The sequence below is a fragment of the Taudactylus pleione genome, unplaced genomic scaffold, assembly GCF_031769625.1.
Source record: "Taudactylus pleione unplaced genomic scaffold, aTauple2 ptg000318l, whole genome shotgun sequence".
Classification (NCBI taxonomy): Eukaryota; Metazoa; Chordata; class Amphibia; order Anura; family Myobatrachidae; genus Taudactylus; species Taudactylus pleione.
Window position 1 is genome coordinate 3,244,380 of NW_028284719.1, and position 72,089 is coordinate 3,316,468.

At 47.8% G+C, this 72,089-nt stretch overlaps 1 protein-coding gene across 1 annotated transcript; it reads left to right on the forward strand.

Annotated features, from left to right (window-relative positions):
* Window positions 1–1,014: 1,014 nt before the first annotated feature.
* Window positions 1,015–49,061, forward strand: LOC148509662 (nicotinamide N-methyltransferase-like). Its single transcript, XM_088442904.1, has 3 exons — window positions 1,015–1,162; window positions 46,451–46,658; window positions 48,635–49,061. The coding sequence occupies exons 1-3, from the start codon at window positions 1,015–1,017 to the stop codon at window positions 49,059–49,061; spliced, it is 783 nt and encodes a 260-aa protein (XP_088299030.1).
* Window positions 49,062–72,089: the final 23,028 nt, after the last annotated feature.

Here is a 72,089-nt window from a genome sequence, read left to right on the forward strand (position 1 = left end):
GTTACTCGAACCTTTTTCCCTTTGCTGAAGTGGAAACAGGGTGTGCGCCCCACTGGGATTTGATTCACTTTTCCTCTGAGATTGGAGATTACTGCTGGTCGCATTTAACTGCAGGTATGTTGATGCTCACAGTTTGCTACTTCAGACAGATCCCTCATTCAGTACCACTGGTGCCTCTTATATCCTCTTTCCTAAAAGAGCAAGGCTCTCCCACCTTCAAATCCTGTCAGTCTGGGCTTGTGGGCTCCTTAAATCCCAACTGTTAAGGCCCCCTTACATCAGCAATTGATTGCAGCAATTGTGCAATTTGCAATCGATTGTGTATAAAAATCTTTCCCTTTTTCAATTGATTGTGGCAATTGTGCAATCTGCAATCGATTGAAAAAGGGAAAGATTTTTATACACAATCGATTGCAAATTGCACAATTGCTGCAATCAATAACTATTGATGGGGGTCTTTAGTCTGGGCTTGTGGGTTTACAGAAAGTCCACAATCTGACAGCTGCACTATTAAATTCAAACCAGTTTAGCTTTCCTCTATTAGTTCCCAACCAGTTAAAATATGTTTTTTTCTGTAAATATGAATATAATGTTTTTGTTATGTTTAGTTAATTTTAACTGAACATTAAATTAAAACCACCTCAATAAAGGATGGGGAATTACAATAGAAATAGTAGAATAAATGTACTGTAGCATGTAGTAATGCCCCAGATTACTAAAATTGGGTGAATAGGGTTAAACAGAAACAGAAACAAAATATTGATGATTCATATCTCATTGTAGCCTTGTGACATTGTCACCTGGTTAGTTCAAATATTTACTCATCATTAATAATTGTCATTAGATTTTTGCACGCAGTGATACATTATAGTCAGCTGTGTATGAGAACATTCTAATGAGAGTAAATAACTATATGTTCCTGCTGTATATAAACAGACTGGTCATACATATTACTATAAGGCTACAGATACAGATCAGAGACTCATCCCATCCTGTGTGATAGAAGACAAGAGAATGGAAGCAAGATCCAAGTTGAAGCTTTATCATGTGCATGGGATGGATTCCAGGGACTTCCTTCATTGTTATTTTGAGGCAGAAAGTGCATTCAGAGATGAGGCAGTGGTGTTTATTATGGAAAAGCTGCACAGTGCATTAGTAACAGGTTTGTATTCAGGATGAATGGTATCCTCAATATATAAATTGGTTATTCAGAGTAACTGCCATTAAATGGGTGACTTTATATTATAGTGTACAGGAAGGGGTGTAGTGTGGGTGAAACCGGTGGAGCTCTTGTTCCAAGTGCTGGATCCCTCAGGGGGCACTAAGCATGACATATTTCTTTAAACATTTTAAATATAAACAGCCATGATTGCTCGGTCCACTGGTCCAAAACAGAACTGCAAATGTGCAGAAATAAAGTAGCTACTATACGCAGAGTCACAGAAGCATATACTTAGCCACTGGTCTGACGCTGCACCACTAGAGGAGTCCAGTAACCAGCCACATGGATGCAACAGTGAAAAAAAGAAGAGGGCAAGAAGCAGAGCAGAGCTGGTAAGAGCAGTAGAAAAGACAAAATGAGTAAAGCGACCAGAAAGGTAGGTAAGTGTGTGTGTGTGTGTGGGTGTGTGTGTATGTGTGTGTCTGTGTATATGTGTGTGTGTATGTATGTGTGTGTGTTTGTGTGAAACAGCATTGCTAGCAGGGCATCATTAATATTCCCTTCATGGGTGTATAGATCCATGGAGCAAGCACTCAGATCCATGTTACTGAAGTGAGACATGGGGGTAAATTTATCAAAGGTCGATTTGGCATTTTGAGTGATTTGAGGTGCGATTTTCATTCGATTTGTATTCGATTTTGCTTTTGGGTATTTACTAAAGGCCAAATTGAATTTCAAATCGAATTTTAGTCAAATCGGCCTCAAATCGAACATCAGAAAAACATTGGTACTTTTACATAGCCTAATACACAAAACCCTTATTTACTATCATTTGATTTGAAATTGTCCTCAAAATCGGACTTCAAATCGAACTTCAAATCACCAAATGAATAGACCTGCTTCATGCTTCTGATTTGAGCATCAGCAGGGCGGATTGACACAGATACATGCAGACATCAGTGAGATTCCTGCATGTATCTGGCTGGAAAATGTAATTAAACAGTTAACAGTATAAAAAAATGTTGTGAGGTCCCCCCAAAAACAGAACTAGCCCCAGACTGCTGAAACCCAGGTCTGGTTGTCTAAGTACAGGGAAAAAATGTGTAGGGTTCCCTGTACTTTGTACAACCAGCACTGGGCTATGGGAACCAGGGCTGGTTCTGGAATTTCAGGGAAAAATTGGCGTAGGGTCTCCCTGTAATTCACAGAACCAGCACTGGACCCTTTCTAATGGGGGACTGATACCACAGCCAGGGGAGCCCTATCACCAGGCCACCCAGCTGCAGCATCACCCCTGACCACTAGTCAGCCCAGGCCAGGGATCCCAGGGGAGTTGGAGTCCCCTCCAATAAGGGGGTCTCCCTCTCCAGGGCACCTCTAGCCTGGGCTGGTATCCCAGGGTTATCCCCTCTCATTTGTGGGTGGCGGGTTGATTGTGTTAGTGTGGTGTAAAAATAGAAGAATATAAACATTGTCTTTATAGTAGAACTGCAGGTCCTAGCAAGCCTCCCCCACATGATGTTACTTGGAGAACCACAAGTACAAGCATGCGGGGCATTAAGGGCCCACTCTGACCTGTAGTTCCCTGTAAAGAAATGTTGAGAAGAAACACACACACACACAACTTACACAGGACCTGAAGTTCTACTGTAAAGACAATGTTTATATGCTTCTATTTTTATACTACACTAACACAATCAACCCAGGGGTGGCGGGGATAGCCCCAGGCTATCATACTAGGCTAGAGGTGCCTGGAGTGGGAGACCACTATATTGGAGGGGTCTCCAGCTCCCCAGGGATCCCTGGCCTGGGCTGACTAGTGGTCAGGGTTGATGCTGCGGCCGGGTGGCCCAGTGACAGTGCTCCCCTGGCTGTGGCATCAGTCCCCCGTTAGAAAGGGTCCAGGGCTGGTTCTGTGAATTGAGACCCTACGCAAATTTTTCCCTGTAATTCCAGAACCAGCCCTGATTCCCAAAGCCCAGTGCTGGTTGTACTAAGTAGAGGGAAACCCTACGCAATTTTTTCCCTGTACTTGGTCACCCAGACCTGGGTTTGCAAAGTCCGGGGCTGGTTCTGTTTTGGGGGGGGGACCTCACGTCATTTTTTTTTAAAATTTTTAACTGTTTATTTACTTTTTTCAGTCAGATACATGCAGGCATCTCACTGATGTCTGCATGTATCTGTGAGAACAAACTGCTCATGCTCAAAGTGAAAGCATGAAGCTGTTCTATGCTGTCGGGGATTTTCAGTTCGGCTTGAAGTGTGATTTGCCTTTCGAATTGTACATGAACATGTCAAATAGAACAACAAGTCACTTTTACAAATCAACCTAAATCCTATTCGATTTGCAAATCGAACACCAAATCAAATAATAATAAATCTTGCAAAATCACTGCTTTTCTACATTCGATTTGAGTCGGTTTCAGAAGAGCTATATCACTCTTCAAATAATCGACCTTTGATAAATTTACCCCTTGGTCTCAGTCTGTCTGTAGCCTCAAACCCAAATTCCTCAGCTTTAATAGCTATTCTTTCAAATAGAGGGCCTGATTCAGAGCCGCTCGTAAGCGGCCGCTCGTTCATTCCGAGCGATGTTCGCACATCTGCGCATGCGTATGGGTTTTAGTACGCATGCGCGAACCAGTCAGTGCGGTCAGAAATTGTGTGCTAGCAAAATAGCGAATGCCTGCTAATCTGAGTGACAGGATGAGGCATTTGTGGGTGGTAACAGGGGAAGATGCTTGAAAACGGGGAGTGGAGATCCGAACGCAGGCGTGCCAAATGGTCAAAACGGGCATTTTAAGGGTGTGCATAATTAACAAAGAAGCGTCATTGACCACGTCACTTGGTTGTCTTTTAGCCTGAACTGCTCGCATGATTATGGTAGGAATATGCTACCACAAGCATAGCGAGCAGTTCAGATGCTGTTCGATGTACTCGATTAATCTAATAAATAGCGGAGATGATGTATGTTGCGAGCGGCCAGGGGGCGTTTTTTTCAAAATAGCAACCGCATGTTTTGTTCACTCGTTCAGACATAGAGGCATCAACAGACCGCAAAGAGCGAGCACTTAATTTAAATATCTGGTCCCTTTTTCAGAATGTCCGTCCGTAAATTGCGTTCAGCTCTGAATCAGGCATAGAGCCTATAGTAGCTTTCGTTATGACAGAACAATCCTGTTATCTCATAGCCTCTCTCCCTTAGCGCAATGCCTAAAAGTGCATAATCAGGTAACAACAGATGTGAATTTAGACCCCACAGGGCCCAAAGCAAGACAAGGAATGGGGCGTCCTTTCTCAATCCATAACACTACCTCACTGACAGCAGCACATCCTTGCCTCACTGAAAGCAGCACATCCCCACCTCACTGACAGCAACAAATCCCCACCTCACTGTCAGCAGCACATTCCCTCTTCCCTGACAGTAGCACATCCCTGCCTCACTGACAGCAGCACATCACCTTACTGACAGCAGCACATAGCCAGCTCACTAAAAGCAGCACATCCCCGACACACTGACATCAGCACATCACTGCCTCACTGACAGCAGCAAATCACTGCCTCACTGACAGCAGCACATCCCGCCTTACTGACAGTAACACATCTCTGACTCACTGACAGCAACACATAACCGCCTCACTGACAGCAGCACATCCCGCCTCACTGACAGTAACACATCTCTGCCTCACTGACAGCAAAACATCACCGCCTCACTGACAGCAGCACATCCCCGCAGCACATCCCCGCCTCACTGACAGCAGCACATCACCTCTTTACTGACAGCATCACATTCCAGCCTCACTGACAGCAGCACATCCCTGTCTCACTGACAACAGTACATTCCCACCTCACTGAAAGCAGCACATCACTGCCTCTCTGACAGCATCACATCCCAGCCTCACTGACAGCAGCACATCCCTGTCTCACTGACAGCAGCACATTTCCACCTCACTGAAAGCAGCAAATCCCTGCTCACAGACAGCATCACATCCCTGTCTCACTGACAGCAGTACATTCCCACCTCACTGAAAGCAGCACATCACCACCTCTCTGATAGCAGAACACCCCTGCCTCACAGACAGCAGCACATAGCAACCTCACTGACAGTAGCACATTCCTGCCTCACAGACAGCAACACATAGCCGTCTCACTGCAAGTAGCACATTTCCACCTCACTGACAACAGAACATCACTGCTTTATTGACAGCAACACATACTTCCCTCACTGACAGCATCACATCCCTGCCTCACTGATAGCAGCAGATCACCACCTCAGTGACAGCAGCACATCACTGCCTCACTGACAGCAACACATCCCTGCCTCACAGACAGCAGCACAAAGCCGCATCACTGACAGTAGCACATTTCTGCCTCACTGACAGCAGCACATCCCTGCCCCACAGACAGCAGCACATAGACACCTCATTGAAAGTTGCACATTTCTGTCTCACTGACCGCAGCACATGCCCACCTCACTGACAGCAGTACATCCCCACCTTACTGACAGCACCACATCTCTGCCTCCCTGACAGCAGCACATCACCTCACTGACAGCAGCACATCACCTTCTCACTGACAGTAGCACATCACCACCTCACTGACAGCAGCACAACGCTGTCTCACTGACAGCAGTACATTCTCACCTCACTGACAGCAGCACATCACTGCCTTACTGACAGCAGTACTTCCCTTCCTCCCAGACAGCAGCAATAGCTGCCTCACTGACAGCAGCACATTCTCGCCTCACTGACAGCAGCACATTCTCGCCTCACTGACAGCAGCACATCACTGCCTCACAGACAGCAACGCATCCCTGTTTCATTGACAGCAGCACATCACCTTCTCACTGACAGCAGCACATCCCCGCCTCAATGTAAGCAGCACGTCATCACTTCACTGACAGCAACACATCCCTGTCTCACTGACAGAAGCACATCCCCGCCTCACTGACATCAACACATCTCCGCCTCACTGACAGCAGCACATCTCAAACTCACTGACAGCAGCACATCCCTGTCTCACAGACAGCAACAGATCCCTCCTCACTGACATCATCACATCCCCTTCAAACTGATAGCAACAGATCACCACCTCACTGACCGCAGCACATCCTGTCTCACTGACAGAAGCACTTCTCCCCCTCAAAGATAGCACCACATCCCTGCACCGCTGACAGAAGCAAATAGCCACCTCACTGACAGCTGCCCATCGCTGCCTCACTGACAGAAAAACTTCACAGCCTCAGTGACAGCAGCACACCACCACCTCACTGATAGCAACAAATCCCTGTCTCACTGATAGCAGTAGATCACCACCTCACTGACAGCAGCACAACCCTTTCTCACTGACAGCAGTACATTTTCACCTCACTGACAGCAGCACACAGTACATTTTCACCTCACTGACAGCAGCACATCACTGCCTCACTGACAGCAACACATCCCTGCCTCACAGACAGCAGCAATAGCTGCCTCACTGACAGCAGCACATTCTCGCCTCACTGACAGCAGCACATCACTGCCTCACTGAGAACAGCACATCCCTGCTTCATTAACAGCAGCACATCACCTTCTCACTGACAGCAGCACATCCCCACCTCACTGACAGCAGCACATCTCCAGCTCACCGATAGCAGCATATCATCACTTCACTGACAGCAACACATCCCTGTCTCACTGACAGCAGCACTTCCCTGTCTCACTGACAGCAGTACATTCCCACCTCACTGAAAGCAGCAAATCCCTGCTCACAGACAGCAGCACATAGCCACCTCACTGACAGTAGCACATTCCTGCCTCACAGACAGCAGCACATAGCCGCCTCACTGACAGTAGCACATTCCCACCTCACTGAAAACAGAACATCACTGCTTTATTGACAGCAACACATACTTGCCTCACTGACAGCATCACATCCCTGCCTCACTGACAGTAGCAGATCACCACCTCAGTGACAGCAGCACATCACTGCCTCACTGACAGCAGCACAAAGCCGCATCACTGACAGTAGCACATTTCTGCCTCACTGATAGCAGCACATCCCCATCTCACTGACAGCAGAACATCACCACCTCACTGACAGCAGCACATGCCCACCTTACTGACAGCACCACATATCTGCCTCCCTGCCAGCAGCACATCACCTCACTGACAGCAGCACATCACCTTCTCACTGACAGTAGCACATCACCACCTAACTGACAGCAGCACAAGCCTGTCTCACTGACAGCAGTGCATTCTCACCTCACTGACAGCAGCACATCACTGCCTTACTGACAGCAGAACATTCCTGCCTCACAGACAGCAGCAATAGTTGCCTCACTGACAGCAGCACATTCTCGCCTCACTGACAGCAGCACATTCTCGCCTCACTGACAGAAGCACATCACTGCCTCACTGACAGCAGCACATCACTGCCTCACAGACAGCAGCACATCCCTGCCTCACTAACAGCAACACATCCCTGCTTCATTGACAGCAGCATATCACCTTCTCACTGACAGCAGCACATCCCCACCTCAATGAAAGCAGCACGTCATCACTTCACTGTCAGCAACACATCCCTGTCTCACTGACAGAAGCACATCCCCACCTCACTGACATCAACACATCTCTGCCTCACTGACAGCAGCACATCTCAACCTCACTGACAGTAGCACATCCCTGTCTCACAGACAGCAGCAGATCCCTCCTCACTGACAGCATCACAACCCCATCTAACTGATAGCAACAGATCACCACCTCACTGACCGCAGCACATCCTGTCTCACTGACAGAAGCACATCTCCGCCTCAAAGATAGCACCACATCCCTGCACCACTAACAGCAGCACATAGCCACCTCACTGACAGCTGCTCATCTCTTCCTCACTGACAGAAATACTTCACAGCCTCAGTGACAGCAGCACACCACCACATCACTGATAGCAACACATCCCTGTCTCACTGAGAGCAGTAGATCACCACCTCACTGACAGCAGCATATCACAACCTGATTGACAGCATCACATACCTGCCTCAATGAAAGCAGCACATCCCTGTCTCACTGACAGCAGCACATTCTGACATCACTGACAGCAGCACATCACCACTTCACTGACAGTAGCACATTCCCGCCTCACAGGCAACAGTACATTTCTGCCTCACTGACAGCAACACATCTAAACCTCACTGACAGCAGCACATCCCTGTCTCACAGACAGCAGCACATAGCCACCTCACTGACAGTAGCACATTCCCACCTCACTGACAACAGAACATCACTGCTTTATTGACAGCAACACATACTTGCCTCACTGACAGCATCACATCCCCACCTCACTGATAGCAGCAGATCACCACCTCACTGACAGCAGCACATCACCGCCTCTCTGATAGCAGAACACCCCTGCCTCACAGACAGCAGCACATAGCCACCTCACTGACAGTAGCACATTCCAGCCTCACAGACAGCAACACATAGCCGTCTCACTGCAAGTAGCACATTTCCACCTCACTGACAACAGAACATCACTGCTTTATTGACAGCAACACATACTTCCCTCACTGACAGCATCACATCCCTGCCTCACTGATAGCAGCTGATCACCACCTCAGTGACAGCAGCACATCACTGCCTCACTGACAGCAACACATCCCTGCCTCACAGACAGCAGCACAAAGCCGCATCACTGACAGTAGCACATTTCTGCCTCACTGACAGCAGCACATCCCTGCCCCACAGACAGCAGCACATAGACACCTCATTGAAAGTTGCACATTTCTGTCTCACTGACCGCAGCACATGCCCACCTCACTGACAGCAGTACATCCCCACCTTACTGACAGCACCACATCTCTGCCTCCCTGACAGAAGCACATCACCTCACTGACAGCAGCACATCACCTTCTCACTGACAGTAGCACATCACCACCTCACTGACAGCAGCACAACGCTGTCTCACTGACAGCAGTACATTCTCACCTCACTGACAGCAGCACATCACTGCATTACTGACAGCAGCACTTCCTTTCCTCCCAGACAGCAGCAATAGCTGCCTCACTGACAGCAGCACATTCTCGCCTCACTGACAGCAGCACATTCTCGCATCACTGACATCAGCACATCACTGCCTCACAGACAGCAACGCATCAATGTTTCATTGACAGCAGCACATCACCTTCTCACTGACAGCAGCACATCCCAGCCTCAATGTAAGCAGCACGTCATCACTTCACTGACAGCAACACATCCCTGTCTCACTGACAGAAGCACATCCCCGCCTCACTGACATCAACACATCTCCGCCTCACTGACAGCAGCACATCTCAACCTCACTGACAGCAGCACATCCCTGTCTCACAGACAGCAACAGATCCCTCCTCACTGACATCATCACATCCCCTTCAAACTGATAGCAACAGATCACCACCTCACTGACCGCAGCACATCCTGTCTCACTGACAGAAGCACTTCTCCGCCTCAAAGATAGCACCACATCCCTGCACCGCTGACAGAAGCAAATAGCCACCTCACTGACAGCTGCCCATCTCTGCCTCACTGACAGAAAAACTTCACAGCCTCAGTGACAGCAGCACACCACCACCTCACTGATAGCAACACATCCCTGTCTCACTGATAGCAGTAGATCACCACCTCACTGACAGCAGCACAACCCTTTCTCACTGACAGCAGTACATTTTCACCTCACTGACAGCAGCACACAGTACATTTTCACCTCACTGACAGCAGCACATCACTGCCTCACTGACAGCAACACATCCCTGCCTCACAGACAGCAGCAATAGCTGCCTCACTGACAGCAGCACATTCTCGCCTCACTGACAGCAGCACATCACTGCCTCACTGAGAACAGCACATCCCTGCTTCATTAACAGCAGCACATCACATTCTCACTGACAGCAGCACATCCCCACCTCACTGACAGCAGCACATCTCCAGCTCACCGATAGCAGCATATCATCACTTCACTGACAGCAACACATCCCTGTCTCACTGACAGCAGCACTTCCTTGTCTCACTGACAGCAGTACATTCCCACCTCACTGAAAGCAGCAAATCCCTGCTCACAGACAGCAGCACATAGCCACCTCACTGTTAGTAGCACATTCCTGCCTCACAGACAGCAGCACATAGCCGCCTCACTGACAGTAGCACATTCCCTCCTCACTGACAACAGAACATCACTGCTTTATTGACAGCAACACATACTTGCCTCACTGACAGCATCACATCCCTGCCTCACTGACAGTAGCAGATCACCACCTCAGTGACAGCAGCACATCACTGCCTCACTGACAGCAACACATCCCTGCCTCACAGACAGCAGCACAAAGCCGCATCACTGACAGTAGCACATTTCTGCCTCACTGATAGCAGCACATCCCCATCTCACTGACAGCAGCACAAGCCTGTCTCACTGACAGCAGTACATTCTCACCTCACTGACAGCAGCACATCACTGCCTTACTGACAGCAGAACATTCCTGCCTCACAGACAGCAGCAATAGTTGCCTCACTGACAGCAGCACATTCTCGCCTCACTGACAGCAGCACATTCTCGCCTCACTGACAGAAGCACATCACTGCCTCACTGACAGCAGCACATCACTGCCTCACAGACAGCTGCACATCCCTGCCTCACTAACAGCAACACATCCCTGCTTCATTGACAGCAGCATATCACCTTCTCACTGACAGCAGCACATCCCCACCTCAATGAAAGCAGCACGTCATCACTTCACTGACAGCAACACATCCCTGTCTCACTGACAGAAGCACATCCCCGCCTCACTGACATCAACACATCTCAGCCTCACTGACAGCAGCACATCTCAACCTCACTGACAGTAGCACATCCCTGTCTCACAGACAGCAGCAGATCCCTCCTCACTGACAGCATCACAACCCCATCTAACTGATAGCAACAGATCACCACCTCACTGACCGCAGCACATCCTGTCTTACTGACAGAAGCACATCTCCACCTCAAAGATAGCACCACATCCCTGCACCACTAACAGCAGCACATAGCCACCTCACTGATAGCAACACATCCCTGTCTCACTGAGAGCAGTAGATCACCACCTCACTGACAGCAGCATATCACAACCTGATTGACAGCATCACATACCTGCCTCAATGAGAGCAGCACATCCCTGTCTCACTGACAGCAGCACATTCCGACATCACTGACAGCAGCACATCACCACTTCACTGACAGTAGCACATTCCCACCTCACAGGCAACAGTACATTTCTGCCTCACTGACAGCAACACATCTAAACCTCACTGACAGCAGCACATCCCTGTCTCGCAGACAGCAGCACAAAGCCACCTCACTGACAGTAGCACATTCCCACCTCACTGACAACAGAACATCACTGCTTTATTGACAGCAACACATACTTGCCTCACTGACAGCATCACATCCCCACCTCACTGATAGCAGCAGATCACCACCTCACTGACAGCAGCACATCACCGCCTCACTGACAGCAGCACATCCCTGCCTCACAGACAGCAGCACATAGCCGCCTCACTGACATTAGCACATTTCTGCCTCACTGATAGTAGCACATCCATGCATCAAAGACAGCAGCACATAGCCGGATCACTGACAGTAGCACATTTCTGCCTCACTGACAGCAGCACATCCACACTTCACTGACAGCAGCACTTCCCCACCTTACTGACAGGAACACATCCTTGCCTCACTGACAGCAGCACATCCCCACCTCACTGACAGCAGCACATCCCCACCTCACTGACAGCATCACATCACCGCCTCACTGACAGTACCACATCACCACCTCACTGACAGCAGCAAGTCACCTCCTCACTGACAGCAGCACAACACCTCATCACTAAAAGCAGCACATCACCTCTTCCCTGACAGCAGCACAACTCCACCTTACTGACAGCAGCACATCACTTTCTCGCTGACAGTGGCACATCACCACCTAACTGACAGCAGCACAACCCTGTCTCACTGACAGCAGTACATTTTCACCTCAATGACTGCAGCACATCACTGCCTCACTGACAGCAGCACATCCCTGCCTCACATACAGCAGCAATAGCTGCCTCACTGGCAGCAGCACATTCTCGCCTCACTGACAGCAGCATATCACTGCCTCACTGAGAGCAGCACATCCCCGCCTCACAGACAGCAGCACATCCCTGCCTCACTGACAGCAACACATCCCTGCTTCATTAACAGCAGCACATCACCTTCTCACTGACAGCAGCACATCCCCATCTCACTGACAGCAGCACATTCCCACCTCACTGAAAGCAGCAAATCCCTGCTCACAGACAGTATCACATCTCTGTCTCACTGAAAGCAGCACATCACCACCTCTCTGATAGCAGAACACCCCTGCCTCACAGACAGCAGCACATAGCCATCTCACTGACAGTAGCACATTCCTGCCTCACTGACAACAGAACATCACTGCTTTATTGACAGCAACACATACTTGCCTCACTGACAGCATCACATCCCTGCATCACTGATAGCAGCAGATCACCACCTCACTGACAGCAGCACATCACTGCCTCACTGACAGCAACACATCCCTGCCTCACAGACAGCAGCACAAAGCCGCAACACTGACAGTAGCACATTTCTGCCTCACTGACAGCAGCACATCCCTGCCCCACAGATAGCAGCACATAGCCACCTCATTGACAGCTGCACATTTCTGCCTCACTGACAGCAGCACATCCCCACCTCACTGACAGCAGAACATCCCCACCTCACTGACAGCAGCACATCACCTCACTGACAGCAGCACATCACCTTCTCACTGACAGTAGCACATCACCACTTCACTGACAGCAGCACAACTCTGTCTCACTGACAGCAGTACATTCTCACCTCACTGACAGCAGCACATCACTGCTTTACTGACAGTAGCACATCCCTGCCTCACAGACAGCAGCAATAGCTGCCTCACTGACAGCAGCACATTCTCGCCTCACTGACAGCAGCACATCACTGCCTCAAGGACAGCAGCACATCGCTCTCTCACTAACAGCAACACATCCCTGCTTCATTGACAGCAGCACATCACCTTCTCACTGACAGCAGCACATCCCCGCCTGACTGAAAGCAGCACGTCATCACTTCTCTGACAGCATCACATCCCCATCTAACTGATAGCAACAGATCACCACCTCACTGACCGCAGCACATCCTGTCTCACTGACAGAAGCACATCTCCGCCTCAAAGATAGCACCACATCCCCGCCTCACTGACATCAACACATCTCAGCCTCACTGACAGCAGCACATCTCAACCTCACTGACAGCAGCACATCCCTGTCTCACAGACAGCAGCAGATCCCTCCTTACTGACAGCATCACATCACCATCTAACTGATAGCAACAGATCACCACCTCACTGACAGCAGCACATCCTGTCTCACTGACAGAAGCACATCTCCGCCTCAATGATAGCACTACATCCCTGCACCACTGACAGCAGCACATAGCCACCTCATTGACAGTTGCACATCTCTGCCTCACTGACAGAAAAAATTCACAGCCTCAGTGACAGCAGCACACCACCACCTCACTGATAGCAACACATCCCTGTCTCACTGAGAGCAGTAGATCACCACCTCATTGACAGCAGCATATCACAACCTGATTGACAGCATCACATCCCTGCCTCAATGAGAGCAGCACATCCCTGTCTCACTGACAGCAGCACATTCCCACCTCACTGACAGCAGCACATCACCATTTCACTGATAGTAGCACATCCTCGCCTCACAGGCAACAGTACATTTCTGCCTCACTGACAGCAACACATTTCAACCTCACTGACAGCAGCACATCCCTGTCTCATAGACAGCAGCACATAGCTGCCTCACTTACAGTAGCACATAACCACCTCACTGACAACAGAACATCACTGCTTTATTGACAGCAACACATACTTGCCTCACTGACAGCATCACATCCCCACCTCACTGATAGCAGCAGATCACCACCTCACTGACAGCAGCACATCACCGCCTCTCTGATAGCAGAACACCCCTGCCTCACAGACAGCAGCACATAGCCACCTCACTGACAGTAGCACATTCCAGCCTCACAGACAGCAACACATAGCCGTCTCACTGCAAGTAGCACATTTCCACCTCACTGACAACAGAACATCACTGCTTTATTGACAGCAACACATACTTCCCTCACTGACAGCATCACATCCCTGCCTCACTGATAGCAGCAGATCACCACCTCAGTGACAGCAGCACATCACTGCCTCACTGACAGCAACACATCCCTGCCTCACAGACAGCAGCACAAAGCCGCATCACTGACAGTAGCACATTTCTGCCTCACTGACAGCAGCACATCCCTGCCCCACAGACAGCAGCACATAGACACCTCATTGAAAGTTGCACATTTCTGTCTCACTGACCGCAGCACATGCCCACCTCACTGACAGCAGTACATCCCCACCTTACTGACAGCACCACATCTCTGCCTCCCTGACAGCAGCACATCACCTCACTGACAGCAGCACATCACCTTCTCACTGACAGTAGCACATCACCACCTCACTGACAGCAGCACAACGCTGTCTCACTGACAGCAGTACATTCTCACCTCACTGACAGCAGCACATCACTGCATTACTGACAGCAGCACTTCCCTTCCTCCCAGACAGCAGCAATAGCTGCCTCACTGACAGCAGCACATTCTCGCCTCACTGACAGCAGCACATTCTCGCCTCACTGACAGCAGCACATCACTGCCTCACAGACCGCAACGCATCCCTGTTTCATTGACAGCAGCACATCACCTTCTCACTGACAGCAGCACATCCCAGCCTCAATGTAAGCAGCACGTCATCACTTCACTGACAGCAACACATCCCTGTCTCACTGACAGAAGCACATCCCCGCCTCACTGACATCAACACATCTCCGCCTCACTGACAGCAGCACATCTCAACCTCACTGACAGCAGCACATCCCTGTCTCACAGACAGCAACAGATCCCTCCTCACTGACATCATCACATCCCCTTCAAACTGATAGCAACAGATCACCACCTCACTGACCGCAGCACATCCTGTCTCACTGACAGAAGCACTTCTCCGCCTCAAAGATAGCACCACATCCCTGCACCGCTGACAGAAGCAAATAGCCACCACACTGACAGCTGCCCATCTCTGCCTCACTGACAGAAAAACTTCACAGCCTCAGTGACAGCAGCACACCACCACCTCACTGATAGCAACACATCCCTGTCTCACTGATAGCAGTAGATCACCAACTCACTGACAGCAGCACAACCCTTTCTCACTGACAGCAGTACATTTTCACCTCACTGACAGCAGCACACAGTACATTTTCACCTCACTGACAGCAGCACATCACTGCCTCACTGACAGCAACACATCCCTGCCTCACAGACAGCAGCAATAGCTGCCTCACTGACAGCAGCACATTCTCGCCTCACTGACAGCAGCACATCACTGCCTCACTGAGAACAGCACATCCCTGCTTCATTAACAGCAGCACATCACCTTCTCACTGACAGCAGCACATCCCCACCTCACTGACAGCAGCACATCTCCAGCTCACCGATAGCAGCATATCATCACTTCACTGACAGCAACACATCCCTGTCTCACTGACAGCAGCACTTCCCTGTCTCACTGACAGCAGTACATTCCCACCTCACTGAAAGCAGCAAATCCCTGCTCACAGACAGCAGCACATAGCCACCTCACTGACAGTAGCACATTCCTGCCTCACAGACAGCAGCACATAGCCGCCTCACTGACAGTAGCACATTCCCACCTCACTGAAAACAGAACATCACTGCTTTATTGACAGCAACACATACTTGCCTCACTGACAGCATCACATCCCTGCCTCACTGACAGTAGCAGATCACCACCTCAGTGACAGCAGCACATCACTGCCTCACTGACAGCAGCACAAAGCCGCATCACTGACAGTAGCACATTTCTGCCTCACTGATAGCAGCACATCCCCATCTCACTGACAGCAGAACATCACCACCTCACTGACAGCAGCACATGCCCACCTTACTGACAGCAACACATATCTGCCTCCCTGCCAGCAGCACATCACCTCACTGACAGCAGCACATCACCTTCTCACTGACAGTAGCACATCACCACCTAACTGACAGCAGCACAAGCCTGTCTCACTGACAGCAGTGCATTCTCACCTCACTGACAGCAGCACATCACTGCCTTACTGACAGCAGAACATTCCTGCCTCACAGACAGCAGCAATAGTTGCCTCACTGACAGCAGCACATTCTCGCCTCACTGACAGCAGCACATTCTCGCCTCACTGACAGAAGCACATCACTGCCTCACTGACAGCAGCACATCACTGCCTCACAGACAGCAGCACATCCCTGCCTCACTAACAGCAACACATCCCTGCTTCATTGACAGCAGCATATCACCTTCTCACTGACAGCAGCACATCCCCACCTCAATGAAAGCAGCACGTCATCACTTCACTGTCAGCAACACATCCCTGTCTCACTGACAGAAGCACATCCCCACCTCACTGACATCAACACATCTCTGCCTCACTGACAGCAGCACATCTCAACCTCACTGACAGTAGCACATCCCTGTCTCACAGACAGCAGCAGATCCCTCCTCACTGACAGCATCACAACCCCATCTAACTGATAGCAACAGATCACCACCTCACTGACCGCAGCACATCCTGTCTCACTGACAGAAGCACATCTCCGCCTCAAAGATAGCACCACATCCCTGCACCACTAACAGCAGCACATAGCCACCTCACTGACAGCTGCTCATCTCTTCCTCACTGACAGAAATACTTCACAGCCTCAGTGACAGCAGCACACCACCACCTCACTGATAGCAACACATCCCTGTCTCACTGAGAGCAGTAGATCACCACCTCACTGACAGCAGCATATCACAACCTGATTGACAGCATCACATACCTGCCTCAATGAAAGCAGCACATCCCTGTCTCACTGACAGCAGCACATTCCGACATCACTGACAGCAGCACATCACCACTTCACTGACAGTAGCACATTCCCGCCTCACAGGCAACAGTACATTTCTGCCTCACTGACAGCAACACATCTAAACCTCACTGACAGCAGCACATCCCTGTCTCACAGACAGCAGCACATAGCCACCTCACTGACAGTAGCACATTCCCACCTCACTGACAACAGAACATCACTGCTTTATTGACAGCAACACATACTTGCCTCACTGACAGCATCACATCCCCACCTCACTGATAGCAGCAGATCACCACCTCACTGACAGCAGCACATCACCGCCTCTCTGATAGCAGAACACCCCTGCCTCACAGACAGCAGCACATAGCCACCTCACTGACAGTAGCACATTCCAGCCTCACAGACAGCAACACATAGCCGTCTCACTGCAAGTAGCACATTTCCACCTCACTGACAACAGAACATCACTGCTTTATTGACAGCAACACATACTTCCCTCACTGACAGCATCACATCCCTGCCTCACTGATAGCAGCTGATCACCACCTCAGTGACAGCAGCACATCACTGCCTCACTGACAGCAACACATCCCTGCCTCACAGACAGCAGCACAAAGCCGCATCACTGACAGTAGCACATTTCTGCCTCACTGACAGCAGCACATCCCTGCCCCACAGACAGCAGCACATAGACACCTCATTGAAAGTTGCACATTTCTGTCTCACTGACCGCAGCACATGCCCACCTCACTGACAGCAGTACATCCCCACCTTACTGACAGCACCACATCTCTGCCTCCCTGACAGAAGCACATCACCTCACTGACAGCAGCACATCACCTTCTCACTGACAGTAGCACATCACCACCTCACTGACAGCAGCACAACGCTGTCTCACTGACAGCAGTACATTCTCACCTCACTGACAGCAGCACATCACTGCATTACTGACAGCAGCACTTCCCTTCCTCCCAGACAGCAGCAATAGCTGCCTCACTGACAGCAGCACATTCTCGCCTCACTGACAGCAGCACATTCTCGCATCACTGACATCAGCACATCACTGCCTCACAGACAGCAACGCATCAATGTTTCATTGACAGCAGCACATCACCTTCTCACTGACAGCAGCACATCCCAGCCTCAATGTAAGCAGCACGTCATCACTTCACTGACAGCAACACATCCCTGTCTCACTGACAGAAGCACATCCCCGCCTCACTGACATCAACACATCTCCGCCTCACTGACAGCAGCACATCTCAACCTCACTGACAGCAGCACATCCCTGTCTCACAGACAGCAACAGATCCCTCCTCACTGACATCATCACATCCCCTTCAAACTGATAGCAACAGATCACCACCTCACTGACCGCAGCACATCCTGTCTCACTGACAGAAGCACTTCTCCGCCTCAAAGATAGCACCACATCCCTGCACCGCTGACAGAAGCAAATAGCCACCTCACTGACAGCTGCCCATCTCTGCCTCACTGACAGAAAAACTTCACAGCCTCAGTGACAGCAGCACACCACCACCTCACTGATAGCAACACATCCCTGTCTCACTGATAGCAGTAGATCACCACCTCACTGACAGCAGCACAACCCTTTCTCACTGACAGCAGTACATTTTCACCTCACTGACAGCAGCACACAGTACATTTTCACCTCACTGACAGCAGCACATCACTGCCTCACTGACAGCAACACATCCCTGCCTCACAGACAGCAGCAATAGCTGCCTCACTGACAGCAGCACATTCTCGCCTCACTGACAGCAGCACATCACTGCCTCACTGAGAACAGCACATCCCTGCTTCATTAACAGCAGCACATCACATTCTCACTGACAGCAGCACATCCCCACCTCACTGACAGCAGCACATCTCCAGCTCACCGATAGCAGCATATCATCACTTCACTGACAGCAACACATCCCTGTCTCACTGACAGCAGCACTTCCTTGTCTCACTGACAGCAGTACATTCCCACCTCACTGAAAGCAGCAAATCCCTGCTCACAGACAGCAGCACATAGCCACCTCACTGTTAGTAGCACATTCCTGCCTCACAGACAGCAGCACATAGCCGCCTCACTGACAGTAGCACATTCCCTCCTCACTGACAACAGAACATCACTGCTTTATTGACAGCAACACATACTTGCCTCACTGACAGCATCACATCCCTGCCTCACTGACAGTAGCAGATCACCACCTCAGTGACAGCAGCACATCACTGCCTCACTGACAGCAACACATCCCTGCCTCACAGACAGCAGCACAAAGCCGCATCACTGACAGTAGCACATTTCTGCCTCACTGATAGCAGCACATCCCCATCTCACTGACAGCAGAACATCCCCACCTCACTGACAGCAGCACATGCCCACCTTACTGACAGCACCACATATCTGCCTCCCTGCCAGCAACACATCACCTCACTGACAGCAGCACATCACCTTCTCACTGACAGTAGCACATCACCACCTAACTGACAGCAGCACAAGCCTGTCTCACTGACAGCAGTACATTCTCACCTCACTGACAGCAGCACATCACTGCCTTACTGACAGCAGAACATTCCTGCCTCACAGACAGCAGCAATAGTTGCTTCACTGACAGCAGCACATTCTCGCCTCACTGACAGCAGCACATTCTCGCCTCACTGACAGAAGCACATCACTGCCTCACTGACAGCAGCACATCACTGCCTCACAGACAGCTGCACATCCCTGCCTCACTAACAGCAACACATCCCTGCTTCATTGACAGCAGCATATCACCTTCTCACTGACAGCAGCACATCCCCACCTCAATGAAAGCAGCACGTCATCACTTCACTGACAGCAACACATCCCTGTCTCACTGACAGAAGCACATCCCCGCCTCACTGACATCAACACATCTCAGCCTCACTGACAGCAGCACATCTCAACCTCACTGACAGCATCACAACCCCATCTAACTGATAGCAACAGATCACCACCTCACTGACCGCAGCACATCCTGTCTTACTGACAGAAGCACATCTCCACCTCAAAGATAGCACCACATCCCTGCACCACTAACAGCAGCACATAGCCACCTCACTGACAGCTGCACATCTCTTCCTCACTGACAGAAATACTTCACAGCCTCAGTGACAGCAGCACACCACCACCTCACTGATAGCAACACATCCCTGTCTCACTGAGAGCAGTAGATCACCACCTCACTGACAGCAGCATATCACAACCTGATTGACAGCATCACATACCTGCCTCAATGAGAGCAGCACATCCCTGTCTCACTGACAGCAGCACATTCCGACATCACTGACAGCAGCACATCACCACTTCACTGACAGTAGCACATTCCCACCTCACAGGCAACAGTACATTTCTGCCTCACTGACAGCAACACATCTAAACCTCACTGACAGCAGCACATCCCTGTCTCGCAGACAGCAGCACAAAGCCACCTCACTGACAGTAGCACATTCCCACCTCACTGACAACAGAACATCACTGCTTTATTGACAGCAACACATACTTGCCTCACTGACAGCATCACATCCCCACCTCACTGATAGCAGCAGATCACCACCTCACTGACAGCAGCACATCACCGCCTCACTGACAGCAGCACATCCCTGCCTCACAGACAGCAGCACATAGCCGCCTCACTGACATTAGCACATTTCTGCCTCACTGATAGTAGCATATCCATGCATCAAAGACAGCAGCACATAGCCGGATCACTGACAGTAGCACATTTCTGCCTCACTGACAGCAGCACATCCACACTTCACTGACAGCAGCACTTCCCCACCTTACTGACAGGAACACATCCTTGCCTCACTGACAGCAGCACATCCCCACCTCACTGACAGCAGCACATCCCCACCTCACTGACAGCATCACATCACCGCCTCACTGACAGTACCACATCACCACCTCACTGACAGCAGCAAGTCACCTCCTCACTGACAGCAGCACAACACCTCATCACTAAAAGCAGCACATCACCTCTTCCCTGACAGCAGCACAACTCCACCTTACTGACAGCAGCACATCAATTTCTCGCTGACAGTGGCACATCACCACCTAACTGACAGCAGCACAACCCTGTCTCACTGACAGCAGTACATTTTCACCTCAATGACTGCAGCACATCACTACCTCACTGACAGCAGCACATCCCTGCCTCACATACAGCAGCAATAGCTGCCTCACTGGCAGCAGCACATTCTCGCCTCACTGACAGCAGCATATCACTGCCTCACTGAGAGCAGCACATCCCCGCCTCACAGACAGCAGCACATCCCTGCCTCACTGACAGCAACACATCCCTGCTTCATTAACAGCAGCACATCACCTTCTCACTGACAGCAGCACATCCCCATCTCACTGACAGCAGCACATTTCCACCTCACTGAAAGCAGCAAATCCCTGCTCACAGACAGTATCACATCTCTGTCTCACTGAAAGCAGCACATCACCACCTCTCTGATAGCAGAACACCCCTGCCTCACAGACAGCAGCACATAGCCATCTCACTGACAGTAGCACATTCCTGCCTCACTGACAACAGAACATCACTGCTTTATTGACAGCAACACATACTTGCCTCACTGACAGCATCACATCCCTGCATCACTGATAGCAGCAGATCACCACCTCACTGACAGCAGCACATCACTGCCTCACTGACAGCAACACATCCCTGCCTCACAGACAGCAGCACAAAGCCGCAACACTGACAGTAGCACATTTCTGCCTCACTGACAGCAGCACTTCCCTGCCCCACAGATAGCAGCACATAGCCACCTCATTGACAGCTGCACATTTCTGCCTCACTGACAGCAGCACATCCCCACCTCACTGACAGCAGAACATCCCCACCTCACTGACAGCAGCACATCACCTCACTGACAGCAGCACATCACCTTCTCACTGACAGTAGCACATCACCACTTCACTGACAGCAGCACAACTCTGTCTCACTGACAGCAGTACATTCTCACCTCACTGACAGCAGCACATCACTGCTTTACTGACAGTAGCACATCCCTGCCTCACAGACAGCAGCAATAGCTGCCTCACTGACAGCAGCACATTCTCGCCTCACTGACAGCAGCACATCACTGCCTCAAGGACAGCAGCACATCGCTCTCTCACTAACAGCAACACATCCCTGCTTCATTGACAGCAGCACATCACCTTCTCACTGACAGCAGCACATCCCCGCCTGACTGAAAGCAGCACGTCATCACTTCTCTGACAGCATCACATCCCCATCTAACTGATAGCAACAGATCACCACCTCACTGACCGCAGCACATCCTGTCTCACTGACAGAAGCACATCTCCGCCTCAAAGATAGCACCACATCCCCGCCTCACTGACATCAACACATCTCAGCCTCACTGACAGCAGCACATCTCAACCTCACTGACAGCAGCACATCCCTGTCTCACAGACAGCAGCAGATCCCTCCTTACTGACAGCATCACATCACCATCTAACTGATAGCAACAGATCACCACCTCACTGACCGCAGCACATCCTGTCTCACTGACAGAAGCACATCTCCGCCTCAATGATAGCACTACATCCCTGCACCACTGACAGCAGCACATAGCCACCTCATTGACAGTTGCACATCTCTGCCTCACTGACAGAAAAAATTCACAGCCTCAGTGACAGCAGCACACCACCACCTCACTGATAGCAACACATCCCTGTCTCACTGAGAGCAGTAGATCACCACCTCATTGACAGCAGCATATCACAACCTGATTGACAGCATCACATCCCTGCCTCAATGAGAGCAGCACATCCCTGTCTCACTGACAGCAGCACATTCCCACCTCACTGACAGCAGCACATCACCATTTCACTGATAGTAGCACATCCTCGCCTCACAGGCAACAGTACATTTCTGCCTCACTGACAGCAACACATCTCAACCTCACTGACAGCAGCACATCCCTGTCTCATAGACAGCAGCACATAGCCGCCTCACTGACAGTAGCACATAACCACCTCACTGACAACAGAACATCACTGCTTTATTGACAGCAACACATACTTGCCTCACTGACAGAATCACATCCCCACCTCACTGATAGCAGCAGATCACCACCTCACTGACAGCAGCACATCACCGCCTCTCTGATAGCAGAACACCCCTGCCTCACAGACAGCAGCACATAGCCACCTCACTGACAGTAGCACATTCCTGCCTCACAGACAGCAACACATAGCCGTCTCACTGCAAGTAGCACATTTCCACCTCACTGACAACAGAACATCACTGCTTTATTGACAGCAACACATACTTCCCTCACTGACAGCATCACATCCCTGCCTCACTGATAGCAGCAGATCACCACCTCAGTGACAGCAGCACATCACTGCCTCACTGACAGCAACACATCCCTGCCTCACAGACAGCAGCACAAAGCCGCATCACTGACAGTAGCACATTTCTGCCTCACTGACAGCAGCACATCCCTGCCCCACAGACAGCAGCACATAGACACCTCATTGAAAGTTGCACATTTCTGTCTCACTGACCACAGCACATGCCCACCTCACTGACAGCAGTACATCCCCACCTTACTGACAGCACCACATCTCTGCCTCCCTGACAGCAGCACATCACCTCACTGACAGCAGCACATCACCTTCTCACTGACAGTAGCACATCACCACCTAACTGACAGCAGCACAAGCCTGTCTCACTGACAGCAGTACATTCTCACCTCACTGACAGCAGCACATCACTGCCTTACTGACAGCAGAACATTCCTGCCTCACAGACAGCAGCAATAGTTGCTTCACTGACAGCAGCACATTCTCGCCTCACTGACAGCAGCACATTCTCGCCTCACTGACAGAAGCACATCACTGCCTCACTGACAGCAGCACATCACTGCCTCACAGACAGCTGCACATCCCTGCCTCACTAACAGCAACACATCCCTGCTTCATTGACAGCAGCATATCACCTTCTCACTGACAGCAGCACATCCCCACCTCAATGAAAGCAGCACGTCATCACTTCACTGACAGCAACACATCCCTGTCTCACTGACAGAAGCACATCCCCGCCTCACTGACATCAACACATCTCAGCCTCACTGACAGCAGCACATCTCAACCTCACTGACAGCATCACAACCCCATCTAACTGATAGCAACAGATCACCACCTCACTGACCGCAGCACATCCTGTCTTACTGACAGAAGCACATCTCCACCTCAAAGATAGCACCACATCCCTGCACCACTAACAGCAGCACATAGCCACCTCACTGACAGCTGCACATCTCTTCCTCACTGACAGAAATACTTCACAGCCTCAGTGACAGCAGCACACCACCACCTCACTGATAGCAACACATCCCTGTCTCACTGAGAGCAGTAGATCACCACCTCACTGACAGCAGCATATCACAACCTGATTGACAGCATCACATACCTGCCTCAATGAGAGCAGCACATCCCTGTCTCACTGACAGCAGCACATTCCGACATCACTGACAGCAGCACATCACCACTTCACTGACAGTAGCACATTCCCACCTCACAGGCAACAGTACATTTCTGCCTCACTGACAGCAACACATCTAAACCTCACTGACAGCAGCACATCCCTGTCTCGCAGACAGCAGCACAAAGCCACCTCACTGACAGTAGCACATTCCCACCTCACTGACAACAGAACATCACTGCTTTATTGACAGCAACACATACTTGCCTCACTGACAGCATCACATCCCCACCTCACTGATAGCAGCAGATCACCACCTCACTGACAGCAGCACATCACCGCCTCACTGACAGCAGCACATCCCTGCCTCACAGACAGCAGCACATAGCCGCCTCACTGACATTAGCACATTTCTGCCTCACTGATAGTAGCATATCCATGCATCAAAGACAGCAGCACATAGCCGGATCACTGACAGTAGCACATTTCTGCCTCACTGACAGCAGCACATCCACACTTCACTGACAGCAGCACTTCCCCACCTTACTGACAGGAACACATCCTTGCCTCACTGACAGCAGCACATCCCCACCTCACTGACAGCAGCACATCCCCACCTCACTGACAGCATCACATCACCGCCTCACTGACAGTACCACATCACCACCTCACTGACAGCAGCAAGTCACCTCCTCACTGACAGCAGCACAACACCTCATCACTAAAAGCAGCACATCACCTCTTCCCTGACAGCAGCACAACTCCACCTTACTGACAGCAGCACATCAATTTCTCGCTGACAGTGGCACATCACCACCTAACTGACAGCAGCACAACCCTGTCTCACTGACAGCAGTACATTTTCACCTCAATGACTGCAGCACATCACTACCTCACTGACAGCAGCACATCCCTGCCTCACATACAGCAGCAATAGCTGCCTCACTGGCAGCAGCACATTCTCGCCTCACTGACAGCAGCATATCACTGCCTCACTGAGAGCAGCACATCCCCGCCTCACAGACAGCAGCACATCCCTGCCTCACTGACAGCAACACATCCCTGCTTCATTAACAGCAGCACATCACCTTCTCACTGACAGCAGCACATCCCCATCTCACTGACAGCAGCACATTTCCACCTCACTGAAAGCAGCAAATCCCTGCTCACAGACAGTATCACATCTCTGTCTCACTGAAAGCAGCACATCACCACCTCTCTGATAGCAGAACACCCCTGCCTCACAGACAGCAGCACATAGCCATCTCACTGACAGTAGCACATTCCTGCCTCACTGACAACAGAACATCACTGCTTTATTGACAGCAACACATACTTGCCTCACTGACAGCATCACATCCCTGCATCACTGATAGCAGCAGATCACCACCTCACTGACAGCAGCACATCACTGCCTCACTGACAGCAACACATCCCTGCCTCACAGACAGCAGCACAAAGCCGCAACACTGACAGTAGCACATTTCTGCCTCACTGACAGCAGCACTTCCCTGCCCCACAGATAGCAGCACATAGCCACCTCATTGACAGCTGCACATTTCTGCCTCACTGACAGCAGCACATCCCCACCTCACTGACAGCAGAACATCCCCACCTCACTGACAGCAGCACATCACCTCACTGACAGCAGCACATCACCTTCTCACTGACAGTAGCACATCACCACTTCACTGACAGCAGCACAACTCTGTCTCACTGACAGCAGTACATTCTCACCTCACTGACAGCAGCACATCACTGCTTTACTGACAGTAGCACATCCCTGCCTCACAGACAGCAGCAATAGCTGCCTCACTGACAGCAGCACATTCTCGCCTCACTGACAGCAGCACATCACTGCCTCAAGGACAGCAGCACATCGCTCTCTCACTAACAGCAACACATCCCTGCTTCATTGACAGCAGCACATCACCTTCTCACTGACAGCAGCACATCCCCGCCTGACTGAAAGCAGCACGTCATCACTTCTCTGACAGCATCACATCCCCATCTAACTGATAGCAACAGATCACCACCTCACTGACCGCAGCACATCCTGTCTCACTGACAGAAGCACATCTCCGCCTCAAAGATAGCACCACATCCCCGCCTCACTGACATCAACACATCTCAGCCTCACTGACAGCAGCACATCTCAACCTCACTGACAGCAGCACATCCCTGTCTCACAGACAGCAGCAGATCCCTCCTTACTGACAGCATCACATCACCATCTAACTGATAGCAACAGATCACCACCTCACTGACCGCAGCACATCCTGTCTCACTGACAGAAGCACATCTCCGCCTCAATGATAGCACTACATCCCTGCACCACTGACAGCAGCACATAGCCACCTCATTGACAGTTGCACATCTCTGCCTCACTGACAGAAAAAATTCACAGCCTCAGTGACAGCAGCACACCACCACCTCACTGATAGCAACACATCCCTGTCTCACTGAGAGCAGTAGATCACCACCTCATTGACAGCAGCATATCACAACCTGATTGACAGCATCACATCCCTGCCTCAATGAGAGCAGCACATCCCTGTCTCACTGACAGCAGCACATTCCCACCTCACTGACAGCAGCACATCACCATTTCACTGATAGTAGCACATCCTCGCCTCACAGGCAACAGTACATTTCTGCCTCACTGACAGCAACACATCTCAACCTCACTGACAGCAGCACATCCCTGTCTCATAGACAGCAGCACATAGCCGCCTCACTGACAGTAGCACATAACCACCTCACTGACAACAGAACATCACTGCTTTATTGACAGCAACACATACTTGCCTCACTGACAGAATCACATCCCCACCTCACTGATAGCAGCAGATCACCACCTCACTGACAGCAGCACATCACCGCCTCTCTGATAGCAGAACACCCCTGCCTCACAGACAGCAGCACATAGCCACCTCACTGACAGTAGCACATTCCTGCCTCACAGACAGCAACACATAGCCGTCTCACTGCAAGTAGCACATTTCCACCTCACTGACAACAGAACATCACTGCTTTATTGACAGCAACACATACTTCCCTCACTGACAGCATCACATCCCTGCCTCACTGATAGCAGCAGATCACCACCTCAGTGACAGCAGCACATCACTGCCTCACTGACAGCAACACATCCCTGCCTCACAGACAGCAGCACAAAGCCGCATCACTGACAGTAGCACATTTCTGCCTCACTGACAGCAGCACATCCCTGCCCCACAGACAGCAGCACATAGACACCTCATTGAAAGTTGCACATTTCTGTCTCACTGACCACAGCACATGCCCACCTCACTGACAGCAGTACATCCCCACCTTACTGACAGCACCACATCTCTGCCTCCCTGACAGCAGCACATCACCTCACTGACAGCAGCACATCACCTTCTCACTGACAGTAGCACATCACCACCTCACTGACAGCAGCACAACGCTGTCTCACTGACAGCAGTACATTCTCACCTCACTGACAGCAGCACATCACTGCATTACTGACAGCAGCACTTCCCTTCCTCCCAGACAGCAGCAATAGCTGCCTCACTGACAGCAGCACATTCTCGCCTCACTGACAGCAGCACATTCTCGCCTCACTGACAGCAGCACATCACTGCCTCACAGACCGCAACGCATCCCTGTTTCATTGACAGCAGCACATCACCTTCTCACTGACAGCAGCACATCCCAGCCTCAATGTAAGCAGCACGTCATCACTTCACTGACAGCAACACATCCCTGTCTCACTGACAGAAGCACATCCCCGCCTCACTGACATCAACACATCTCCGCCTCACTGACAGCAGCACATCTCAACCTCACTGACAGCAGCACATCCCTGTCTCACAGACAGCAACAGATCCCTCCTCACTGACATCATCACATCCCCTTCAAACTGATAGCAACAGATCACCACCTCACTGACCGCAGCACATCCTGTCTCACTGACAGAAGCACTTCTCCGCCTCAAAGATAGCACCACATCCCTGCACCGCTGACAGAAGCAAATAGCCACCACACTGACAGCTGCCCATCTCTGCCTCACTGACAGAAAAACTTCACAGCCTCAGTGACAGCAGCACACCACCACCTCACTGATAGCAACACATCCCTGTCTCACTGATAGCAGTAGATCACCACCTCACTGACAGCAGCACAACCCTTTCTCACTGACAGCAGTACATTTTCACCTCACTGACAGCAGCACACAGTACATTTTCACCTCACTGACAGCAGCACATCACTGCCTCACTGACAGCAACACATCCCTGCCTCACAGACAGCAGCAATAGCTGCCTCACTGACTGCAGCACATTCTCACCTCACTGACAGCAGCACATCACTGCCTCACTGAGAACAGCACATCCCTGCTTCATTAACAGCAGCACATCACCTTCTCACTGACAGCAGCACATCCCCACCTCACTGACAGCAGCACATCTCCAGCTCACCGATAGCAGCATATCATCACTTCACTGACAGCAACACATCCCTGTCTCACTGACAGCAGCACTTCCCTGTCTCACTGACAGCAGTACATTCCCACCTCACTGAAAGCAGCAAATCCCTGCTCACAGACAGCAGCACATAGCCACATCACTGACAGTAGCACATTCCTGCCTCACAGACAGCAGCACATAGCCGCCTCACTGACAGTAGCACATTCCCACCTCACTGACAACAGAACAACACTGCTTTATTGACAGCAACACATACTTGCCTCACTGACAGCATCACATCCCTGCCTCACTGACAGTAGCAGATCACCACCTCAGTGACAGCAGCACATCACTGCCTCACTGACAGCAACACATCCCTGCCTCACAGACAGCAGCACAAAGCCGCATCACTGACAGTAGCACATTTCTGCCACACTGATAGCAGCACATCCCCATCTCACTGACAGCAGAACATCCCCACCTCACTGACAGCAGCACATGCCCATCTTACTGACAGCACCACATATCTGCCTCCCTGCCAGCAGCACATCACCTCACTGACAGCAGCACATCACCTTCTCACTGACAGTAGCACATCACCACCTAACTGACAGCAGCACAAGCCTGTCTCACTGACAGCAGTACATTCTCACCTCACTGACAGCAGCACATCACTGCCTTACTGACAGCAGAACATTCCTGCCTCACAGACAGCAGCAATAGTTGCCTCACTGACAGCAGCACATTCTCGCCTCACTGACAGCAGCACATTCTCGCCTCACTGACAGAAGCACATCACTGCCTCACTGACAGCAGCACATCACTGCCTCACAGACAGCAGCACATCCCTGCCTCACTAACAGCAACACATCCCTGCTTCATTGACAGCAGCATATCACCTTCTCACTGACAGCAGCACATCCCCACCTCAATGAAAGCAGCACGTCATCACTTTACTGACAGCAACACATCCCTGTCTCACTGACAGAAGCACATCCCCACCTCACTGACATCAACACATCTCTGCCTCACTGACAGCAGCACATCTCAACCTCACTGACAGTAGCACATCCCTGTCTCACAGACAGCAGCAGATCCCTCCTCACTGACAGCATCACAACCCCATCTAACTGATAGCAACAGATCACCACCTCACTGACCGCAGCACATCCTGTCTCACTGACAGAAGCACATCTCCACCTCAAAGATAGCACCACATCCCTGCACCACTAACAGCAGCACATAGCCACCTCATTGACAGCTGCACATCTCTTCCTCACTGACAGAAATACTTCACAGCCTCAGTGACAGCAGCACACCACCACCTCACTGATAGCAACACATCCCTGTCTCACTGAGAGCAGTAGATCACCACCTCACTGACAGCAGCATATCACAACCTGATTGACAGCATCACATACCTGCCTCAATGAGAGCAGCACATCCCTGTCTCACTGACAGCAGCACATTCCGACATCACTGACAGCAGCACATCACCACTTCACTGACAGTAGCACATTCCCGCCTCACAGGCAACAGTACATTTCTGCCTCACTGACAGCAACACATCTAAACCTCACTGACAGCAGCACATCCCTGTCTCACAGACAGCAGCACAAAGCCACCTCACTGACAGTAGCACATTCCCACCTCACTGACAACAGAACATCACTGCTTTATTGACAGCAACACATACTTGCCTCACTGACAGCATCACATCCCCACCTCACTGATAGCAGCAGATCACCACCTCACTGACAGCAGCACATCACCGCCTCACTGACAGCAGCACATCCCTGCCTCACAGACAGCAGCACATAGCCGCCTCACTGACATTAGCACATTTCTGCCTCACTGATAGTAGCACATCCATGCATCAAAGACAGCAGCACATAGCCGGATCACTGACAGTAGCACATTTCTGCCTCACTGACAGCAGCACATCCACACTTCACTGACAGCAGCACTTCCCCACCTTACTGACAGGAACACATCCTTGCCTCACTGACAGCAGCACATCCCCACCTCACTGACAGCAGCACATCCCCACCTCACTGACAGCATCACATCACCGCCTCACTGACAGTACCACATCACCACCTCACTGACAGCAGCAAGTCACCTCCTCACTGACAGCAGCACAACACCTCATCACTAAAAGCAGCACATCACCTCTTCCCTGACAGCAGCACATCTCCACCTCACTGACAGCAGCACATCACTTTCTCGCTGACAGTGGCACATCACCACCTAACTGACAGCAGCACAACCCTGTCTCACTGACAGCAGTACAATTTCACCTCAATGACTGCAGCACATCACTGCCTCACTGACAGCAGCACATCCCTGCCTCACATACAGCAGCAATAGCTGCCTCACTGACAGCAGCACATTCTCGCCTCACTGACAGCAGCATATCACTGCCTCACTGAGAGCAGCACATCCCCGCCTCACAGACAGCAGCACATCCCTGCCTCACTGACAGCAACACATCCCTGCTTCATTAACAGCAGCACATCACCTTCTCACTGACAGCAGCACATCCCCATCTCACTGACAGCAGCACATTCCCACCTCACTGAAAGCAGCAAATCCCTGCTCACAGACAGTATCACATCTCTGTCTCACTGAAAGCAGCACATCACCACCTCTCTGATAGCAGAACACCCCTGCCTCACAGACAGCAGCACATAGCCATCTCACTGACAGTAGCACATTCCTGCCTCACTGACAACAGAACATCACTGCTTTATTGACAGCAACACATACTTGCCTCACTGACAGCATCACATCCCTGCATCACTGATAGCAGCAGATCACCACCTCACTGACAGCAGCACATCACTGCCTCACTGACAGCAACACATCCCTGCCTCACAGACAGCAGCACAAAGCCGCAACACTGACAGTAGCACATTTCTGCCTCACTGACAGCAGCACTTCCCTGCCCCACAGATAGCAGCACATAGCCACCTCATTGACAGCTGCACATTTCTGCCTCACTGACAGCAGCACATCCCCACCTCACTGACAGCAGAACATCCCCACCTCACTGACAGCAGCACATCACCTCACTGACAGCAGCACATCACCTTCTCACTGACAGTAGCACATCACCACTTCACTGACAGCAGCACAACTCTGTCTCACTGACAGCAGTACATTCTCACCTCACTGACAGCAGCACATCACTGCTTTACTGACAGTAGCACATCCCTGCCTCACAGACAGCAGCAATAGCTGCCTCACTGACAGCAGCACATTCTCGCCTCACTGACAGCAGCACATCACTGCCTCAAGGACAGCAGCACATCGCTCTCTCACTAACAGCAACACATCCCTGCTTCATTGACAGCAGCACATCACCTTCTCACTGACAGCAGCACATCCCCGCCTGACTGAAAGCAGCACGTCATCACTTCTCTGACAGCATCACATCCCCATCTAACTGATAGCAACAGATCACCACCTCACTGACCGCAGCACATCCTGTCTCACTGACAGAAGCACATCTCCGCCTCAAAGATAGCACCACATCCCCGCCTCACTGACATCAACACATCTCAGCCTCACTGACAGCAGCACATCTCAACCTCACTGACAGCAGCACATCCCTGTCTCACAGACAGCAGCAGATCCCTCCTTACTGACAGCATCACATCACCATCTAACTGATAGCAACAGATCACCACCTCACTGACCGCAGCACATCCTGTCTCACTGACAGAAGCACATCTCCGCCTCAATGATAGCACTACATCCCTGCACCACTGACAGCAGCACATAGCCACCTCATTGACAGTTGCACATCTCTGCCTCACTGACAGAAAAAATTCACAGCCTCAGTGACAGCAGCACACCACCACCTCACTGATAGCAACACATCCCTGTCTCACTGAGAGCAGTAGATCACCACCTCATTGACAGCAGCATATCACAACCTGATTGACAGCATCACATCCCTGCCTCAATGAGAGCAGCACATCCCTGTATCACTGACAGCAGCACATTCCCACCTCACTGACAGCAGCACATCACCATTTCACTGATAGTAGCACATCCTCGCCTCACAGGCAACAGTACATTTCTGCCTCACTGACAGCAACACATCTCAACCTCACTGACAGCAGCACATCCCTGTCTCATAGACAGCAGCACATAGCCGCCTCACTGACAGTAGCACATAACCACCTCACTGACAACAGAACATCACTGCTTTATTGACAGCAACACATACTTGCCTCACTGACAGAATCACATCCCCACCTCACTGATAGCAGCAGATCACCACCTCACTGACAGCAGCACATCACCGCCTCTCTGATAGCAGAACACCCCTGCCTCACAGACAGCAGCACATAGCCACCTCACTGACAGTAGCACATTCCTGCCTCACAGACAGCAACACATAGCCGTCTCACTGCAAGTAGCACATTTCCACCTCACTGACAACAGAACATCACTGCTTTATTGACAGCAACACATACTTCCCTCACTGACAGCATCACATCCCTGCCTCACTGATAGCAGCAGATCACCACCTCAGTGACAGCAGCACATCACTGCCTCACTGACAGCAACACATCCCTGCCTCACAGACAGCAGCACAAAGCCGCATCACTGACAGTAGCACATTTCTGCCTCACTGACAGCAGCACATCCCTGCCCCACAGACAGCAGCACATAGACACCTCATTGAAAGTTGCACATTTCTGTCTCACTGACCGCAGCACATGCCCACCTCACTGACAGCAGTACATCCCCACCTTACTGACAGCACCACATCTCTGCCTCCCTGACAGCAGCACATCACCTCACTGACAGCAGCACATCACCTTCTCACTGACAGTAGCACATCACCACCTCACTGACAGCAGCACAACGCTGTCTCACTGACAGCAGTACATTCTCACCTCACTGACAGCAGCACATCACTGCATTACTGACAGCAGCACTTCCCTTCCTCCCAGACAGCAGCAATAGCTGCCTCACTGACAGCAGCACATTCTCGCCTCACTGACAGCAGCACATTCTCGCCTCACTGACAGCAGCACATCACTGCCTCACAGACCGCAACGCATCCCTGTTTCATTGACAGCAGCACATCACCTTCTCACTGACAGCAGCACATCCCAGCCTCAATGTAAGCAGCACGTCATCACTTCACTGACAGCAACACATCCCTGTCTCACTGACAGAAGCACATCCCCGCCTCACTGACATCAACACATCTCCGCCTCACTGACAGCAGCACATCTCAACCTCACTGACAGCAGCACATCCCTGTCTCACAGACAGCAACAGATCCCTCCTCACTGACATCATCACATCCCCTTCAAACTGATAGCAACAGATCACCACCTCACTGACCGCAGCACATCCTGTCTCACTGACAGAAGCACTTCTCCGCCTCAAAGATAGCACCACATCCCTGCACCGCTGACAGAAGCAAATAGCCACCACACTGACAGCTGCCCATCTCTGCCTCACTGACAGAAAAACTTCACAGCCTCAGTGACAGCAGCACACCACCACCTCACTGATAGCAACACATCCCTGTCTCACTGATAGCAGTAGATCACCACCTCACTGACAGCAGCACAACCCTTTCTCACTGACAGCAGTACATTTTCACCTCACTGACAGCAGCACACAGTACATTTTCACCTCACTGACAGCAGCACATCACTGCCTCACTGACAGCAACACATCCCTGCCTCACAGACAGCAGCAATAGCTGCCTCACTGACTGCAGCACATTCTCACCTCACTGACAGCAGCACATCACTGCCTCACTGAGAACAGCACATCCCTGCTTCATTAACAGCAGCACATCACCTTCTCACTGACAGCAGCACATCCCCACCTCACTGACAGCAGCACATCTCCAGCTCACCGATAGCAGCATATCATCACTTCACTGACAGCAACACATCCCTGTCTCACTGACAGCAGCACTTCCCTGTCTCACTGACAGCAGTACATTCCCACCTCACTGAAAGCAGCAAATCCCTGCTCACAGACAGCAGCACATAGCCACCTCACTGACAGTAGCACATTCCTGCCTCACAGACAGCAGCACATAGCCGCCTCACTGACAGTAGCACATTCCCACCTCACTGACAACAGAACAACACTGCTTTATTGACAGCAACACATACTTGCCTCACTGACAGCATCACATCCCTGCCTCACTGACAGTAGCAGATCACCACCTCAGTGACAGCAGCACATCACTGCCTCACTGACAGCAACACATCCCTGCCTCACAGACAGCAGCACAAAGCCGCATCACTGACAGTAGCACATTTCTGCCACACTGATAGCAGCACATCCCCATCTCACTGACAGCAGAACATCCCCACCTCACTGACAGCAGCACATGCCCATCTTACTGACAGCACCACATATCTGCCTCCCTGCCAGCAGCACATCACCTCACTGACAGCAGCACATCACCTTCTCACTGACAGTAGCACATCACCACCTAACTGACAGCAGCACAAGCCTGTCTCACTGACAGCAGTACATTCTCACCTCACTGACAGCAGCACATCACTGCCTTACTGACAGCAGAACATTCCTGCCTCACAGACAGCAGCAATAGTTGCCTCACTGACAGCAGCACATTCTCGCCTCACTGACAGCAGCACATTCTCGCCTCACTGACAGAAGCACATCACTGCCTCACTGACAGCAGCACATCACTGCCTCACAGACAGCAGCACATCCCTGCCTCACTAACAGCAACACATCCCTGCTTCATTGACAGCAGCATATCACCTTCTCACTGACAGCAGCACATCCCCACCTCAATGAAAGCAGCACGTCATCACTTTACTGACAGCAACACATCCCTGTCTCACTGACAGAAGCACATCCCCACCTCACTGACATCAACACATCTCTGCCTCACTGACAGCAGCACATCTCAACCTCACTGACAGTAGCACATCCCTGTCTCACAGACAGCAGCAGATCCCTCCTCACTGACAGCATCACAACCCCATCTAACTGATAGCAACAGATCACCACCTCACTGACCGCAGCACATCCTGTCTCACTGACAGAAGCACATCTCCACCTCAAAGATAGCACCACATCCCTGCACCACTAACAGCAGCACATAGCCACCTCATTGACAGCTGCACATCTCTTCCTCACTGACAGAAATACTTCACAGCCTCAGTGACAGCAGCACACCACCACCTCACTGATAGCAACACATCCCTGTCTCACTGAGAGCAGTAGATCACCACCTCACTGACAGCAGCATATCACAACCTGATTGACAGCATCACATACCTGCCTCAATGAGAGCAGCACATCCCTGTCTCACTGACAGCAGCACATTCCGACATCACTGACAGCAGCACATCACCACTTCACTGACAGTAGCACATTCCCGCCTCACAGGCAACAGTACATTTCTGCCTCACTGACAGCAACACATCTAAACCTCACTGACAGCAGCACATCCCTGTCTCACAGACAGCAGCACAAAGCCACCTCACTGACAGTAGCACATTCCCACCTCACTGACAACAGAACATCACTGCTTTATTGACAGCAACACATACTTGCCTCACTGACAGCATCACATCCCCACCTCACTGATAGCAGCAGATCACCACCTCACTGACAGCAGCACATCACCGCCTCACTGACAGCAGCACATCCCTGCCTCACAGACAGCAGCACATAGCCGCCTCACTGACATTAGCACATTTCTGCCTCACTGATAGTAGCACATCCATGCATCAAAGACAGCAGCACATAGCCGGATCACTGACAGTAGCACATTTCTGCCTCACTGACAGCAGCACATCCACACTTCACTGACAGCAGCACTTCCCCACCTTACTGACAGGAACACATCCTTGCCTCACTGACAGCAGCACATCCCCACCTCACTGACAGCAGCACATCCCCACCTCACTGACAGCATCACATCACCGCCTCACTGACAGTACCACATCACCACCTCACTGACAGCAGCAAGTCACCTCCTCACTGACAGCAGCACAACACCTCATCACTAAAAGCAGCACATCACCTCTTCCCTGACAGCAGCACATCTCCACCTCACTGACAGCAGCACATCACTTTCTCGCTGACAGTGGCACATCACCACCTAACTGACAGCAGCACAACCCTGTCTCACTGACAGCAGTACAATTTCACCTCAATGACTGCAGCACATCACTGCCTCACTGACAGCAGCACATCCCTGCCTCACATACAGCAGCAATAGCTGCCTCACTGACAGCAGCACATTCTCGCCTCACTGACAGCAGCATATCACTGCCTCACTGAGAGCAGCACATCCCCGCCTCACAGACAGCAGCACATCCCTGCCTCACTGACAGCAACACATCCCTGCTTCATTAACAGCAGCACATCACCTTCTCACTGACAGCAGCACATCCCCATCTCACTGACAGCAGCACATTCCCACCTCACTGAAAGCAGCAAATCCCTGCTCACAGACAGTATCACATCTCTGTCTCACTGAAAGCAGCACATCACCACCTCTCTGATAGCAGAACACCCCTGCCTCACAGACAGCAGCACATAGCCATCTCACTGACAGTAGCACATTCCTGCCTCACTGACAACAGAACATCACTGCTTTATTGACAGCAACACATACTTGCCTCACTGACAGCATCACATCCCTGCATCACTGTTAGCAGCAGATCACCACTTCACTGACAGCAGCACATCACTGCCTCACTGACAGCAACACATCCCTGCCTCACAGACAGCAGCACAAAGCCGCAGCACTGACAGTAGCACATTTCTGCCTCACTGACAGCAGCACATCCCTGCCCCACAGATAGCAGCACATAGCCACCTCATTGACAGCTGCACATTTCTGCCTCACTGACAGCAGCACATCCCCACCTCACTGACAGCAGAACATCCCCACCTCACTGACAGCAGCACATCACCTCACTGACAGCAGCACATCACCTTCTCACTGACAGTAGCACATCACCACTTCACTGACAGCAGCACAACTCTGTCTCACTGACAGCAGTACATTCTCACCTCACTGACAGCAGCACATCACTGCTTTACTGACAGTAGCACATCCCTGCCTCACAGACAGCAGCAATAGCTGCCTCACTGACAGCAGCACATTCTCGCCTCACTGACAGCAGCACATCACTGCCTCAAGGACAGCAGCACATCTCTCTCTCACTAACAGCAACACATCCCTGCTTCATTGACAGCAGCACATCACCTTCTCACTGACAGCAGCACATCCCCGCCTGACTGAAAGCAGCACGTCATCACTTCTCTGACAGCATCACATCCCCATCTAACTGATAGCAACAGATCACCACCTCACTGACCGCAGCACATCCTGTCTCACTGACAGAAGCACATCTCCGCCTCAAAGATAGCACCACATCCCCGCCTCACTGACATCAACACATCTCAGCCTCACTGACAGCAGCACATCTCAACCTCACTGACAGCAGCACATCCCTGTCTCACAGACAGCAGCAGATCCCTCCTTACTGACAGCATCACATCACCATCTAACTGATAGCAACAGATCACCACCTCACTGACCGCAGCACATCCTGTCTCACTGACAGAAGCACATCTCCGCCTCAATGATAGCACTACATCCCTGCACCACTGACAGCAGCACATAGCCACCTCATTGACAGTTGCACATCTCTGCCTCACTGACAGAAAAAATTCACAGCCTCAGTGACAGCAGCACACCACCACCTCACTGATAGCAACACATCCCTGTCTCACTGATAGCAGTAGATCACCACCTCATTGACAGCAGCATATCACAACCTGATTGACAGCATCACATCCCTGCCTCAATGAGAGCAGCACATCCCTGTCTCACTGACAGCAGCACATTCCCACCTCACTGACAGCAGCACATCACCATTTCACTGATAGTAGCACATCCTCGCCTCACAGGCAACAGTACATTTCTGCCTCACTGACAGCAACACATCTCAACCTCACTGACAGCAGCACATCCCTGTCTCATAGACAGCAGCACATAGCCGCCTCACTGACAGTAGCACATAACCACCTCACTGACAACAGAACATCACTGCTTTATTGACAGCAACACATACTTGCCTCACTGACAGCATCACATCCCCACCTCACTGATAGCAGCAGATCACCACCTCACTGACAGCAGCACATCACCGCCTCACAGACAGCAGCACATCCCTGCCTCCCAGACAGCAGCACATAGCCGGCTCACTGACATTAGCACATTTCTGCCTCACTGACAGCAGCACATCCCCACTTCACTGACAGCAGCACTTCCGCACCTCACTGACAGCAACACATCCTTGCTTCACTGACAGCAGCAAATCCCCACCTCACTGACAGCAGCACATCCCCGCCTCAATGACAGCATCACATCACCGCCTCACTGACAGCACCACATCACCTCCTCACTGACAGCAGCACGTCACCTCCTTACTGACAGCAACACAACACATCATCACTAAAAGCAGCACATCACCTCTTCCCTGACAGCAGCACATCCCCACCTCACTGACAGCAGCACATCACCACCTCACTGACAGCAGCACAACCCTGTCTCACTGACAGCAGTACATTTTCACCTCACTGACAGCAGCACATCCCTGCCTCACAGACAGCAGCAATAGCTGCCTCACTGACAGCAGCACATTCTCGCCTCACTGACAGCAGGACATCACTGCCTCACTGAGAGCAGCACATCCCCGCCTCACAGACAGCAGCACATCTCTGCTTCACTGACAGCAACACATCCCTGCTTCATTAACAGCAGCACATCACCTTCTCACTGACAGCAGCACATCCCCGCCTGACTGAAAGCAGCACATCTCCACCTCACTGATAGCAGCACGTCATGACTTCACTGACAGCAACACATCCCTGTCTCACTGACAGCAGCACATCACTGTCTCACTGACAGAAGCACATTCCCACCTCACTGACATCACCACATCTCCGCCTCACTGATAGCAACACATCTCAACCTCACTGACAGCAGCACATCCCTGTCTCACTGACAGCAGCACATCTCATCCTCACTGACAGCAGCACATCCCCATCTAACTGATAGCAACAGATCACCACCTCACTGACAGCAGCACATCCCTGTCTCACTGACAGTAGCACATCACCGTCTCCAAGATAGCACCAAATCCCTGCACCACTGGCATCAGCACACAGCCGCCTTACTGACAGCTGCACATCTCTGCCTCACTGACAGCAAAACTTCACAGCCTGAGTGACAGCAGCACATCCCTTTCTCAATGACAACAGAAGATCCCTGCCTCACTGACAGCATCACATCCCAATCTCTCTGATAGCAGTAGATCACCACCTCACTGAAAGCAGGACATCCCTGCCTCTCTGACAGCAGCACATGCCTGTCTCACGGACAGCAGCACATTCCAACCTCACTGACAGCAGCAAATCACCGCCTCACTGACAGCAGCACATCCCTGCCTCACTGGCAACAGCACATCTCTGCCTCACTGACAGTAAAACATCTCAACCTCACTGACAGTAGCACATCCCTGTCTCACTGAAAGCAGCAGATCCCTCCTCACTGACAGCATCACTTCCCCATCTAACTGATAGCAACAGATCACCACCTCACAAAGAGCAGTATATCCCTGCCTCCCTGACAGAAGCACATCACCACCTCAAAGATAGCAGCACATCCCTGCACCACTTATAGCAGCACATAGCAACCTCACTGACAGCTGCACAACTCTGCCTCAATGACAGCAAAACTTCACAGCCTCAGTGACAGCAGTACATCACCTCCTCACTGACAGCAGCACATCCCTGCCTCACTGGCAAAAGCACATCTCCGCCTCACTGACCACAGCTTAACCCCACATCACTGACAGCAGCACATCTCTGCCTCACTGACAGCAGCACATCTCCGCCTCACTGATAGCAGCACATCTCTGCCTCACTGACAGCAGCACATCACCACACTGACAGCATCACATCCCCACCTCACTAACAGCAGCACATCCCTGCCTCACTGATAGCAGCACATCCCATCCTCACTGAGAGCAGCACATCACCTCACTGACAGCAGCACATCTCCGCCTCACTGACAGCAGCACATCACCTCACTAACAGCAGCACATACCTGACTTACTGACAGCAACACATCTCTGCCTCACTGACAGCAGCACATCCCAGCCTCACTCACAGTAGCACTTCTCTTCCTGACCAATAGCAGCACATCTTCGCCTCACTGACAACAGCACATCACCTCACTGACAGCAGCACATCCCTGCCTCACTGACAGCAGCACATCCCCTCCTCACTGACAGCAACACATCCGGATCACTGAAAGAAACACATACCTGTCTCACTGACAGCAGCACATCCCCACCCCACTGACAGCAGCACATCCCCACGTCTTTGACAGCAGCACATCCCAACCTCACTGACAGCAGCACATCCTGCCTTACTGTCAGGAGCAGATCCCTGCCTTTCTGAAAGCAACACATCAGCACCTCACTGATATCAGCAGATCCCCACCTCACTGACAGCAGCACATCCCTGCCTCACAGAAAGCAACACATCCCCATTTCACTGACAGCAGCACATCCCCAGCCCACTGACAGCAGCAGATCCCCACCTCTCTTACAGCAGCACATCCCCTCCTCATTGACAGCAGCACATCCCCTCCTCACTTACAGCAACACATCCCCTCCTCACTGACAGCAGTACATCGCCGCCTCACTGACAGCAGTATATCGCCGCCTCACTGACTTGAGCACATTCCTGCCTAACTGACAGTAGCACATCCACTCCTCACTGACAGCAGCACATTGCTCCATCACTGACAGCAGCACATTCCTGCCTCACTGACAGCAGCAGATCACCACCTCACTGACAGCATCACATCTCCGCATCACTGACATCCCCACCTCACTGACTGCAGCACATCACCTTCTCACTGACAGCAGCAGATCCCTACCTCACTGAGAGCAGCAGATCTCCACCTCAATGACCGCAGCTGATCCCCACTTCACTGTCAGCATCACATCACCACCTCACTGACAGCAGCACATCACCACCTCACTGACAGCAGCACATCCCTGCCTCACTGACAGCTGCACATCCCCTCCTCACTGACAGCAACACATCCGGATCACTGAAAGAAACACATACCTGTTTCACTGACAGCAGCACTTCCCCACCTCACTGACAGCATCACATCCCCACGTCACTGACAGCAGCACATCACAACCTCACTGACCGCAGCGCATCCTGCCTTACTGTCAGCAGCAGATCCCTGCCTTTCTGAAAGCAACAGATCAGCACCTCACTGACAGCAGCAGATACCCACCTCACTGACAGCAGCACATCCCTGCCTCACAGAAAGAAACACATCCCCATCTCACTGACAGCAGCACATCCCCAGCCCACTGACAGCAGCAGATCCCCACCTCTCTTACAGCAGCACATCCCCTCCTCATTGAGAGCAGCACATCCCCTCCTCACTGACAGCAGCACATCCCCTCCTCACTGACAGCAGTACATCGCTGCCTCGCTGACAGCAGTATATCGCCTGCCTCATTGACTTGAGCACATTCCTGCCTAACTGACAGCAGCACATCCCCTCCTCACTGACAGCAGCACATTGCCCCATCACTGACAGCAGCACATCCCTGCCTCACTGACAGGAGCAGATCACCACCTCACTGACAGCATCACATCTCCGCCTCACTGACAGATCCCCACCTCACTGACTGCAGCACATCACCTTCTCACTGACAGCAGCAGATCCCTACCTCAATGACCACAGCTTATCCCCACTTCACTGTCAGCATCACATCACCACCTCACTGACAGTAGAACATCACCAACTCACTGACAGCAGCACATCACCACCTCACTGACATCAGCCTACACTGTAGTACAGTTAAATGATTATTCACTAAAAATAATTATGGTAGTTTGATTATATACTGTGTATGTATATATACACATATATATATATATATATATATATATATATATATATAGAAGTGTAAGAAGAAATGCACCTAGCAGTGTAGTATTTAAAAATAGTGATAATTCGTGCTCATAGAAGTGATTGTGCGTACCAAAAAGAAAATCTTTTTAGCTTATCTGTAAGGTGGGTGGTCTATATAAGGCAGGTTGAGTGGGATGTCATCTGCTTGATCACCTTCTAAGAAGCTAAAATGGGCTCATAGGAGAAAGAATGTATATAGTGTAGTATTTCCTTTCAATTGGTAGTAGTATAATTACATATAGAGGCTGCGTACCAGAAAATGCTAATTAGATAGCCTGTAGTTTGTCATCCACCACGTAACTTTTATTACCCTCTTTCTGTCCCTCTACGGAGCATATATGTTCAATATATGAGAGCTAAATATAAATAATCCCTCGTCAGTATATTTGAACATAGGGTTATTTTATTCAGTTACAAGGTATGGGGAGACATCACATGAAACAAACAAAAAATAAATAAACCAAAAATTAAAAATAGAGTTTTTGTGCTTATCTTTAAAAGGGGCACCCAGTCCTCATGGATATGTATCCAAAAAACACTAGAGAGCCTGGGTCAAATGTCCTCAACGCGTTTCATCCCTTTGGGACTTCTTCAGGAGTATTAATGTCACCCAGTTATTAAGGACTAAGATGAGAAATAGAATTAATGTCACCCAGGCCTCCACTCCTGAACAGTAAAGGCACTGCCAGACACCTCATCTCCCCTAGCCCCCCCATTGCTACAAACAGTAAATGTACAAAGATTGTTGCAAGAGACAACACAAGACAAAAACCTGCTTTTTGGGGCACTCTTAAGAAAATTATCTCTTTTTAAATTACCTCTCTTTAAGAGGTTTTTTATTAGTGTTTATAGGAGTGGTTTAGTCCTGAGGATTTAAGCATATTATAATTTAATATATGTATTTATCCTTTACCTCAGGTTCTATTGTAGCAAGTATTTAAAAATTTTTCGCCTTCTTTATACAACAGTTGTGATGTTTTATTGTTATACATACTGTCATTCGTCTAATTATTAGAGTGTACCAATATCACTCTTTTTAGAGGGAATATAATAAAGGTTACATTTTATGAATCTAACATCGATTATTCATTTTTCGATAATTTTCTTAAGAGTGCCCCAAAAAGCAAGTTTTTGTCTTGTGTTGTCTCTTGCAACAATCTTTGTATGTGTATTACACAAATTCTTTGGGTGCACCACCAATAAGAGGGTCATCATGCAAATAATATATTGTATGAATGACCATTATTTTGGTTTTCTGTATAGCAATTATACTATATTTGTGATTTCAGTGCGGACTCTTTTCACCTATTAGCAAACAGTAAATGCCCTGCCAGGCACTTAACTCTACCTGCCACCCTGGCACATACACTACCTGCCCTAACCACACCCCAGCAACATATGCTACATGCCGTTCCCTCTGTCCCCAGGACATACACTACCTGGTCTACCCTCCGGCCCTAGTGACATACACTTTCTGTCCTACCCTCTGGCCTCAGAGACATGCACTTTAAACCCTACCCCCTTGATCCCAGTAAGTTTTACTACCCTCCAGCCCCCGGACATAAAGTGCACCCCCATGGCCTAGGCACATACACTATACAACCTATCCTGTGGCTCTTGAGAAATACAGTACCCTGTTCAAGAAGAGTTACACACTACCCACCCTATTCCCTGTCCTTTGGAACATACACTACCCATCTAGTTGCCCAGGGGACATACACTACCTATCCTACCCCCAGCCACAGGAAAATAAACTACCTGCCCTGTGCCCTTGGTGAGATGGCTATACACTACCCACTCTCAGGGCCGGCTCTTGGGGTGTTCGACCAGTGCGGTTACACAGGGATGCCACCCATTGAGAGTGCACCCCTCCCCAACATCCATTCAGTGAAGGGAGAAAGCTGGGGCAAGCCCAGCTAGTGAGGCTTCCCCCCAGCCAGATGTTGTTTGGAGGTGTGCCATGTGGGCATGCCTCCTAGTAATGTCACGTAAGGGGGCGTGACCTATGACAATTAGGCCACGCCCCCATTTTTGGGTACGTGCAGAAGAGCATGGGGCGCACTGCCATGGGCCGGCACAGAGTGCTCCGACCCCTGGAGTCGGCCCTGCCCACTCTGTCACAAGGACATACAGTCTCCACCCTCCCCCAAGGCCCTTACCTTATCCACCAAACCCCTCCAAGTGTAAACAATAACATCTCTCACAGAGACTGCTCACAGAATAGCAGCAAATAATGATTATTATTATTATTATTATTATTATTATTAATAATATTATTACCAGTTATTTCTATAGCGCACACATGCGCCACATCACTTTTTAAGAGAATATTTGTGCATTCACATCAGTCCGTACCCCAGTGGAGCTTATAATCTATCACATGCACATTAGGGTTATGTTTTTGAGAGCCAAATAACCTACCAGTATATTTTTGGAGTATGGGAGGAAACCCACGCAAGTACAGGGAGAATATACAAACTTCACACAGTTAGGGCCATAATCTCAGTGCTGTAAGGCAGTAATGCTAACCATTACAACATCTGTGCTGCCAAATTAACTGCCTTAGTGACAATCATACACATCAATGCCTCACTGAAATACACATTTCTGACAGAAAAATGTAAACAAATGCCAAAATGACTTCATAACTCAAAGGACCTGACACCAATTCTAGTACAAAGAACTTAAACAGGACTTAACCGTAGCAGCCACTTCAGAATCCAGCACAGCAAACAGAGAATATACATGCCAGCCCTGACACTAAGGTAGCATTAAGAACTTCCTGTCTGTACAATTCACTGCTCAACACATATTTTCTTTCCAAAATGAACCACTCTTAAAATGACACTAGTCATTAATGTCCAACTGTTTAAACAGCTTATTCTGAATTTAAAACTCTGTATCCAATCAAATGTTTAATTATTTTAAATAATTAAAATGAGACAGTCTTTTTGCAATTTTTTATCTACTATTCTGGGTCTGTTTGACCGAATATCAACTCCACATAAATCTATTTTGTCACAACAGGGACCATTTTATTTGATGGATATATCACTCTTGGGCGTGCGGAAGTGCTCTAATATATGCACAATTTGGGTGGATGATTGCACAACAAGAAGTGCGTATATCAGAACTTGACCAGACACCCAAGAATTGTATATCTAGCATGTGTCACGTTATTTTTTATATTTGATTTTTTTTACAACACAAAGTCCCACAGTAACTATATAGAATGTTGATTTTATTCTTATCTGAATCTTCCCTGTAGGTTGTATAAAAGGAGAAACTATGATTGACATCAGTTTAGGATCCATTGTTCATCATCTTTTTGTTATCAGTGAATTTTTTAAAGAGATCACTACACTAAAATTAAGAGAGTCCTGTATTATGGAACTGAACAAATGGGTGAACACCCGCACTGGGGCTTTCGATTGGACTCATGCATCTAAGATTGTTACTGAGCTGGGAGGCATCAGGTAAAATATGATTCTAAATATACAAGAACATGAAGGATGAGTCCATTTGAAAAAATAATAACAAAAATGTAACTTAAAAAAATAACTGTTTTAGTTTTGTATGTCGATCAGAGAGTTAGCTGATAATAGTGAATATTTCCTAGTTGGTGGCCAGTATACCTCCCGATCCAACAGTTACAACTGTGCAGGTAGCAATCCAGGGAAGAAATCATTAATTAAGAAACCTTACACATTAACAGGGCAATTCAATTTGGAGCGAAAAGTCAGTTTTTGCGATAATTTTACACCGATGACGTCATTTTCGCTGGTTTTGGTTTTATACCGTATTTAATTTCAAAGACTTTTCGAAGGTTCGAAAAGTCTTTGAAAAAAAACGGGGATAACTTTTCACCACTGGATAGGTGGCGAAAAAAAGTGGAGAATTGGGGTTTAGGGGTGCAGGATTAAAAAAAATAGCCTGCATCCCTGGGAATGTCATTTTAAAATAAACTGTCAAAAAAAGTTTAAAAAAAAATAGGGACACCCCAAAAAAATTATTGAAAATTTGTGGTGAAAAAAACAAAAAATGGGAAAAAAGTGTTTAAAAATAGGGAAATAGGTTCAGGGCTATTCTGCAAGTATGCAGCAGGTGTATTCTAGAATAGGCTATTAGCGGCGGGTATATATCTGTAGAATTTTTAAATAAAGACTTTAGGGACTTAAAATATGCTAGTACCCATTTTCATGTACCCCAAATTTGATGGGACCACTTAAAAAAAACAAAAAAAACCCCTAAGTGCTCTTCTGCAACACTTCTTCAATGTCGGGAAAAAAACACCTGCAGCCGCTATTTAAATCCCCGACTTTCATTTGCAGGCTAAAATGGGGGTACCCATAGTGATCCCCCATGTTTTTTACAGTTTTAGGGGGGTCCTACAATTTATTCCAGGTAACCTACTTCTCTGGGTCCCGTTTTCGTAGCTTTCAAATTGAATACGGGGATAAAGCGGGCGCGCGCCCGTTACTTTATCCCAGGAAAATCTCCAATGTGGAGCGAAAAGTCCAGTACGGACTTTTCGCTCTCATATTGAATACCCCTCAAAGACCGCACAGGGCCTGATTCTTTACGGGTCGCAATATTGCTTACGCATGCAGTTCAACTGCGATAGTATGCTACTCCATTGCAATCGCAATGCAAACTCAGCACTACATAAGGACGCCCACTGTACATTGCACCTATCCATAATACTTAGAAGAATAGCGAAACCGTCGGTACAATCCAGTACCATCGCAGCCTCACGCACACTTGCACAAGCTCTGACCTTACTCAGGAATTGCAAACAACCACGCACACTATGAGACTTCAGACTGTGTTTGGGATCACAGTGGTTAATTTATGCACGCCCCTACAATGGCGTGCAAATGCACTGGCACGTCTGAATTTTGCCAACCGCCCCACCATCACCACCCACAAACGGCGCATCCTGACAATTACTCTGCGATGGGTCTGCGTAGCCGCTGCAATCACAGTCCCCATCGCAGCAGCCAGTTCACGCACACACACACTGCGATGCAATTTTTTTTTAATGGCTAAGGTAGTGGTCCCCAGACTATGTGCCGTGGCTCCCTGGGGTTCCTCGGGACACTTGCAGTGATGCCTCAGGTTGGTGGTCCAGCACTAATCCAATTATTTATGGTCAACTTAATGTAAATATGTAAACAAACACAAGCGTAAACCTGTCCACCACCACATAACTGACCGTAAGGATGACATGGAAGCACAATTTACTTCACTACATTTGTTTTCTGAATTTCTCAATAACAAACTTTTGACTTAGGGCTGCTATGAAAACACTGCTGATACTCTAGAGAGCCATGATTCAGAAAAGTTTGGGAACCACTGGGTTAAGGTTTAAAGAGACTGAAGTGAAATATACAGTTCTGCACTGTCACTTGAACCTGCTGTATTATATAATATAATGGTTTAATTATTTTAGTGTCGAAAAGCAAGAAAAGGAAGAAAAGTTGAAGGACACAATTAAACGCATTGTGAAAATTGACTTCAGCAGAGAAAACCTCACGGATACGGTGGTGTTACCACAAGCCGACTGTATAGTCACTGCGTGGGTGCTGGAAGCAGTTAGTCAGGACCAACAAGATTACATCAGAAACCTGAGGAAGATGTCAAAGTTGCTTAAACCAGGTGGAAACTTTATTGTAATTGGGGGTCTAAATGCCACTTATTACACAGCTGGTAATGAAAGGCTGCATGCATTGACTTATGATGACACATTTGTAAGAAAGACCTTCACCGATGAAGGATTTGTAATTAGTTCCTGTGAGTTACTTGATAGAAAAGTAGAGAGTGATCTCATAGATTATAAGCAATTGATTATCCTTACAGCTGTCAAAGGGAATACTTAGTATGTCTGAGTAGTGGCCATTGGTTTGATAGATGATTCCTTAAAAAGCTACTGATCTATCAGAGTTATTCTTACCTTCTATAGCCCTCAGCCATTTACTAAATCTTACATACTGTACAGCTCTTATCATGTGCCATAGATAGTATTTAGTATACAAAAAAAGTAATTTTCAAAAAATTGTCATTATTTTTTTTTAACTTGTGTTTCTAATAACACATTTTAACCCTTCACTGTTTGTTTATTATATATGTACTTAACTTTTTATTTTCATTCTTTATATGAAGCTGTGGCTGGTCTTAACTATTTATTTTACACTGCACTTTACTTAATATGGTGGTACCCTGGGGCAGCTTAGCTGGGCCAGTTTGGGGGGGTCCTGCACTTGTCTGTTTTTGAGCCATTATATATATATATATATATATATATATATATATATATATATATATTCAGGGTGTGCAGTCCATGAATCTTTCCCATATACTCCATTTAATGTGCTTTATTGCACACCTGAGTCAAAAGAGATGCCCTCAGTCTGGATTAGCACCCCTACCTTATTGGTTTAAAAGCATGGAGTCTTGTAATGTATATGCACACTGGTATTAGGCACAATTCTAGGTAAATCCTACAAGTTATATACTTTAGTGAAACTTTGGTTCATTTTTGGGGTGCGGGTCCCCCTGGATTGCTTTGGTTTATCTGTATCAGGGCACCGCATTATAACACATTTTTCTTTTACAACACATTTTAACCCGTCACTGTTTGTTTACTATACATGTACTTCACTTTTTTATTTTCATTCTCTATATGCAGCTGTGGCTGCTCTTAACTAATTATTTTACACTGCACTTTTCTTACTATGGTGGTGCCCTGGGGCAGGTTAGCTGGGCCAGTTTGGGGGTGTCCTGCGCTCTGGATTTGAATCCTAGTATGTTAGGGACCTACTCTAAAGAGGTTACCTGGATATGGTGGGTAGGCCCATAACCTTAGCCAAGATTATGTTAAACAACTCTATTTATTGCAAAATTTTATTGCATTTATATATTATCAATAATTTGGAGTTGTGCACCTGAGATTTGTCTGTTTCTAATAAACCAAAATGTTAAAAATAATGCTAAAATGGTTTGTTTTTGTGTTTTATTTTTCAAAGCAAAGAGTTGGGGCATATAATGGGTAGAGGTTCTGATACTATGGAAAGAGGTGCTGCCACTCATCTAAAATGATGAAGGTCCTGTGGCCAGGTTAGTGTCTCTCTGGCCTACATAGTAACTAGTCAGGTGAAACAAGTTCCAGGTAGAACTGTAAATCTATACCAGGATTATGGTAGAAATACTAGTTGTCTCTGAAAAAAAATTAAGTACCCTCAGAAAAATATCACTAATGAAAAGTAGCTCTCATGGTTGGACCAATGACAAAGAAAAACATTAAAAATGATATCTGATGTTGTCAAAGGCAAGCAGGGCTGCCATCAGAAATGGTGGGGCCCGGGACTGACAAAACTGGCAGGGCCCCAACCCTCAGGTTATTAGAACCAATCACTGCCCAGCTTTTTTCCCCCACTCCACTCCCCCCCCTTATTAGATCCAGTCTCTGCCCAGCATTTTTTGCCCCCACTCCACTCCTTCCCATTACCCAGTTATTAGAACCAGTTTCTGTCAGCTGTGCACAGCTTTTTTTTCACTTACCTTATTTCCTTGAAGAAGGCTTCAGCTTCGTCTCTGCCTCTTCCCTAGAATTGCAGATGCTGCCTCAGCTCCTCTCGATCCGCATCTCCTCCTACCTCAGGCTTTCCCTCCAGGGAAGGCACGTATGCCGAATTCAAAGCAGCAAATTTTATTGATCATAGGGGGTAGGCAGGTGTCTATCATGCAGTTTGGTGGAGGAGCTGCCCGAGTGGGCCCGCTGCCTCCTCCATTTATGGGGACCAGATTGGTGACCAGTAGCTACGGCACTGGTGGTTAGACCCCTTTTCTTCTGTTCACAGGGTTAGTTCAGGCTGCAGGCTGTGCAGTGGCGGTAGGAGTGTGCAGGCCCCGGTGGGCCCCCCCACTTCAGCCAGGGTCCAGGCCCAGGACTCCAGTCCCAGCAGTCCCCCCCTGAAGTCGGCCCTGAAGACAATGCTACATTGTAAAATGGTTTTAGGTTAGATTTATATGTGATTCCTGACTGAGATATTTATTTATAAATGTGCAAAACCTAAGCCAGTCAGAGGTTTACTCTTAGGAGTAAATTTACTAAAGTGAGAGTTTTTAGAAGAGATGTTGCCCATAGCAACCAATCAGATTCTACTTAACATTAAACTAGCACCTTCTAGAAGATAATAGCTAGAATCTGATTGGTTCCTTGCTATGGGCAACATCTCTTCTAAAACTCACTTCTAAAACCTCTCACTTTTAGCAAATGTACCCCTTATTGTCTGACTTACAGTAGCTTTTACTAACCACTAGATTATCAGACATATATAAGATAAAGGAGAGATAAAGGGAGACAAAATTAGTGTGAAACAAAAAGAAAATGAAATTAAGAAAAATAGATATTGTGGGCCAAATGTAATAGGGTGAGAGTTTAGAAAATGTGAGAGTTTTCTCACACTTTTTAAACTTGGCCAATGTAATAAAGTCAGAGGACAAAGCAACAGAGCAAACTTGCACGTTTTTCAGACTCAAAAAACTCTCACAATTTAAAATATCATCGCAATGTTTTCCCATTTTGAAGATAAAATTCGACAGTTTAGTACTAAACTCTCACATTTTCTAAACTCTCGCCCTATTACATTTGGCCCTGTATGAAAGAAAGCATAGAAAATGATAGGGAAATGAAAGAAATGAAGAATAAGGTGAGCAGGCACCTCCAAACTGATAAAAATGCTTAAGTCTAAAAGTAGGAGCCGTGATAGCAAAGATCGAGATCTGAGCGAGGAAGCAGGGGCAGGATTTTTATGGGGGGGTTTCCATATTATATATAACATACTTACATATATAGATACACATATATACATACACACACACATATATACACACACAAACATACAGTATGTCACACGAACCTTACATGCACACACATATATACACACACCTATGTCACATATACACAAACAAACTTAGCTTGCAGCAGATCTGACTGGGTCAGGACCTGGCAGGCAGGCAGCTGTTCTGAAGCCCCTCCCCCTCATGGCAAATTGCCAAAAATTCACGGGTCAACTGGGAGGGGGCGGGGCCAAATGACTAAATTCTAATGAAATTGCATACTTTTGGCTCCGCCTCCTCCATATTGACCTGCGAAATGCAGAAATTTGCCATAAGGGGGTGGGGCTTAAAAACATTGTTCCTGCACTTCAGCCTGTTAGGGGGGGGGTTTCTGGGTACTGTGAGCAAGCCATACGATGGCAAAACACGCGTCTTTATTTCCGGGTCACGTGATGCGCACACGTGACGCCGGCTTCTTCCCCAGGCACAGCGGCATGCACTCGTGCAACTGACATCAACACAGACTGTATTTTGGACTGCCGGCTGATCAGGTAAGTGGCGTACACCCCCTGCACTGCCAGGCGCATCAGGGCAGACGGCCACGAACCTTGTCAGCTTACTCTTTTTGACATTTTTGACTGCAGCAGCATGTACATGTTTGAGTGCTTTTCTAAATATGATGCTGACGACATGTCAACTGGCCTATGTGTTATCAGATGATATTGAATTACAATTCTTATATATGTCACATCAGTTATCTTCCTGATTTCCTGGCCATTTATATTAATTTTGGCGACCTTAACATATTATCAGTGGGTTGTCCTAAACATACAGTCCCGTTGCCGATTGACAAGATGCATGCAGGCATTGGTATTTAACAACATACATAATACAGATATACCATATCTATTATTTCTATATGCCTAGTCTGTGCTTTACTGGCATTATATTATAGTGCTGAATCAGCAATACATATACTTTATTGGTTTTCAATTATCTCACCTGGCTTTTTGTCAATTCCAGGAGGAATATACCTCCATATATCTTTACCTTCAAAGACAAATAGTGTCTAAATTATATGTTTGTGCTGTGCATTTGTTTGTCCAAACTGAGAGATTACAGTCTCCAGTTAAAACGACATGTTTTTTGTTGTATGTTATATTGTCATAATTGCTCCTTTTAATATATTCTCATTAAAAGTAAATTTTTATTCTGGCTATATTAGCCTTATCTCATCACCTATTGTGTGCCCCCAAAAAGAGTCCTTTTTCTTCTCTTTTTCTTTAAATACTCAGAAACCCCCCCTGCATGCGCTACTGGAAAGGGAGCAAATGGTGGGAGATTCTGGATGTTGTGTGAGTAGTGGGTGGTGAGCATGACCATAAGAAGGTGTAGGTGTGACAGTAAAGCCAAAAATAGAAAGTTGTGTTTAAAAGACTCGTGGGTTACACTCCATAGTAACAGAGTGGGTGGGCTATGCTCCATGGGAACAGAGTGGATGGACTATACAGTACTCCATAGCAACAGAGTAGATGAACTGTGGAGCAGAGGTAGGTGAGCACATGGCCGGCTCCACCATTAGGCAGCTGTAGACAGCTGCCGAGGATGCTGGGACCTGGGAGCGCCACAGAGTCTGCCTATTGCAATATTAAGGATGTCTTTGAAAGAGACATTCTTATTGTACTAAATTCAGATGGCAGCTGTGGAATTTCTAAGACAGCGCTTCCTCATTTTCACCTGTAAATTGGGTACTGTGGTGGTTTTGGAAGGGGGTCAGTAGGCTGAAGTTTTGCCTAGGGTACCCTGAGTGAGCAGTGCTTTGAGAAATATCCATGGCAAATCAATAACAAATCAATTGCAAACAATCATGTAAAACGGATGGAAGCTAATATATTAAATAGTTGCAGTGGAAGGAATAAAGTTATATGATAATGGCATGCACATGAACTGCAGCAACACCCTAACTACCAGAGCAGCCACGCGTAGTGTGGGAAAGAGGGACAGAGCACAACAGAGGCAGAGGGCGAACAGGGGCCCAGATGGTGATGCTGTACTGTGGTAGAAGATAAATAGAAACATAGAATATTAGAATTTGATGGCAGATAAGAACCACTTGGTCAATCTAGTCTGCTTTTGAGATGTAGAGGCCCCTGTGGTGTTGGTCAGATGTGAGCCGCGAGCTCAGCTCACAAGGGAGTGCCATTGGCAAACTGGTTAAGAAAATTCAAGACTTACCAGACTCTTGGCTCTGTGTTAGCTGAGAGGACGCCCATGTGGTGGGGTTGAGCATTTCCTGACTCTGTGCAACTATAGGATTAGCAGATGAGCAGGGATCTATGTGATTGGCTATGAACAGTTTCCATATTAGGTAAAGGTGCAGTGAAGCCTATGGCACACTCAGGCACCAGGCATATGCCCCTGCTGGTGCCCTCCAAATTCAGCACCCAGGGCACATGTCCCCACTCACTCTCCCCTAGCCCTATGACTAGTGAGTCCATTTTACTATGGGAATATTTCCAGTGTCTCACTTGGAATTATTTGATGTGTGAAAGTCTTGTGTGGGATCTTGGTTCTTAAATCTAGGTAAAGTACAACAGATAAATTTTTTTCACATAAAGCCGGTATGCTGCATTTCCTTGGCTATGACAATGGTTAATGATTAAATCTGGGAATAATTTGGCAAAACATATTCTATGGTTAAGAGTTTATTTATTTATTTACCTATTGCCAGTTATTTATATAGTGCACACATATTCTGCAGCTCTTTACAGACACTATTTGGCCATTCACATCAGTCACTGCCCCAGTGGAATTTAGAATCTATATTCCCTACCACATGTTCACTAGGGTTATTTTTTTTTTTGTTTAGGAAACACACACAAGCACAGGGAAAATACACAAACTCCACACAGTTAGGGCCAAAGTGAGAAGTGAACCCATGACCTCAGTGCTGTGAGGCAGTAATTCTAAGCGTACATGCCAGTATGCTGTGTGTGGGACTGTGTCCCTGCTATTAAGCTGTGTGTGGGACTGTGTCAATTCCAGTAATCTGCATACATGCCAGTAAGCTGTGTGTGGGACTGTGTCCATGCCAGTAAGCTGCATACATGCCAGTAAGCTGTGTGGGGTACTGTGTCCCTGCCAGTATGCTGTGTGTGGGACTGTGTCCATGCCAGAAAGCTGTGTGTGGGACTGTGTCCATGCCAGTAAGCTGCATTCATGCCAGTGAGCTGTGTGTGGGACTGTGTCCATGCCAGTAAGCTGTGTGTGGGACTGTGTCCATGCCAGAAAGCTGTGTGTGGGACTGTGTCCATGCCAGTAAGCTGCATACATGCCAGTAAGCTGTGTGGGGAACTGTGTCCATGCCAGTAAGCTGTGTGTGTGACTGTGTCCATGCCAGTAAGCTGCATACATGCCAGTAAGCTGTGTGTGGGACTGTGTCCATGCCAGTTCACTGTGTGTGGTACTGCGTCCATGCCAGTAAACTGTGTGTGGGACTGCGTCCATGCCAGTAAGCTGTATGTGGGACTGTGTCCATGCCAGTAAGCTGTGTGTGGGACTGTGTCCATGCCAGTAAGCTGTGTGTAGGACTGCCTCAATGACAGTAAGCTATGGGTTGGACTGTGTCCATTCCAGTATGCTGTGTGTGGGACTGTGTCCATGCCAAAACTGTACATTGCTACTGTGCCCTGCTTTGTATTTGGATCGCCTTTTACAAAGTGTGTGTTACCTGCATTCTATCCTGTTCCAGAATTCTGTGCTGATGGATTCCTATTGGTATAGAGTGATGGTTGCCTATGCTGGGCTCAAGGTGATGAAGGAGATGGCCCAGCGAAGGAGGAGAGCATGCTGGACCAAGGAGTGGCTGCTGCTAAGGGATACTCACTCTCACATGTCCCTGCTGATGGAGATCAAGGAGAACAACTCGGACCACAACTACCTGTGCATGGATGACGACACCTTCCAGGAGTTGCTGAGTATGGTGACCCTACAAGATACTAAGCTGCGGAGGGCAATCTCTGCTAAAGAGAGGCTGGTGGCTACCCTGAGGTACCTGGCTACTGGAAGGTCACTGGAAGACCTGCAAGGCTATTGTTAAAGGGCCACAGTACCAGTATTGCAAGGTAAGGAAAAAAAACACACTACACATTTGTTTATTGTGAAAGAAAAAAAAATTATATATATTTTTTTTAACTCTTTCATAAACAGTATTGTCAGCCAATATGGCTGCATTAACAACACAGTGCCAACAACACTGCACTGTAATAAATACATTTTTTTATTTTATATATACATTTTTAAGTATGCATATAAAATGTAGAAAACAGCATTCTCACCAAATTTTATCAGTCCCAATAGCTAGGCTGCTGTATGGTATTTGTTGGGTCAGATGCCAGATTGAACAGGCCAATACACACATGGCACAAGTACAGATTGTGGCCCCGGCTTCCATTAATCTGTACTTGCACCATGTGTGTAGTGACCTTGGCCAATCAGCGTCATCACCACCATATACTATACAGTAGCTATTGGGAGTGATACAATTTGGTGATAGTACAGGCACCAATAATACAAAAAAAGACTTTACATTTTCTAATAATGGGGCAAATCATCCTCTGCCTCCAGCAGAGCAGTGTAAATAGCCTGGCTTGTGGATGGGGCACTGGGTGGGGGAATAGCCTCCAACTGGGCTGGTGGGGGCCTCACAGAGGCAGTTGGGGTAGGTGAGTACAAAAGAGGGTCTGCTATATATGTGTTACCATGCATATTCGAATTGAGAGCCATAATAAGCAGCTCATACACCAGCCTCTGGAACTCCTTCTTTGTTTGGTCATTCATTTTGTGCATAGTGCTATTTATATGTGTCGTGAAGTCGTCTATGTCGTCAGGCTGTTTTTGGAGGATTCACTCCGCCTGCTGCAAAAATATGTCCTCCGGCTCTGTATATTGCTGCTGCTTTCTCCCCTGCCTTTTTTTTCTTTGGGGAGGTGCAGTAAATGTTGGGGGGGTTGCATAGTCGGTGGGCATGGGGATACGGTATCCTCCTTTCTGTCCCCGATTAGACTAATGTCCGGAGTTGAGGACAAATCTGGCTCTTGGGTGGGAGTCTATATAGGACAAAAATTGAGAACAAATATTGTCATGTTTTAACCCATTTTTTTACTATTTTTCTAGTTTCCAAACACTGTGGATGAGTGAAAGAGCATCACTGAAGAGTTTGAACAATGTTGGAATTTCCCTAACTGCGGAGGAGCCATCAATGGAAAATATGTACGCATCAACCCATTTGCCAACACTGGATCATATTACTACAACTATAAAGGCTTCTTCAGCATCGTTCTCATGGCAGTGTTAAATGCCAACTACGAATTTTTGTTAGTGGATGTTGGCAAGAATGGCCGTGCATTGGATGGGATGCAATCGGGAAGCCGGCTGACATTATACCGACAGCCGGCTTCCTGACTGTCATATCCCTGCAAGGGTGAAAGGCTCGGTGTCTATATGTAGATGCCACTCATTTCCCTGATGCCAGGAGACCGGCGTCCAGCATCCCGATCGAAGGGATGCCGGGCGCTGCGAGTGGACTGCTGCTTTTAGGTTTAGGGCTCCCGGGGAACCTTAGGGTTAGGTACCCCCCCGGGGGACTTAGGTTTAGGCAGCAGGGAAGGGGGCTTAGGTTTAGGCACTTGGGGGGAGGTTAGGGTAAGGCACCCCTAAGGGATGGTTAGGGGGGTAGATTAGGATAGTTAATACTTGCCTAAGGACGATCAGGATTTCCAGCATTGTCGGGCTGCTGCTGCCAGGATCTGTTCCATTGTCAGGCTGCCACCGGCCGGCGGTATTTCATACCGCTTCCACTTTGGATGGTGGGTCCCTCAAACAGACAGAGACTCACCAACAAAACCCTCAACTTGCCATCACTGGACGAGACAAAGCAAGGCCTAAATTATGTTTTCATTGTAGACGAGGCTTTTGCTCTACATGAACATATGATGAAGCCATTTGCACAGAGGGGCCTGACCAGAGAGAAGAGGATCTACAACTATTGTCTATCCCGGGCACGGCGCATTGTGGAAAATGCATTTGGAATACTGAGTAACCAGTTTTGCATTTTCCACACCACCATAAACCTAGGTGTGGACAAGATAGACTGGGTCGTGATGGCGTGCTGTGTGCTGCAAAACTTTTTGCAAAGGAAAACTTCACAATGAGGACCAGTCACAGCTAGGCCAGAAGGTGCATGACATCCGGAGGAGATTGCCCAATATACATTAGTATCTACACCTCCAATTCCAAGAACATCAACTGCATGTGCCAAAGAAGTGAGAGAGGAGTATATGGCCTATTTCAATGGACCAGGTGCGGTGCCATGGCAGTACTTTCTGAGATAACTGACTAAGTGGACATTTGGGATTAATCTAAAGTGTTTTGTTTAAAAAAAATAGGTTTTGGTGTATGAACTGTGTCTCTACTTACCAAAATCTCCTCAGACGGTACACTCACTTCTGCCACCTCCTCTTCTCCCTCTTGCTCGGCCATCAAGTTTACAGACTGGCATTGTGGCTCCTGATCATTGATGAAGGCCATCATGTTGTAGTACCACAGCGGTGGATGATAGAGGTCATCGGTGCCCGCTCCAGACTGCTTGGAATAGTCCACTATCTTCTATCCACTAGCTCCTTGATGTACACCATCCTTAAATTTTGGATTTTCGAATGGACTGTTTTGAGGGTAGCATCCAAAACAAACTTTTTGGTGTACTCCGACAACTCCTCTAACACTGCCAATTTTTGGGACTTATTGTGGTATTGTCTACAGCTTATCCGCCATAGACTGTCTTTTGACTGCAGGATCTCCAGGAATGCAGTGACAAATTCGCACTCGTTATCCATAGACATTCCTAGGAAGTAGAAAAATATGGTACATTTTTAAGTGTTTGTTAATTTTATGGTGTTTTATTATGGATTATTTTACAGGATTTTAATATGTTTGTTTTTTAATATGTTTTTTTACAGGATTTTAGTGTTTGTTTTTGTATTTTAATGTTTTTTACAGGATTTTAATATGTTTTTTTGTATTTTCAGTTTTTTACAGGATTTTAATATGTTTGTTTTTGTTTTTTAATGTTTTTTTATAGGATTGGTGAGTAGGTGGCTCACATTCGTGGACAGGGTGTATAATGCATGACCCAGCCACCGCACACCTCAAATAAGCAGGCGGTGCCTGGGTCATGCATTTATAGGGGGACAATGGGTGGCTCACATTGGTGGGCAGTGGTGGTGCATCAAAGTAGCAGCAATATACTTACCAAACAAATAATGGCCCTCATTCAGAGCCGTACGCTCTGAGCAGAGCGCACGCTCTGCATGAGGGCCGGGCTCCATTTTCATGGAGGTCACCACCCACAGGCTATACGAGCGTGCATTTTGATGGCCGCGATGGTCGTGACCATCGCGACCATCGAAATTGCGAGCCGGAGCCTGCAGTTGAGGTTTTCAACCGCAAGCTCCGGAGTGATTTTGGCTCTATCAGAGCCAAAATCACTCCCACTGACATCACTAGTGATGTCAGTGGGCCGGCTTCTGACGGGAGGCGTTCGCGTGGGAACGCCCCCGTCAGGAAGGCACACCCCCGGCACGCCCACCAAAGGGTCTGAATCAGGCCCAATGTCCGGACTTGGGTGTGCAGGCTCTCAAATCATGTCCATCCTTCTTTAAACCTCGATGCTGCACAAGATGGTGATTGCGCATGTACAGGGTCCTGTCAATCAAATTACATGATGTGCGATCGATTGTCCGATACATTGTGAGTAAAAAGTCCTCACAATTCGCACAACATCATGTCCCAGATTGGCAAATCTGCCCTACAGCACGGCAGATCTGAAGATGTGATGTACGACCAGTGGGGACGCACATCGGCATCATGAGTGGAAACTCATGATTTGGACATATTTTACACGATTTGTCATCACGATTCATCGGAATCGGGCAAACTGTGTAAAAAATTGCCAAGTGTGTAGGCACCTATAGACTTTTCACTGACACAGAAGTTGTCAAACACACAGCTCACTGACACAGATGGTGTCTCACACACACACACAGCTCACTGACACAGATGCTGTCTCACACACACACACAGCTCACTGACACAGATGCTGTCTCACACGCATACAACTCACTGACAAAGATGCAGACTCACACACACACACAGCTCACTGACACAGATGCTGTCTCACACACATACAGCTCACTGACACAGATGCTGTCTCACACACATACAGCTCACTGACACAGATGCTGTCTCACACACATACAGCTCATTGACACAGATGCTGTCTCTCACACATACAGCTCACTGACAAAGATGCAGACTCACACACACTGCTCACTGACACAGATGCTGTCTCACACACATACAGCTCACTGACACAGATGCTGTCTCACACACATACAGCTCACTGACACAGATGCAGACTCACACAAACACACACAGCTCACTGTCACAGATGCAGAATCACACACACACACACAGCTCACTGACACAGATGCTGTCTCACACACATACAGCTCACTGACACAGATGCAGACTCACACAAACACACACAGCTCACTGACACAGATGCAGAATCACACACACACAGCTCACTGACACAGATGCAGAATCACACACACACAGCTCACTGACACAGATGCTGTCTCACACACATACAGCTCACTGACACAGATGGTGTCTCACACACACACAGCTCACTGACATAGATGCTGTCTCTCACACACACACACACACACACACACACAGCTCACTGACACAGATGCTGTCTCACACACATACAGCTCACTGACACAGATGCTGTCTCACACACATACAGCTCACTGACACAGATGCAGACTCACACACACAGCTCACTGACACATATGCTGTCTCACACACACACAGCTCACTGACACAGATGCTGTCTCACACACATACAGCTCACTGACACAAATGCAGACTCACACACACACAGCTCACTGACACAGATGCTGTCTCACACACACACAGCTCACTGACACAGATGCTGTCTCACACACACACAGCTCATTGACACAGATGCTGTCTCAAGCACACACACAACTCACTGACACAGATGCTGCCTCACTAGCAGCTCACTGATACAGATGCTGTCTCACACACATGCAGCTCACTAACACAGATGCTGTCTCATACACACAGCTCACTGACACAGATGCTGTCTCACACAGGGTTGACTCTACCTATAGGCTAAATGGGCAATTGCCCAAGGGTCCCAGGATTCCTAGGGCTAGTGGCTGATAGCACCCCTACAGTCCATCGCATAGTTGCCACCACTGATAGTACTGCATGGGGAGGAGGCAGAGGCGGGTACTGGCTGCAGGGTAACACACAGCACAGGGTGTGAGAGTTGCAGGGAGAGAGAAGCTACACCATTTCCCATCACCGTGTTCCTGGAGACTGCCCGCACACACCAATCTTTATGCCATGTCACAGGAGGGCTCCCCCTGCTGGTTCTGGCCGAACATGCTGTGCATCCTTGCATATTGATGTTCAGGCTGGGCAGGAGAGTCCTGGGAGCAGTGGTTGGAGAGAGGGGCCAGTGCTCTATATCAGTGGCATCCCTCCCCGCTGTAACACTTGGCACAGGGATGGATGCCTTGTGCACAGAGCAACTGCACTCACCGCCAAAAAGGCGGAGTAATCTTGGGAAGGGGCATGGCCTTGCAGCCCAAACCCAACCTGAGATTATCAATGTGTGCTGGGGGATGCCGGAATTAGAGAGTGCTGGTTCCCTCACTGTGACAGGAGACGAGTGCTGCACTTAATGCTACAGTGCAGCACCCGGCTCCTGTCACTGAGGGGGAGCCTGCATCTTGGTGTCACCCCTCAGCGGGTGACACCCGGGTGCTGCCCACACACCCCTTGTGATGCCACTGCTCTATATAGTGGTGGTGGGCTTTCACAATAAGAATAGCTGCCAGGTAAGTTGTGTATTATTGCCCACTGACACCTACATGATCTGCTCTAGGTACATCCCTCATCACGGTTGGCACCCCATGTTCTGTCTGCTGTACCCCCTGCTATGCTGCACTCACTGATGTCACACCAGCCAGCCTTCCGCTGTGTATATGGGATATACACTTTCTTCTTACTTTTATCTCTTCTGCCATCACGTTATACTGCTGTCATTTTCCCTCTCACTTTTTCCATATTCCACTCTTATGACATTATTCTGGGACGCATATTGTGCCTTTAGATGTGTATGTTTCATGGTATATTCTCATTATTCACTCACAGCAAGTGCTATATTTTCTGTGTTTTCAGTAAAAAAAAAATTTAAATAGCTTATATTTCCTGTCCACTGGAAATTTAGAATATAATGTATGCTCACAATTTGTTCTACTGTAGATGTTCAGACTGTGACTTGTGTTTTTTTCTGTAAATGACTTCTGTTTTTCTGCCAATAGCCAACACCCCCCTTCCCCGGCAGAGGATTGTTTAATAGGGGCCCCAGTGCATTGCTTTGCCCAGGGGCCTGAACTGCTATTAAGACAGCCCTGATCTCACACATGCAGGGCCTGATTCAGAGCCAGACGCTCTGACCAGAGCGCTCGCTCTGAATCAGGGCCCTCCTACCTATTCTTGGAGCAGCCTCTTGGACGGTCACATAGCTGTGGGTTACCACCCACAGCTTATGCGAGCTTCCATGATGATGGTCGCGATGGACAAGACCATCGCAACCATCAGGCTTGCGACGAGACCCTTGCAATAGGGTCTCGCTGCCGCAAGCCCTGGAGTGATTTTTGCTCTATCAGAGCCAAAATCACTCCCACTGACATCACTAGTGATGTCAGTGGGGCCGGACCCAGACGGTAGGCGTTCCCATGGGAATGCCTCTGTCTGGCAGCCTGCCCCTGGCACGCCCACCAAAGGGGGCGTGCTGTCACTAACCATCAACAGCACGCCCCCTTTGGTGCGAGACCCAGAGCGACGGATTCCCTGTCACTCGCCGGGTCTCGCGCATGTGCAAGACGGAGCTCCCTCCGTCGTGCACATGTGCACTTGGGCACCATCGACCTGCTTGCAAGCGCTCAGCGCTCACAAGCGGGTCAGAATCAGGCCCACAGCTCACTGACACAGACACTTTCTCTCACAGTGGTGGTCCAAATTGATCCTTCTGGTTAAAGGCTGGAATTTTAAAAATACAAGATATGGGCAGCTGCAGACAGGGGCAGTTCTGATCTGAGAAACACTTAGCAGAGGTGATCAGCCTAGCTGCTGGTGAGGTGATCAGCTGTGGTGAGAAGTAGTAACAGTCTGACGATCAAGCGGGATAGATATTAGAAAGTTCAAAGCACTTTTGAACTTCCCACTCCCAGCTGACTCTTCAGTGAATAAATTAGTAACATCATGATTGTAACAGCTGCCTCTGGCACTGATCAAACTGGATAATTAAACTCATTAATGAGATCAGTCCGAGGGCTAATTACAGTGATTATGTGCCTTGACCAACCCTAAAATACCTCCCAGCCCCACTGTATTGCACTAGAATACATAATTCCCCTCCAGTTTACTGGAAAATACCTGGAAGCAGGGAGATGTCACCATATGTGCTCTCAAGTGAAGTCACTCTAAGAACACCCCCTGTAGGCAGCTACTGTACTACATATGCACAACAATTGAAAATCCCTATACTTAAAAGGGGACATATTTTGGCTAATTGTTAAAAAAAAACTGTAACCTCATAAACCTTAACCCCAAAAGGCCCAACACTGGAACAAAATCTATCGACAAACCTCATGTCTTAAATCGTCCTCTACCCTCATGTCTCCCAAAGAATACCTCAAAAAAGCTGAATAGTTACACTTTTGGTTACACCCGAAGTGGAAGAAAAACACTGACATCTTCAACTTTAGATTAGTCCAAACTTCTATTTTTTTATTTTTTTGCCCTTGGTATGCAGCACTTAGTAATGGTTCTACACATCCATGCCAAATTTCAGCACAGTACGTCCAATAAATTTTGAGATGTACCTTCTCAGCTTATGATATGGCCAATGTAGCTAATGATCTTCTGACAAAGCTTGCACTCTTCCAATGACTGAGTCTTCCACAATGAAAAAACTATCTGCTGCATACAATTTCTTCTTCTTCCAGTATCACTTATGAGCAGATTCTTTAGAAATGTTCTGGAAGCTTCTCTCTTCTTTATCTCTTTGTTCAGATGAGTGACAGCTGTCCGACCTCTCCTATACTTATACTAATGCCTCCTCATGCTTAAAATCCCACATTATTTGCAAGAATGATGGAGGCTGCCTACTGACAGACATGTATCTTAAATGTTGTGCTATGGGATCAGTGGTAAGGGCCTCTTCTATTAGCTGCTGCATCCATCAATCATTCACTTTCTTGGTCATCATCCATTCTTTTTGCATTATTTGATGGATTAACTGGGTAAGATCCCAAATTAACTTCTCAGTCACCTATGCCCCCCCTTGTAGCACATTCTCCCAACTTCATCCACCAAAGTTTTTATAGCAGCCAACATGACTTCATTCAGATATTAATCTATATTATAGTCACAGTCGTTATTACCACCCCTATTGGTTGAAGCCTGATGACTGTTAACTGGCTCTCCTGAGGCCCCTTTATGTCTCCTTTGCTCTCCCACTGGCCATATAATGTTCCAGTTATGCCCTTCCATATAAATAGCAGGAATTATGAAAGGGATCAAGTCTCTTTCCAAAGGTCTGTGGCAACTAGCAGAATGATACAGATATTTACTAGTGTCCCTTTCCAAATATCTACCACACATGGTTAGTATCTCCATAGTTTCCCAACTGCCGTCTCAATCTCTGCACTCCAAGTGTCATTTAAATTCCCCACTAGTGCTAAGCAATTTAAAGCAGAAGCTCCTTACTTTTTGCACCACCCTAAAGTAATTGCACTAAAAGAAATTGCTAAACAGAAAATACCCTTAGACTCCATCTTTTGGTAAATCTCAGCGGTGCCTCCAATTGAAGCCTGGTGCAAGGCCATTTGTAGTACAGTAAATGGTTAAAGGGTTAATGCATATCATGCAAAAATAATCAAGCAAAAGCTGCTCGTGTGTCCTATTAGCATTGCTTTGCAAAAAATACACATGTTAAGTGAAAAGGTTGCACGTAACGACGCTCTGTGCTGCCGAGTTGCGCCATGGCATGGTGGGACTAGAAGAGCTCTTTAACGAGCAAGAAGGCTAAATGTACTGTAAGTTACTACTGTACATCTGTAGACCCTTTTTCAGCACAAGACAGTAATACCACACTTTTTAAAATTAAAAAAACTGAGCCTTATTCCTTTAGAAAGCTTTTTACCTTTTTATGTGGATAGATTTAGAAATATGTGGATAGATTTATGTGGATAGATTTAGAAATGTGTAACAATTACGACATTCAATTAGCAACATTTACACATTTGACATTAGCATTTGTTGAACAATATATTTCGGTTACATATTTAATAGCTTCCTGCATGAATGTTCACCTCATAGTAGAAACTCTTTCCTCTCTCAGAATAAGGTGTGAAGTTTACAGTAGGGTGGAAAACCAACCCCTTTAACATTATATTTATATAATATAAATCTCAGAGGTATGTAAGGAAAGTTATTCTACTATTTGACTCCCTTTTGAGAGCTCATAGACAGAGATAATGTCTCAATAACCAGAATAGTAATATACTTTAATATAAAAGTACAATGCATGTTTGTTTATTATATATGTATTTTCACTTTTCTACTCTATATATGCAGCCATAGCTGCTCTTATCTATCTTACTTTATACTTCACCTTTCTCATTAGAGCGATGCCCTGAGGTGGCTTAGCTGAGCTGGTTTGGGGGTGTCCTGTGGCCTGGAGTTGAACCCCAGTATGTTGCTGACCTACCCTACAGAGGTTACCTGGATATGGTGGGTAGAGCCATAACCTTGGCCATGATTATGCTAACCACCTCTAATTATTGCAAAATGTATTTATATATAATTAGTAATTTGGAGTTGTGCACCTGTGATTTGTCTTCTTTTTGTGTATAAATAATAAGTTTACAAGATAAATATTTTTGGCTACCCACTACCCATGTTATTTTTTGGTGGTACACTTTCTCGTAGAATAAGGCCCAAGTTCACTTAGCAGAATCCTTTGCAACAAACTAGGTAACTTAAGATAAATTTACACAGTTGAAAGGGTCTTGGAGAAAAAATATATTTTTGGCACAGATGAGGTGATTATATAGATAAACTGGCTATGCCAGTGTTATGATATAGTTTCTAGGCAGTACTTTTAGGTGTTCCTTGCTTGCAAGAATACTCAATCTCTTATGTTATGAATCCACTGGTTTAATTTAAAGTGCACTACTTGTAGCTTTAGCCAAATTTAAATTACATAAACTACCTGTCATAGCCCGATCCACAAAGACATAAACTACCTGCCCTACTTCCCTGTTGTCAGGGACATACACTCTCCACCCTCCCCTCCAAGACCACATTATTCATGCTACCCACATCCTGCCCCAAGGGACATACACTACCCACCCTACTCCCAGTCACCATAATAGAGTCATCTCTATACTGGCCTCCAGGACATACACTAAACACTCCCTGCTCCCCTAAACATGTTCATGGCTTCCCTCCTTTTCTTGATTGCTGGTGGTTTTGTATTGATCATGTTCTATTTTATTTTATAAACACAATACATTGTGTTTGCTTGTTTGATAATTAAATAAAAAAATACTCTGGTTCCATAATATTTGCTCCCCTTCCTGTACACATTCTTCATCTCTGCCCCATATGCTGGCTATGACCAGTCCCTAGATGCAATTCAGTACTGCAGGATGGGGGGTGCCATAGCATGTGCCAGTTAGGAGCTGGTCGGTTGGTACTTTATCTCCATCCAAGGCTTAGTAAATAGACCCCATGTTTTTAGTTTTTGTTTTTGTGTGGCTGAGGTATAAAAAACTGAAATGAAACATACAGTTCTGCACTGTCCCTTGAACCTGTTGTATAATATAATGCACATGTTCTCTAACTCAGTACTCGGGACCCCAAACAGTGCATGTTTTCTAGGTCTCATCGCAGAATTGCAAGTGATATAATCAGCTCTGCCTGTGAATCTTTTAAAATGTGTCAGTGAGTAATGACAACACCTGTGTACCTGCTGGGTGACCTGGAAAACGTGACCTGTGTGGGTCCTGAGGACCGAGTTTGAGAACCACTGATATAATGTAATGTACATTATTTTAGTGTTGAAGAACAGGAAAAGGAAGAAAAGTTGAAGAAACAATTAAACACATTTTGAAAATTGAATTCAGCAAAGAAAACCTCACAGATCCAGTAGTGTTACCACAAGCCGACTGTTTACTTACAGTGGGGGTGCTGGATGCTGTTAGTCAAGACCAACAAGATTACATCAGAAACCTGAGGAAGATATCAAAGCTGCTTAAGCCTGGTGGATACTTTATTGTAATTGGCAGCTTAAATACCACATATTACACTGCTGGTAAAGATAGGCTGCATTTATTTAACTATAATGAAAGTTTTATAAGGAAGACCCTTATCGATTAAGGATTTGAAATTGGTTACTGTGAGTTACATGATAGAAAAGTAAAGAGTGATCTCACAGATTATAAGCAATTGATGGTCCTTACTGCTGTCAAAGGGAATATTTAGGATGTCAGAGTCATGGCCATTGGCTGGATGGATGATTCCTTCAAAAGCTTCTTAACAATACTGATCTACCTGAGTTATTATTACCTTCTATAGCCCTCAACCATTTACTAAATCCTACATAATATACAGCTCTTATCATGTGACATAGATAAAGATTATATAAAAAAAGTAATTTTCAGTTAATGTTAAATATTATTTTTCTTCGGGTTTCTAAAAAAACTAAATTTTGAAAATTGCTAAAATGTTTTAGTTTTTGGTTTTTTTATTCAAAGCAAGGAGTAGGGGCATACTTTATAATGGGTACAGGTTCTGTTGCTATGATAAAAAGGTGCCGGAACTCATCTAATCTACTAAAGGGCCTGTGGCCAGGTTAGTCTATATAGTAGTTTCAATGGATTCTAGTCAAATGATACAAGTTCCCGGTAAGACTGTTAATCTATGCCAGGTTTATTGTAGAAGAACTACCTGGTGCTTAGTACTGTGGTAAGGTAGGCTTATAGTAAAAGCACGCACACCGATTCTGGTCTTCTCCACCACTGTTTATTTTTTTTTCTAGGATGACCACAAAACAATGACTTATCACATCATTTGTGACCATGTCAGGCTGTGCGTTACCTGACATGGTCCAGCAGACTCAAAAGGCAGGAGGACCTTCCAGCTTCTTTTTATCCCTGCACCCTCTCCCAGTGTCTACTTTGCTGATGATCACTGCTGATTGGGAAGCCTGGTAGTACCCACCCATCAGCAGCAGAGAGGAGGAGCCAATAGGGAAATATGAATAAACCAACCCCCAGTCCCCCAGGGTATACCCGGGAGCAGTAGAGTGGAGGAGCCAATAGGAAAATGTAAATGAACCAGCCCTCAGTCCCCCAGCGTATATGTGGCACCAGCAGTGAGGAGGAGCCAATCTGTAAATGTAAATGAACCAGCCCCCAGTCCCCCACGGTATGTTTGGCAGCAGTAGAGAGGAGGAACCAATAGGGAACTGTAAATAAACCAGCCCCCAGTTCCCCAGGGTACACCCAGCAGCTGCAGAGAAAAGCAGCCACCAGGAATTGTAAGGTCATGATGTTACGATGGTCCGATGATTGAGATTCCATTATATTGCATGCCAATATTTTTTTTTTAAATGAATATACTGTTACATCACCAGTCAATATTTTTAAAAAGAAATTACATTTTAATGTTACTGTATATATTTTTTTTCCATAAAATCATGGTGGATATGTTTTCAATAGATGTTCTTTACCTAATTCAATCATAAAGAAGACAATTTCTGAGTGGTTTTTTTTGGAAAAACATATGAGGGTGGTTCAATAAATAGGGTTACAAGACCTCTAATTGCATACATTTATTTAATATTCGGCCTGATTCAGGCTTGGTAATAGAGTAAGATAGTGGAAATAACTGTGCATCTTGGTAATACCATGCTGCACTGCAGGTGGGACCGATGTAAAATATGCAGAGAGTTAAATTTGGGAAGGGTGTGTCCAAACTTAAATCTAAATTGCAGTGTAAAAATAAAGCTGTCCAGCATTTGCGAGCTACAAGCAAACCAGCCAGTATTTACCCCACAAGCAAAAAATGTATGTATATGTAAGTATTTGCACCACTTGGGTTGTTCAGGTACACAGTTACTAGCTGTGGATGGACATCTGTTCTCCTAAATCAGATCTTCAATGTGGCACAAATTGTCATCTGTGGTGGACATGTTTGGCCGGCCGGATTCCTGCTCATCTTGAACATCTGTCTTCCTGTTATCAAAGGCAGTGCACAAAATCCAAACCTGATTCTTTAACATGACATTATCACTGTAGACCTCGACAAGTTGGCAATGAATTTCAGCTGCTGATGTGAAGTTTAGATGCACCTCAATGTTTGACCATGTTTCCACCAGCCCGCCAACTTATAACTGATGTCAGGAATGTATGACTGATATGAGGTGCAGTCTAATGAATGTGAGGGGAAGCTGTGGTCTACCTCAGTGTTTCTCAACCTCGGTCCTCAAGGTACACCAACAGTCCATGATTTAGTGATATCCATGCTTGAGCATAGGTGTTAGCTCAGGATCCAATGTCCACTAATATGCTCCTCAGTCTAGACTCACTAAAACTTAGTATAAACATGTCCATAATAGTGTATCATAAGTGTTAATACATACAGCATGTGGCCTGATCTTTGTATAGCTTTATTACTTATTGTATCATGTGCCTCACACCACTATTCTTTACAATGGACTGCGGTGTCTGTCCTTGACTTGTGTCCTTGCTACAACTGTAGCTGGTCGCTACTCTCCCCCGTGTCCTGAATCACAGCTGACAACACTCCATTCAGGACATGGGGGAGAGCAGCGGCCAGCTACAGTTGTAGCTAGGACACAAGACCACTGCAAGCCTATCTCTGCTGGCCAGGTATTACTCTTGCCTAAGCCGCTACCCCGTATAACAACCAACTTTACTTCAGCAGCTGATGACGAGATATCAGGTGTGAGCGGGTGCAGCTGCAGCATCGACGAGGACAGACACTGCTGTCATATTGCGATACCAGCCAGGTGCGTGAAGTGTCTACCACTGCTACCACCACACAGCAGTGGTCAAACGGTGTGGGGTCATTATTGATCAAGTGTGCCTTACATACAGAGCGGGATATCCATACCATTCACCCCGGTGCACTACACATCGCAGCAAACCACTGACACATTTGTGCAAATACTAGGCATCCAGTATAGAGAAGTTACTGCTGTTAACATCACCATTCCATTTTATTCATTGTGTGACCAAGTGCTATTGTGGATTTCAAGCAATATACAACAATTTATTTTATTTATTTATTTATTAACAGTTGCTTATACAACAATGAAACTTCTAGCAAATAACTTTTTGAACATCAATTACAGCTATTAATTGGATGACTTTCCTAGATTTCCAGCACAGCTGTTATATTGTTATCAGAGCTGTCACATCTTTTGCATTAATTTGCTTTTTTTATTGTATTATTTATAGAGATTAATTATGTACATATTTATGTTTTATTCATTGTTATGTGTGTAATAAATGTTTTTTTGATTCAGAGAAGTTTACAAGTGGATCAATCAGGTCTATCGATTTTTATTAGCAGCAGTGCAATCTATCCTTCCGTATACGATGCTTAGTAAATACTGCATTTAGACCATCCAAACAGACAGCAATGCCCAGCGATTTGATTTAGAAGTCAAACGTGATTCTTAGAAAATTAACCCTTTTAGGTGAGCTCCATAATTGTATAGGTAAAAAAATATGATCCTAACTTGACAGTACACGCTATGTCAAGTTTTTGACTGCCGAGATCCCGAGCGCCAGCATCCTGTACCCATACTGCTTAAATAATGTTTGCTACTGCATTAACTATATCTTAGAGGAGTTATTTAATTATTGTTTCAAAGTAAAACATTGCAGCCTGTTTCAAAAAAGAACAAGGGCTGATGCAGAGTGTTTTCAAAAATGGGTATAAATGAATCTAAAAAAAACTAAATACTATTCCAGTTGTAGATCAAGAAGTTGTAGATCAAGTTATTTTTCTGTTTAGTCAGGACCCAAGGGTTTGCAACATCTTGCAATTGTATCTCTACATTTTGGCAACCATGCTCAATCCTACAGTAGTTTAAGTCCTATGTGATGTCTTCCATTCCAATTGACACAGATATTATGAAATGCAAAGAGCTCCTTACAAGCTAATTGTCAACTCAAGTGGCTCAAGACATGATGATGTCTCCTGCTTCAACTTCTGCTGCAAATTACTGCTGCCTGGAAAAAACTGACCTTTCCCAAGAGACACACAGTTGATGATGATGAGCTAACACAGTGCATCAAAGTGAAGCAATGTGACATCTAGTCTGGCTTAAAATATTTGCCCACATATTGCCACTTCTATCATTGCTGATGTAGTAGGTATTAATAGAAAGGTGGAGTATTACTTTAATGATAATGTACAAATCAGCATCTCACATAGGGCCTGATTCAGAGCTGAACGCTCTGACCAGAGCGCTCGCTCTGAATCAGGGCCCTCCTACATGAAAATGGAGCGGCCTTATGGATGCTCGAATAGCTGTGGGTTACCACCCACAGCTTATGCGAGCGTCCATGATGATGGTCGCAATGGTCAAGACCATCATGACCATCGGGCTTGTGACGGAGACTCTGAGGTAGGGTCTCGCTGCCGCAAGCCCTGGAGTGATTTTGGCTCTATCAGAGCCAAAATCACTCCCACTGACATCACTAGTGATGTCAGTGGGGCCGGCTTCAGACGGTAGGCGTACCCATGGGAGCGCCTCCGTCTGGCAGCCACGCCCCCGGCACTCCCACCAAAGGGGGCGT

Excerpts from the sequence above, each read along its gene's own strand:
- LOC148509662 (XM_088442904.1), top strand. The coding sequence starts at position 1,015 with ATGGAAGCAAGATCCAAGTTGAAGCTTTATCATGTGCATGGGATGGAT. Across the intron at positions 1,163-46,450 it reads GCACAGTGCATTAGTAACAG|GTTGTATAAAAGGAGAAACT; the intron begins GTTTGTATTCAG and ends TCTTCCCTGTAG. Across the intron at positions 46,659-48,634 it reads ACTGAGCTGGGAGGCATCAG|TGTCGAAAAGCAAGAAAAGG; the intron begins GTAAAATATGAT and ends TAATTATTTTAG.